The sequence below is a fragment of the Lipophrys pholis genome (assembly GCF_963383615.2).
Source record: "Lipophrys pholis genome assembly, chromosome: 17".
In the NCBI taxonomy this organism is placed as follows: domain Eukaryota; kingdom Metazoa; phylum Chordata; class Actinopteri; order Blenniiformes; family Blenniidae; genus Lipophrys; species Lipophrys pholis.
The window spans coordinates 6,881,136-6,953,224 of record NC_137643.1 but is presented as its reverse complement, the minus strand read 5'-3'; the positions used below and the strand labels follow the sequence as shown (position 1 = coordinate 6,953,224).

The window sequence follows — 72,089 nt, the reverse complement described above, 5'->3', positions numbered from 1 at the left end:
AAAGATAGGGAACCGTTTTCATCAGTTCTTGCTGTGAAATGAACACGTTATGTTTTGTCAGTGTTTCCAGTGAACAGACTAGTCTGTAGAGGGCAGAGTAGAGTCACTGTCACAGTGAATCACCACCACGAAGGATGAGTGCAGCTCTGAGGGGGCAAATGGGGACTCCAACCTGCTGTTTGGAAGATGCACGAATTGTTGTTCCAGGTGAGTGTATTTTGTATTTGCGGCTGTTGTCACAGGCCAATGAGTCTGATTCTGTAAAGAACTTTCACGTTGTAAAGATTGTGAAAGCTTGCCATATAAATGAAGTGAATTAACATTTACATGCTGGTAGAGAAGGCAGATATTCTGTGTTATTATAGGAATGAGCAACTTTGATTATTGAGGCATCAAAAAAATGGGTTCACTACAAGACAGCTAAAAGTGACCAAGAACTTCTAAGATATATGAAAACTGTGGAAACAAAAGAAGTTATTCAGGTGTGTGAGGATGAGATTAAACCACATTATTATTTAAAACACTTACAACAAACTCATGGATGAAAAGACATGATGTAATTAAGTTATTCAAGTTTTGCCCTCAAATTATTTATATGTCAAGGTTTCTTCTCAGCCTTGAAGATGGATGGATGGATGGTTTCTCCTCAGAAATGAATGGTAAAAATAAATCCAGCCATGCCAGAAGCCATCCCCCATGTTTTCCGCTTATCATTACCCTCCACGTAAAAAGTGCCTCTAAAATGGGGTAGTATTCCATATTTTCCATCAAAATTTGAATTTCAGAGTTCAATGTTAAATAACCCTTCCCTTTTCTTTGAAACCAGTTATTTATTGATTTTTCTGAATAGACTCCTGGGCTATCAATGGTGTGGAAAAACACTGCACGAGACCCGCAGACCACCAGTATAACATTTCTGATTTAACGATCTTAACAGCAGCTTTGAGTTCCTCTATTCCGCATTGGTGAAATTAAAGTAAAGCTCTGGTTCTTGGTCATTGTTTCGATGGGTGAATCTTGTTAAATGAGCTCAATGCCCCCCCCGTGTTGGGACTATGTGCGGTTGTAATATCTTCGCTACATAATTTATGAGTGGAAATGAAATCTGCGGGAGCGGAACTTAAGATTCGAGCTGGAGTTTCTGCCGGAATTTGGGGAAGGACCCGGCCGTCCGGAAGCGGTGTGAAATTTGAACAGCCATCACAGCAACAATAAACGCGCACTTTCTCTTCGCGGTACATCTGCGCAATCCACATTTTATTCCCAAAAAATACGATAAAACAGACGCGAGAAGCCTCTTTGAGGTAAGACGCACACTCCGCTGTTTGCACAGTTTAATCTGCTCCACGCCGCCGGCCACTCTTTTCACTGAAGGCGACTATCTCCTGGAAAACAATCTGCTCCTCAGTCGCAGACATTGTTTAATAATGTTAACTTTATTCGTTGAGCTGGAGCTGTGGGCGTTTGTTGTCTGCGTGGTTTTCTCCAAGTTTCCATTGTTTGGCTCTGTAAATGTGCAGCTTGGAAGCGCAGTTTGGCGGGCAGCGGAGAGAAGTGTGCAGTGTGATGACGGGACGCCCAGCTCAGCTCACTTTCCCGCCGTTACCAGATTGTAATCCAGAAAGTAGACACAGCCACGCCGACCCCTTCCGTTAGATCTGAGCCGGAGCTTCCTTCTGCCCACAGCAGCGTCTGTCCACCCTGAAAACCTGCTTCTGCACCGGCAGGGGGCGCCACTGCGTCATTGTAGCACTGTGTTCATGGGCAATAGTACAATACTTGTCTAAAATGTTACACTTTGAGTGAACTATTTCCAAATATACAGTTTTCCTGAAGTTCATATTGATCAAGCTGATTATGAATAGTTATGATATGCAACCGTTTAATAATTGAAGCCAATAATAATTCTTGTCTGTTGAATGTCCAGGTGCTTCCAAACTGAAGGCGGCAAAATGGAGGAAGAAATTGCGATGGCGGAGAGCGAACAAGCAGAAGCTGTGACCAACAAAGGGGATGCCAGTGTCGACGAGACGAACAACAGTCCCGTCAAAAGGGGACGGGGGAGGCCGCAAGGGTCCAAGAAGCTTAAGGTTTGTGTTTCAGCGATCAGCGTGGCTTCAGATGATCCCAACGGCACACCCACCTCGAGAGGGAGGGGGCGTCCAAAACTCTCCAACACAAAACACACAGAAGAAGACGGGACGGAAGACGGCCACAATGACGACTCTGCGCCAAAGTCTCGGGGTCGAGGCAGGCCAAAAGGGTCAAAGAAACAGGACGGTGATAAAAACCCGACGGAGCAGTCTCCTAAGAAAAGAGGCCGGCCAAAAAAGTCCCTCGGTCAAAGTACCGGTGAGAAAACTCCTGACTTACCCAACGGTAGTACTGACCGGCCGAAACGGGGACGTCCCAAAGGATCCGTAAAGCGCAAATTAGAACGTTCCACGAGTGGGGAAGAGGGCGCAACACTGAAAAAACGTGGTCGGCCAAAAGGCTCTCTCAACAAGAAACCCCGGCTGGAGCAGGAAGAGAGTGACGGTGACACAGAAGCTGATGAAGTCTTGAACTCGCCACGATCGGGTCGAGCACGGCGACTCAAAGTGGTGTTGTCACAGAGTTCTTCAAACGGCATCTCAAAGACGCGTCGAAGGGGAAGAGGGAGACCGAGAAAGAATGTCTCCCTCTCAGATAGTTCCCAGCCCGCGAAGAGAGGAAGAGGGCGACCTAAAGGCTCATCGAACAAGAAGCCGGCTTCCTACAAAGCGCACGGCGGGGTTCGGAAAGTAACGGCGAAAGGGAAGAAGCACGGGCGACCACGATTACACCCGCTGCCAGCCAAAAGAGGACGGCCAAGGAAGTACCCTCTCCCGTCGGCCGAGGAGCTGAAGAAGCCCAAAGTGTGGAAGCCGCTTGGCAGACCGAGGAAGTACCCCCGCGTCGACCCTCCAGAAGGAACGCCGACGGCTCCCCGCCGAAGTCGTGGTCGGCCTCGCAAGTCGGAGTCCAAAAAAGGTGCTCATCTGCGTAAAGGCGTCCCGGCCGCCCCGCAGCAGCCCTACGACGGTCCTCCGAGGAAACGGGGCCGTCCCAAAAAAAATGAGGATGGTACCCCACAGAAAAAGAGGGGTCGCCCTAAAGGGTCGCTAAACAAATCCAAAAGTGTAACACAGCCCGACGGCGCCCTCCCCAATCACTCTCAACCGCCCAGCGAAGTGGCGGAAGCGGAGGTGGTAGAAAAGGGGGAGGAGGACGTCTCGGTGTCCGCCGAGCACCAAGTCACTACAGGAGAAACTCTCAGTGATACAATCCCGTACTGACCCCCCCCCCCCCCCCTAAAAAAAAAAAAAAATTTAAATTGCTGTAGTAATTGCATTTTAAAACATAGAATACATTTTCATCAATGAGGAAAAAGAAAAGAAAAAAAATGTTTTTAACATTTTGTCAGTTGGCTAGGCTAGATATTCTGCAGCTCCTCTGATTCTCACTAACTTCTTCGTTTTGACTGCTTCATTCGATTATTATTATTATTTCAAAGCAATTTGTTTTTGTCATCTGAATAAGCGGAAGTACTAATAATCTTTGAATCGACCTGGAATGATGTGGAGGTGACTGTTATAGAGGGACTGTTCCTGTTCTCATTCTACCCTTCATGTGTACTTGTTTGTTAGTTTAGTTCTTAGTGAAACAGTCGCTGGGGAAACTTCTCCAATGAGGAAAATCCCACAGGAATGTTGGAAAATGTACGTCAACACAGTTTTATGTTAAGCAATTCTTTTGTTTTGTTTTTGTTTTCATCAGTTATTAAAAAAAAAAAAAAAAGTTCCTGGATTTTTAATTGAAGAACGAACCGAGTCGGCGGCCAGTTTGTGGCTCCAGACCTTTGCACAAGAGAAAAAAAAATGAAAGGGATTCTGAAATATTGCTATATATGGCATACAGTGAACACTATTTGCCTGATATAAATGACTGTATTGTGTTCCCATTAGTGCTATAATTGATATTTTTGTATGAAACTTGACAAGTGTTCTCTATTCTATAATATAGGAATACACCCAATGCCCCACTAAAGTACAGCAACTCACAGATTTACATGCCATATATAGCATTCATATTGATTTTAAATCTGTTGATTTGTTTTTACTGCTCTGAAATATTAGTTATAGCAGGTTTGGAACGCAACGTCTTGCCACATGATTACTAACACTTTATTTTTCAATGAGATGTTCTCCATGATTGTGTGTGTAACGGTTTGGGCTGTCCCTTACGACGGAATAATTTTAATTGTTTTTATTTTATTTTTTATCGTTGAGATTATAAAAAAAAAAAAAAGAAGAATCCTGTCTTGTCCACAGCGACATATTGGGGCCAAAATGATGGAAACACAAAGAGGAAGACCGACGCAGTCATATAACAACTTATATTCTATATTCTTGAAAAAACATTTTGATTTGATTTTACAAGTTATTCTCAAACTATTGTTTATAATCTTATTGCAAATTTAAAAAAAAAAAATAAACTTCCTCTTTTTTTTTCCCAATGTGGCCCTGATGTTCAGCTGTGTTTGTGTCGGATTCGGAAGCATCTGCAGCTTTGGAGAGTAAAAAAAAAAAAAAAAAAAAGAAGTCTGAATGATGTTGTGATCTCCTGGATGCTGTTTCACAGCTGATCGTGGCCTCCTTGTTTGTTTTGCCTTAATTGCCAAAGTTTGGAATGTACCATCCACGACTTCGACCCACTGTGTCCTGCACTGATCGGCTCCTTAATTGTTAAATAAACATTTTCCTCAAGAGGATGAAAAACAAACATAACAATGTGTATCCGACGCCTGCTGGCCACAAGAAGGTTTCCTCTACATTTACAGTGGATTGAAAACGTTGTCATACCTCCTTGAGCTTTTCCACATTTCACCAATGACGGAGCTGTATTTCTTTTTTTTTTTAGGGTTTTATGTAAAAGACAACACAACGAGCCGCATGATTAAATGGAAGGAAAATGATATTAAAAAATTTTTAACGAATAACTGAAGTGTGAAAAAGTTGAAGGCGTGTGATCACTTTAGCTCGCCACTGTTTCCTTTGTGTCCGCACTTAACTACGTGCAGTCGCCACAGCGCTAAGCTCTTCCAAATGTCAGCGTAGCTGTGTGTTTTTGTTTGTTTGTCTTTGTTTTTTTGAGATTCTTACAAAACAATTGGTTTGATTTTACAAACATTCATTCACTTGTTTTGAGTACCTTGTATAAATTAAGTGTGACACGACTTGTATACTGACAACTTTCGGGGTTTGGGTCAAACGTTGAATATTTCTAAATGCTAATGGAGGAGCGTCCGAGGTTTAAAAATAAGATTAAATGAAAGTGTTGCGTTCGGCCCAGCTTTGTGTGTTCAAATGATTTTAAGTGGACATTTGCATTTTTTGTGTGTTTTGAAAAAGTCAATAATTTGTGAGATTATGGTCGAGTTGAAATAAAATGTTGATCTTATTGTTTTATTTCCCGGCGTGTGTGTTGTGATGTTTTGATTTGTGCTCTTTTATTATTTATTTCATTGTTTGTCGGTGGTAAGAAAAGAAAAAAAGATTCAACTGAATGTATTAATTGAAGAACACAGGATTCATCCATCCGGGGAGCAGCAACACAGGGAGCGCAACTTAACTTCCTCTCTGGAAGAAATACTGGGAGATGCAATTCAACTGCCCCACCTAGTGGTCGGAGATGGAAGCGTCTGGTTTTCTTTGTGTTGCATTAACCGTTGTACTGTACCGCCTGTATATTTGATGAAGGCTGAAATGAAGGCGCACTTTTCTGACAACACAAACGATTTATCTGCTGGTGTCTGATCTTGTTTGTTCTGTTTCCAAAATGACGTTTCTTAGTCATGGTGGGTTTTTTTAATTGCGTGTGAGGTAATGTCTGCTGGATGAAGCTCGGCGTTGGTCAGATTCCTGCCGCCACACGTGCAGTGAGTATCAGCCCCACCCTCGCCACTCCTGTTCGTGACTTGAGGAACGCTCGGTCGCCCGAGTCCCGCAACAAAAGCAAGCGGCTGGGTGTGTTCTGACAGATGAGTCACTCCAAACTGAAATCTCATCGCAAGTTAGGTTTTGGTCTTAAAAAGAGAAAATTGAGGAAATATGTTTTGACCCGAAAAAAAGTTAATCGTGTTGAAATGAAATGAGCCGCAAGCCTCATTTAGCGACAACGCTTCGAGTGGCCCAAACAGGAAAACATCGTTTTCGTCTATAAACGGGCGTCATTTTCAACGCCTTGCTTTTCAAACGGGAAAATTCTGAAAGGAAAATGCAAAAAATGATGCGTTTACATTAGAAATGTTGAGCAAACGAGGCTTTAATTATAATTTGAGAACAATTAAGTGTTGAAATGTGAGATAAAACAAATCACCTGTATTTAGTAGACACGTTTAAAATATAGCAGTTTACTTAAAACAGCTAGAGTTAAAAGACGTACAGCTCTGATAGTTGTATGATTTTCCCATTTTATTCACGCAACAAAAATATGCAGGCATTAGTCCCACTTTAATTTTTTTATTTTTTGTTGTCTTCCCAAGGGGTGACTAGTCAGACATCCAATGAAAAAATCCCACAGGCTTTTTTGGTGATCTGGAAAGTTCCCATTTGGGAAATTCCCATGTCAGGGTGAAAAGCCTGAAGGAACAAACTTTAGAGACGTAAGAAAAACAAGCTTGTTGTCTCACATATTAACCAGCGGTGGCATGAAATAAGCTCAAAGTGTAACTGTTACGTTTATTCTACTTTACAGTTTATGCTTCATGTCAAGAGAGGAGCAACAAAAGGCTATATCCTGTTTATTCATAAACAACCTTCAAGCACTTTATTATAGAGTAAACAGATTTGTGGCTGCACTTTACTGAAGCACTGTCAGTCACCAGCTGATGGAAATGTCCTTGGAATTCCTGTCTGCTTCAATAACAGACAAATCAGCTCGTAATTTGTTGTGATTCTGATAAATGACAGAAATGTGCTGCGAGTTACAATGAGTTTCTTTCATAATAAACGAACGATATAATACTGATCTTTGCTGCAAAGAGACGGTCGTTTACATTCAGCTGCTCTTTCTATTAGAGTAAATCTGTAACTTGCACATTTGGCTTGTTTTTACCCTTCCTGCCTGACTCAACCCTGGAGATTTAATAACTTAAAATATGTGCAAGAAACAGAAAGAAATGTGATTTTTGCCCATTAAGAAAGTACATTTCTCACTAGTCACAAATAAAATAATGACAAATTGAGTTTGAAAGCTGTTTACATGAGTATGTCGTTTTAGAAACTTTCCAGAATTTGATGTATCTCTTCACAGCGGCATTCTATAATAACTGCAGGTAAAGCGAAAATCTGTTTCCAGACGTGTCGCTCAAACGTTTAAACCTTGCACGCAAACGGCGCGCGACAGCGTGCTGACGTCACAGCGGAGCGCTGGTATTTGGTGAGCGGAGTGATACCTCTGTTGGCTGAAGTGTGGAACACCTGGTCACACCTGCCAGGTAACTTTCTCTGTCCGGGACAGACTGAACTTTCACACCAGGCTGCGACGGGTTGGGCTGATGTGACCGGAGCGGTTAAAGCAGGTAGGTCAAGCAGCGATATCATGATACTTCTCTCCGCTGAACTTTGACAAAAGTCGCTGGTAAACAGTTGCTGGACTAGTTTTACTCTTCACATTCTTCACGGCCGTGCTGCGGCTCGAAGCAGAAACTCTACAACACCAAGGAGCTGATTTGGTCCAAACAAACTTCCACTCAAGTTTCTTTCTTTTTCTTTTTTTTTTTTAAATCAGTTTTCGCTGTTTAAAACCAACAGTTTTGACGAACGGGTCAAAGATGAATTCTTCCATGTTTCCCCCATGAGTCATTTGAACCCTGTTGTGAAATATTTCCTATTTAAATACTTGATTTTGTGTTTGTACTCTTTGGCAGTGAATCCATGTTAAAGAAAGATCAACAGTATTTCTGATTTAAAAAAAAAAAAAGTAACATGTTTCTTTGGCGTTGCCATTTTGTTGGTCTTAATGTTGTAACTTTACTTTTTCACATATTCAGAAGCCACATACTCGGTGTACTTTGCCAGGAGTTTTGACTTCTTTTTTTAAGAACTTTGAAAAACACACACGTTGTACAGTGTCTCGGAGGACACCAGGCCTTATATGGAAGCTCACCATTGATAAGCTCTGGACTTTGAATTAATGTATTTTGTCTCCAGCGTGAAGGTGAGGCAGGGTGTTGTTTGAAACACAAGTGTAACTTTCTTTTACTCCCATGCAGGCAAACCAGGAAATGTTGCCCAAAATGACTCGCAGCAGCAGGAGGAAGAGCCACTAACAGTCTTGGCAGTGCAGCGGGTGTTGACATCGGCCGGAGGAAAACTTGGAAACAATCTTGAGAATGTCGGCGGGTGTGAGCACAGATTTACCAGAGGAGGCGGCTGTTTTACCTGCTGACCAGGCGGCTGAACCACAGACGGCAGGAGACAGAAAGCCACTGGACAGTGAGGAGGAGGAGGAGGAGGAGGAGGAGGAGGAGGAGGAGGAGGAGGAAGAGGAGAAGATCAGCTCTGCCCATCTGGAGCCATCAACGTTACCATGGCCGGGAGACAAAGACAAAAAGCCTTTGACGGACAGCAGCGAGGAAGTGTGGTCAGAAAAAGGCTCTGAGCCTGAAGAGCAGGACACGGGGATCAGCCAGGATCTGTCTGAGGAGCACAGCCAGCCGGACGAGGGCGACCTGAAGGACAAGGCCGCATGGAGGGAGAGCATGCCGGAGGGCGAGAGGTGGCGGGACGACGAGCTCCAGGAGCAAAGGAACGACAAAGGAGACGACTCGTTTGCAGATGATGAGGAGGAAGAGGAGGAAGAGGAGTCGGAGTGGACCTCAGAGAAAGCCGGTCATGGTTTCACCGCCAACGTCATGATCGTGCGTCCGTCCAGCAAGGAGATCCACGAGGAGCCGAGGCGACACTACGCGGAGAGCGAGCTGGAGGCGGAGCCGGACTCGACGGTGCACATTTACCCCGAGTGGACGGAGCCGGACGACAAGTACTGTGAGTGTCTGGTGAAACCCTTCTCTCATTCCATCACAGCTCGCTATGAGCAGCAGCAGGACACCGTCTGGACAGGTCAGCGGGGAAATGACCAGTTATACTTTCATCACCTGTGAATCTTCTCCGTGAGGGTTTGAGGGTTCGAATCCCAGTTGTGGCAGGAAACTCCTCCAGTCAGTCTCTAGTGCAAAGATGCAATGACTTCATGTGGGACTGAATCGTTACGAGACAACTTCCTGGATTAGTTCAACAGGGAAAGAGAAGAAGTTCATTAGTGCCTCAAAATAAGTACTTTGTAACTGACATGAGAGTAAAATTAGGATTAATTGATAAATTGGGGACCAAGTTTAGATTGAGGTTTCAATGAAGATCCAACACAATCTTACTCTTTATCGCTTTAAATAAACGTCATGATGAAGCAGATAAAAGATGAGATTTAGAACAGAAGTCAACCACATTTTAAATTCTTTTGGCTCTTTTATCTTTTTTCCATCTTGTTCTTCTCACGACTGTCCAGCCTCCTTTTAGTTTGACCAACAGATTTCTGCTTTAGAGCAAAACATTTGGAAAAGATCAAACTCCATCAGCCTCAACCTGCAGGCAGTCGACTCTCCTTCCGACACGATGGACAGAAGCAGGGAAACGCTGATCAGAGTTAAAACGAATGATTTCTTCTTCTGTCTGCATCGCTGTTTGATTTGTGCTGTTTGAAGCTGTTGGCTGTGCTGTGGCTCCTCAGACCTGTGTGAGCACTTGTGCAGCCAGAAGATGAGGCTGGTTTTGGCCACGCTGGCTGCCGCCCTGCTCTTCCCCCTGCTGGTGTGGGCGGGTTACGCCCTCCTGCCGTTTGACTCGCCGCAGCTGGACGGCGCCCCCGTCAGAGTGATGTACACACTGCGCTGCTCGTTCTTCGCCACCATCCCCATCCTGCTCGGTGAGAGAACGCCCAGAGTGTCGCCGCCACTCAGAAAGTGAAGCCGCCCCGGTGTTGACGGTGTGTGTGTGTGTGTGTGTGTAGGTGTGGTGGTGCAGGGCCTGGCCCGGCTGCGTTACAGCGTCCTGACGCCGCTCTATCGCAGCAGCGAGGTGCACCGGGAGGTGGCGGTCCACTGGCACTACGTCAACGAGTCGCTGGCTCTCTTCCTCTTCTACTTCCTGCAGCTGGCTGTCATGGCGACCTACGTCCACCAGGACCTGCTCAAGCTGGTGCCGCTGCTCACCATCATCTTTGTCTTCGGCAGGTACGCGTCGTCTTCGGTAGTAGGGGATCTGTGGTGTGACGTGTTGCACCCAGCATGCATCACGGTGCGTTTCACATAGACGGTGAATGGGAAGCGTGAAATTGACGCGTCCTGTGGACACATGATTTTGACACGCTGACGTATTAAATTGGTATCGACAATATTTAGTTTTACAAATATCCAATATCGTGCATCCCTGGTACGATTAAGGAAGTGCCATCGTTCAGGATTCCTGCTAAAATATCAAAAACCTCCTAGAAGTCATCATTATGTAATTCCAGCTCGCAGCATGTAGCGTCGGGTCTGTCATAAACTGCACAGTCAGCATTCCTGAGATGTGTAAACATGGCCCTGCCTGCCAAACTGATTGTAACCAGTTAAATGTCTGATCCAAAGCAGCTGCGGCGCAATGGGATCGGCCTGTTGGTGAATATTTAACACATCACTTTGTTGACTTTGATCTGTTGGCTGGGGGAACTCACTTCCTGTCTCAGGACAGAGGTGAGAAGGAACGCTGAAGCCCTCAGATCCTTTTCAAAATCTATTTCTGGAAATGATTTAAACTGAAATTTGTCAAACCATTAAAATTTTATTCCAATATATTTTATTTCATTCTGATTTCCCGTTAATTGAGCCATTGCTTGTGCTGACGGGAGTCGTGAGGTCATTTTAGCAGTACGTCCAACAGGAAGGATTCTCACATGTGTGTCTTTGTTTGGGTTTTTTGGGCGACTGCAGGCTCATCTACTGGCTCTGCCTCTCTCTGGGCAGCAGCGTCCGCGGCCTCGGCTTTGGCTTCTCCTTCCTCCCCATCCTGCTCATGCTCGGCGCCAATCTCTACTTCGTGTGCTCAACGGAGGGGCAGGGGGCGGTCTTTGAGGTGGCCCCGCCCACTACAGCGCCGCCTCCCAGACAGCGATGGTGGGGCTGAGCACGTTTGGAAAACACCTCGACATCGTGACCTTTTTTTGTATTGTTTTCCTTTTTCGTGTGTGTGTGTCAATAAAACTTGTAATCCTGAAAGTTTCTATCTGGGACGGTTTGAGGTGTTTGGTTGCCATGGTAACACACATATTTCTGATCCAACTGACTGTAAATACACTAAAGTGTTTGTTCATCAGCATCAACCTGAATGTTTTTCCAGAGATGGAGCTCATTATTGTAAATATAAATACTTGATGGAATGTTTTGTAGTTTAAATAATCACAACTTTATGAATTTGATACTTTTTGTCCGTTTTGCCGATGAAATGCTGTAAAAAGTGAATCCATAAATCTATTATTGTCCACTTGTTTTCTGCTTGTAACAGAACCTAAAGAGATTTGTCTTTTCAGATCATGTTTACGAACTTCAATTACACTTTTTAAAACAGCCTTTCATTCAATATTTGAGTTTTGTTCAGGATAAGAACATTCAGCATTTGGATGGATTGAAACTAAACTTTTAAAGGTGATATTCCATTTTTATATAAAGTTTAGTTCATGTTTTATACTTTATATTTATAAGGGAGGTTGTTTGATTGATCACAGGTTCTTCTAAATGACAGTTATTTCTATTTTTTGTCTTAAAGGATTTATTTTTCCAGTCTGTGGATGATAAGTTCAATAAAGCTTCGTTCTGAAAAGTGATGCTCAGTCAGTCGTGTGCAGCGGCCGGTGACTCAGAAAGACTCTGTGTGTTTGTGTTACGGTCCATTGACGTGGGATCAGACGTTTAAAAAAAAAAAACAGTTATGAGGTAAGTTTTAAGAAGAACAAAGAAGCTGGAAAACGTTACTAATGCTGAAGAACAAGTGACGTCTTGTTGGTTTAACTGACCTGTTAAATAAAAGTAGTCCCTACCCCTTGTGTGCCTGCTGGAGATTAAAATGTTAAAATTAAAGATATGTGGAAAGTAGCACAAGGTCAACGCTTTTTCAGTGGGATTTCAGCATTAGTTGTGTTTGATGTCAACAAACATAAGAAGCGGTGGTACATCAACAAAATAATCCACTATTGTAGCATAGCATTATGGGACCAGGTTAGAATGGTGTTGAAGTTAGTCTGAATTTGTCTCCTCCTGAGGGGAGCTTGTTCGGTATGTGTTGGCGTGTTTGCGCCCATCGTCTGTTGCCAGACTTTCCCCCTCAGAGATCTGTTGTAACCTGTGCAGGAATCCCAGTCACCTCACAGCACCAGAACAAAAGACTCCTCAGAGGAGGAAAGAAACTTATTGAGCTCTCAGCTCCTGAATTGGACTTAAAAACGCCCCACAACATGTGAAATTATTTAAAGTCACAGGGAAACAACCTCAAAATCCAAATCACCCCAACCGTGTGCAACACTTCTGAAGTTCATTATCTAGCGAGTAAGAAAAAGTATGTAAAAAACTTTTGAATTTACGAGATCATTTTTTTATTATGGTTTTTAAAATTTTCATCCCATCTTCAACTGAATCACAAGAATTGACACACACATTGTTCTTTATACCCAAAAATCTAATTACAACTTGGATGTCTTAATGAAGATATCCTAGCTGGTAGACGGTGAATCACCAGATTAAACGAGTTCAAAAAAACTGTATTTTCAATCAGAAGCTTTCTCACAGAAGTGCTTCAGCTCATCTAGAGTTTTGACATGATTTGGTGGTATTGTTGTTGTAGGATTACTTTCATGAGACTCCTGAATTGTGGCTTTAATTGTCAACTTTCTCTTCTATCGAGAGAAGTCACAAAAACTTAGTTCTACCCTTTCAAACCAATTTCCTGTTAATGATTTGACTCCAGGTTTGCCAAGTCGTGATAATTAATGTTCCAGGATTCACTTACTTTTTCCACCAGCACTCTGCATGTTTTAATTGAATAATAATCAATAACAATAATAACAATGGGTAATAATAATTTTTAATTCATTAAATTATGACATTATTGAAGTACATGGATCCAATATTGTAAGAATTGCAACAGCAAAAAATCCACAACGGAAGTACGCAGCGATCGGAATAAAACGGCTATTTCCGGGGGACAATAATTTCTGACGGACTATTCCGATTTCGGGAAAGTTTAATGAAACGTAAGAAAAATACTGCTGCCAGATGATTGTGAATACTGTTGCCACGTACTTTCAGGATAAAGCAATAATGTGTGTCACCGTGTTGAAACTGTCATAACTTTATGTTAAATAACTTATGTTTGTGCTCTGCCGTCCATTGTTTGGTTCCGTCAGAAAAGAATGTCCCCCGGAAACAAAGCCTGGTCTGTGACCTCTGTACAATTTCCGTTGTGGACAATTCGCCCTTCTGGGCCACCGTAATTTTATTTTATTTTTTTACATCATTAGATCAAGCTACTTCAATAATGTGATCTTAATAAATTTAAATATATAAGATATTGGCGTGCATGTATCCTTCTACAATGTTTGATTACATTATTGGCTATTACAGATTTTCCTAATAAAGTAATATATAATTGTTCATTTTGTATTATTTCCAAACAAACCCCTGGATTTGCTTTAACTACAATTTACTAAAAAGTGTGAAAATGAGTGTCTTGATATTTGTTTAACTTTATATCTAATGTCAATGAGGTCATGTCAGCAATAAGTTTTATGTTTAAAAAAAGACCCCATGGCATAACTAAAGAAGACGAAAACATTTTTCCAGAGTGATAATTAAATACTCGTCACTCTCACTCGTGGACTGGCTCACCCACTCAGTGTTTATCTCCTCCGAGGTCGCGAATGATCAGCAGCTATATTTAGCCGTCCAGTTCTCGCTGAATGTGTGAAGCTTCATAACTCGTGGAAATAACTGTGACGGGTCGAGAACAAGGAAAATAAAATCTGGGAAACACACCGATGTTCTGCATGAATTACAGTACTTTGTGAAACAGAAAATAAAAGCACAGATTCAGCTTCATTTCACTCAGTTTGTCTATTTAATATATAAAATACGGTAAAACATACGCAAAAAGGATAAGGTTTCAAGGGACTTGGATACTTTGGTACAACAAACACTTTTTTGTAAAAGCGGTATAGAATTTCAATAACATATCAGTGCATACTTTGTATATGAAAATATACACAAACTGTATATCATTCTCAAAAAAAACAACAAAAAGAAATATCTTCTTTACAACAAAACCCAAAAGCAGACCAGCTCAACACAATATATTAGCTATAAATTTCATCTTTAGTATTTCATATGCTACATTATTCTGAGTCGAACTCATGTGTGATGCATGTCCTTATCATTACTGTATGTAACATATGCTTTGTTGTTTTTACCTGTATCCCATGCATTTACACGTTTCAAAATTTTTTTTTTTTTTATGAATTACTAATTTCAGTTGTTTCCCCATTTTGTTTTATAAATATATTCTATATCTGAATTAAAACTGCAGCATTTAACTGGTACTTCCTTCATTGCATTTTGCTAATACCACAATAACTGATCGTGCAATTTTCAGCAAGTTGTTTCAAAAAAGGAAACCAGTATTATATGTTTATGATAAGGAAAAGAGAGAGCGAGAGAGAGAAAATAAAAAAAACAGTTTGCTATCCTACACAAAATATCAATGAAATAAAAGCTCCATAATAATATCATCATCATAATAATAATAAGACAATGGAACTGTCACCAGCACAAATTAATCCAAAAATAGTGAGATTCTAAAAAACATTGTACACGACGAGTAACGGGTGCAGGTTTTCATTTCTCGTACAGATTGTCTTGTGACTACGCGGCTGGATTGGACCGAGAACGTTGCGTTGTTTTGTTTTGTTGAGCGACCCTGCACAGGGCAGGAAGTCCCTCGGTGTGGCGTCACATTTCAGTCCTACGTCAGCGCCCACAAACACAAAGAGAGTCGCCGTGGAAACCAAACATGAGCGGTGATGGGAAAGACTGTGTGGCGAGCGAGGCGGCGTCCAAGGTCTCCAAACGGGTGCTGTTGGGACAGGGTGGTGGCATAGAGGCTCTTGTCATGTTTCATAATTATAATTATTCTGTATTACACTTAATTTAACAATTTAACCCTTCCTTCACTTCTACTTATGATTTTTTTTTTCTAAATCTACAAGGGAAAAGGCAGCCCTCTGATCCCTGGTTTCCCAGCTGTTGCGTCCCTCCTAATGCTCTTTGGCGCCCCCCAGTGGAGAGCCGCACCGCACTTCGGGAACCACAGCAACGCCTCTAAACTCCTCTTTTCAACTCAACAGCTGCTGACTGTCTTATTACTGGAGTTCAACAACAACTAAAGCTTTTGGATGCATACAAAAACTATAATATATTTTTTGATGCTACAAATGCAACGTTTCATCACTTTTTAGACAAAAATTGAGAACTAATATGATTGCAGCTCTGCATATTTTCCACTTGCATGATTGAAATCTTCTTCAGCTGGAATTATATTTTCGCTTTTCATTTGCAAAAAAATGGACAAGTTAGATGTCTAAGTAAAATTTCTTTTTTTTAAAGTTATAAAAATGCTGAAATGACTTATCTGATACATGAACGAGTATTTTTGACAGTCATCTTCTCAGATATATCCTGTTTGCTTATTTCAATCTAACTGTGTGGTTCCCAGTCTGGGATGCACGTGTGGAGGGTTTGTCTGCACCGAGGCTGTTGAACTAGATTTGTTTTGAGGTGTAAATCAAACATAAAACACTTTCTAGAGTCCAGAGCAGAGCTGTGAAAGAAGCCTCATTACTTTGAAGCTTTCTGCTCGTGTACGTCTGTGTCCACTTTGTCTGGAACGAATTGTGTTACATCTGCAGAGAGACAAACTTCCATAATTCACTGAACAGACCCGACGTGACCCGGAGTTGCAGCTGCTCGCCACACAGTCAAGATGAGGGAGGGACACATGACTCGATGGAAAAACATGGACGACGCCATTGTTCGGCGGGAAAAGCTCCCCACAGATCTAAGTCACCCGCCGATTCAGGAGCTGCCACACAGTTGCACTGAGTGCCGTCGGTTCATAACGGCGGCTGCTGCACTTACTTACTTACTTACACACACACACACACACACACACACACACACACACACACACACACACACTTCGGCGTGGAGGCTTGTTCAATCAGCAGCAGCTGTCGTCGCAGTCTGCACTTTGAGCGTCGTCTCAAGTATAAAAAGGTCAAACAATCCAGAGAAACTTTTCTATCTTTAGACTACAAACAACCCGCAAAAACACACACACACACGCACACAAACTTGAAATGGTTCAGACAAATTTGTTCAAGAAAACAAAACAAACAAACTTGGGAGTCAGTTTCCTGACGTCGTTTGAAAGTGAGGGAGAGAAGGCGTAGTCTGCGTCTACTGTAAAAGTCTTGTCGCCTCTCAATAATTACACTATCAGTGAATGGCAGTGTCCTTATATTGAGTTCACGTCACGGTGTACGAGCTTTCTTTGATCGTGGGTTTGTTTTTGTTTTTTAAAAAAGGTGCGTGAGAGGAATTTGATGACACCACAACCAGGCAGGCCTCAGTGAATGAGAGACAGGAAGTGCACACACACCATCAAACACTAGAATCGAATAGTGAAACGAGTCCAATCCGTCAGCGCCGCCGCCGCCGCCAGTGGCCCCGCCCCTGCACCGTAGCTCGAAACATATCAAAGTCACACTCATATATGCAAACAGATCCACTGAGAATCAACACATTGCTTGTTTTTAGGGATACCTAGCAAAGTCTATGCAAATATATTCATATGTACATACACGGCGTTGAAGCTGAAAAGCCATTTTACTTTGTCGCCAACTGAAGCGGTAGAAATATAGAAAATGTCTTTTTCCTTTCACTTGTCGAAACACAGCAAAGAGCTAGGGAGAGCTATAGAGAGCTAAAGAGGACATCAAAGCTTTTGTATAAGGAGAGAGTTTTATACAAATTCCTACGTCTGGACGACTAACGAACCTTCAAAACAGATTTTTATTCTTTAAAATACCAACAGATAAAGAACACTTGGACTGAAAGAACCAAATACTTTCCTCTACTCAAAGTAAAGCCACCAAGAGGCTTGAAAAAACTTGCATGTTTACGACACATTTTCAACTGGATCTACTCCGGCTAGTGAGCTGAGCGGCTGGCTGGATTTCTGATTTCCATCCGGGATCCAGAGGAGATGGGGAGGAGCAACGCGACGGCCAATAACAAGCCGAGAAAAGTCCTCAATGGTTTCGCCAGCGACGTCGGCGTCCCTGCACCGTGTGCGAGACAGAGAGAGAGAGAGAGAGAGAGAGAGAGAGAGAGAGAGAGAGAGAGAAAGAGAGCAAGAGAGAGAGAGAGAGAGAGAGGCATTTGGCTTTTTTTTTGTTTTCATTTTCGAAGCGATATATTGGCACTCTGGCAAAGTGCTCGACTCCACCTGAGGGGGGGCTCGGGCCTGCCTGCTTGCAACGAGGCAGCGCAAAGATCCACCCGTTCATCGTCTAGAAAAAAAAGATCCGGTTTTAGTCCTCAGATAACAGTTGTTTCTCCAATAGTGCAGTTTGAAAGTGACTCATGGAAGAAATGGACAGCAACACGAGTTAATGTGACGTCGGATTTTCGGAGAGCAGAAGGTGGCGAGCCTTGCGGCCAAAGTCCCGTGGTTTGTCAGCGAGCCGCCGCGTCGTGAAGATCAAGAGCTTGAACACATGAAGGTGACGAGGAAACCGTGGGAGAGATAAATGTTTGTGTGGTTTTCGTCAGATTGCAAGAGAGACCCAACGCCTCGTTTCTACAAAAACAAAAATTTGCTATATGGGAGTCCGTTCAAGCAAGACGGCTTCAAAAATAAAATAAAAAATCTACCGTCCCTCGATTGGAGGGTCCGTCCGTGGCCCTGGCGGTCCGCTCCTCGCTCAGACCCCGGCTTTAAATTCTTTTTTTTTTTTCCAGCTTTTCGTGTGTTTTTGGCCTCGTGAGTCTGGGTGATGCAGCTGAGACGTCTAAATGTGGAGGCGGATGTGTGGTGATAGTGTCACGTGGCGGTGGGGCGGGGCTATGAGTGAGTGAGTGAGTGAGTGAGTGAGTGAGTGAGTGAGTGAGAGAGTGAGTGAGTGAGTGAGTGAGTGAGAGAGTGAGTGAGAGAGAGAGTGAGTAAGTGAGTGAGTGAGTTTGTGTTCGTGTGTTTTGTGGACGTTTAGGAGTCACCAAAGCTTCACTGTGGGCGCAGCGGGCAGGAGGTGGCGGCGCTCGCTCTATGTGACCCAGGCGTCCAGCCTCATGCGCTTGATGTTTCCTCCTTCCTGTTCCGGTTCGTTCGACACCCTCAGCAGCTCCGTGGAGGGGCTGAAGTCGGGCGGCACCGATCGGGCGCCGGCTCCCGTTGAGGCGCCGGTGTTCCCGCCGCCTCCCCCGTTCCCGCCTCCCCCGCCGCCGGCCGCGCCGCCGTCGTCGCGGTCGCTGCCCTCGAAGGAGCTGGCGTTGCTGCTCACGCTGTCGGCGGGCGAGCGACCAGTGGGCGGCTCCAGGCACAGCAGCGAGCCGGGGTACTGCGGCGGGGCGGTCAGGATGGCTCCTCCCGAGGTGGAGGACGGCGTGGTGGAGGGAGGGGGGCACGGAGTGCTGCGATCCCGCCCGGGCGACACGGGCTCCGACTTGATGCTCACGCTGGAGTTGGTGTTGACGGTCAACATGGCGCCTTGAGGTATGTGGGTCACCGGCCTGGAGACGGGGTCACAGACAGGAAGAAGATGGAGGGAAGATAAGGGACAGAACGGAGAGGGAAAGCAAAAAAAAAAAAAAAAAAAAAAAGACAACATGACGACAAGGTTAGCCACGGAACGACGGTGTGTGCAGAAGTGGACGGCCAATCGCGTGGAGACAGAAACCCACATTACAAAGCACAGCACCGACAGGGAGAAGCCAAACTCCATCGACTGATCACACACTCAACTCTGAGCCTTTTAAAAGCAGAAGAAAAAAACCCCCAACAAAACACCCCAACTGCTCCCAAAAGATCAACAGAACAGCCGAGGAAGCGTGAGATGGTGGGTGTGACGAGGCGGAGCGCGGTGAGTCAGCTGTGATGTGAAGAAAGACGCTACAGACGACAAACACAAACATGGTGGAGACCGTCTCTCTCCTATTGGACTGCAGCCGCCAACATGCGAATATACTTTTTTTGGGGGGGGGGCAGCCAGAAGCGCACAGACACACAGGAAACAGGAAGTGTGATACAGTACCGGCCCAACCACTCATCTCTACCCAAGAGCAGGTTGGACGGAGAGCCAACACTGTGGGAAGAAAACAAAACGTTGGAGGGAACCGAAGGGAGCAGGTGGATCAGGAGGCATGTGTGGACAAAAGGTGTGAAACATTATTGCAGATCACATTTTTTTTTTCCTTTTCTTCCCCAACAACAGCAATAATGTTAATAATGTCCCAGCATGAGAAACACAACTTCTGTCTTCAGCACACAATCAAATCCAGACGTTTTCTCAGTTTCAGACACGCGGTGAGAGAAACGTTTTCTTCTCAGCAGTGAAGCTGTTTGTCCTTCTGTCTGACTGCAGTGTGACTACGGTGGCCCCCTAGGGCCAAAATATACTACGTTGAATGCAAAAGCATGACTTATTTCCTTTTTCCACAAGTGGAAGTGCATTTTGAGAATTTAATCGTATACGTATACGTTTGGTCCTCAAAGGACAGAGGATTTATTTTATGTTAAAGGATCTAAATGATCAATTCTTACAATCACGGTTAACATTTCAACTGCGATATTTACGGACGTCAAAAATCTGGAGAAAACATGTGATCTCATGAGATGATGTGTGTTTGATTTGCATGACCATAAAAAGGCCAGAGGTGCAGCTTATGAGCAACAATTGAATTCATGTTGAATGATTAATGAGAAAAAAAAATGACTTAGATCCTTGTTCGCCTGAATTTAATCTATTGTAGTGAGCCGTTTGTTTTTCACAGTCAAACTACAGCAGGCCTGTTTTCAGGCAGTTCTGCCTTTATATAAAAATACATATTGCAAAATGTAAGTACAAATGCTGGTGTTGAGGTGCAGTAAATGTCCGGCTGCCCTGGCAGGGTGTCTTCTGATGCAGCGTGGACGACGAGCCCCCCCCCCTACAGACACGCTCATGACACTTCACACACGCACACACTAACAGTGGCTGTTCACCTCAGGTTGGCAGCCAGACTGGACACCTGGCTACACAGCTCGCTGCTCTGTTTGTCCACGCCCCACATGCTGTGGACGAGAGGAGAGGACACACTTCAACCATCTGCTCTTCATGCTACCAAACCAAAAACCAAGACCCGGTCCAGGGACAAGACCCAGACCCAGACCCAGACCCAGACCCCGGGTCCGGATCCTGCAGCTGACTAACTCTTCCGGGCTCTGGCACAAGATGCAAATCTAATATTGATATTTCTCAATATTCTGCTTCATTAAGTCTCTTATGACTGGATTTTATGATTGGAGATTTACAATTTCTAATTCCAATACCTGACATTTCATTGTGTGTGTTTGACGCTCCGCGTTACAGTATAAATGTGTGTCACGCTGATGACGCTCGTCAGTCTGCAGCAGGAATGGAAGAGTTAGATACTCACATAAATCATCTGATACATTTTATGGGTATTTACCAAAATATGCTGGTCTCATTTCTATAAAAAGGAAAAATAGTGAATACCATTTATATTAAGTTTGAAACAAATCAAGTGGAGGCGCAGCAGCTCAGGGCTTCACTGTCAACATGGAAAAGTTGATACTTTGTTATCTTTTGTGTGCTGCATTAAATGTAAGTTAGTTTATTATGGTGGTATTTTGTTTCACCAGCTGAACACCAATAACAGTCGATAAAATATAAAAGGGAGACGAACTATTAAAGTCCATCATGTCCTCTTTTTGCTCCGTATTACGTTCATTATTTTAATCCGAGACATTTCCACTACGTTCTTAAAGTTATTATAAAATCAGCTATACCCTCTCATTGCTTTTAGTTTTTTCTAGAAAGATGTAAATACTGGAATTAAATAAACTTATCAGTTTTAACACTGCGTACCCACATAGTTTATTTCACGACGATGAGGTACTGCACTTGTAAATATTCTCCACATTATCATGCTTTGTGGTTTTAAGCTGCGTCTTTATTCTATTTTTAGAGCCAGAATGAGTCTTTTTTTTTTTTTTTTTTGCTTTGTAGACTTGCTTTGGAGTAAGTGGCAGCTGAAGGGGACAAACAAAAGCCTCTTTATTCAGATGTTTACAACCAGGGAAAGATGCGTGACCTCCAGCAGGAAAAGCGGCGTCTTTCAAAGCCAAGTGAGACGGCTGATGAATGGAAACGTCTCCATACAAGCTGAAGTCGTGTAAACACGATGCTAAATCAGTTTGAGCTCAGAGGGAGCCCTGCGGCTCATTGAGACGTTCTCCTCATATGTGCATTTCATCTCATGCCGCTCGCATCACTTCTCTCCTTCCATGTTCCCGAAACGTTTTGCACCACAACGTCCATGGACAGCAGAGGAAACTTCAGATTGATGTTATGGAAGAGATGGTGAGATGCTGGTGAGAGACCAGTTCACTCAAAAAAAGGATGTGAATCGCTTGCATATCAGGTCATGGTATGGGTATCATGCAAGCCGACTGGGGAGGTCGGTGAGTATTTCAGCGTTAAGAAGAAGGTTATCAGCAGACTGAGCGCCCTGCCACAAAGAGAAACACAACCCACCACCACCACCCCTCCACCACCACCACCACCACCACCCCTCCACCTGGATGAGACATGGCCGGTCAGAACATGAAGGAAACACTTACACCAGGTTGCTGAGAGATGCGAGATTAAGTTGCTGCTGCTGCTGCTGCTGCGTTTGCTGTTGCGGTGGTTGCTGCTGTTGCTGCGGTTGCTGGGAGACGGTCTGCTGCTGCTGCCACGTGGACACGGTGGTGGGCAACAGGCCGCCAGGCGATGCCAAAGCGTGCAAAGCGGTGATGTCAGCACTGGTCAGCTGGTACTCTGAGAGAGGAGAGAGGACTTCAGCCAGTCTGATCCCGTCATACCGAAGAATGATTCTAATTGATTTAGATTCACAATGTGTTGGTGTGAGCACTCACTGACGTCTCATATACACTCATTTAGTGACAAGTGACATGTTTATTTGTATAATAACAAGTACACTGCACAAACTGAGGCCACTCGATTCACTCAGGGTTTCTAATGTGTGTCTGCTTCACCTGTGTTGTACGCTGTCGGCATGGCGGAGAAGGGAAGCCCCTGTGCCAGGAGGCTCGGAGTGGCCACAGAGACCACCGGCGTGGTGAGGGTTTGGGCCACCTGGGCTCCGGCCGCTAGCCGCTGTGCGTTCTGTGGAGAGGAGCACAAGAGTGTTACGTCGTGTTACGGACCTGCTTGCCCGCGAACGCATGACTCGTGCCAATCATGTGAGTCTTTAACATGCTGGGAATGACAATGTGCACATGGCTGGACTCGTAATGATGTACCGACGTCAAGTAAATCTCAGAGTCGGGACGGGATTTACTGTGAAGACGTTCTTGACGACATGCATCAAAAGACAACTTCCTGGGTATGAGTGTGTACAAGAGTTACATTAAAGGCAATCCATTCAACCCTCAGTTTATTTATTTTTTTACATTGTTACATTTAAAAAACTGAAAATCTGTAAAGTATCCATTAGAGTAACCCAGACCTGACCTTTTTAAAGTAATAATTAGCTTTTCTTTAGTTGGATTTCGCAGATATTTGTCCCCATATGAAGTTCTATCTATCAGTATCTATAACTTTTCTATCATATTTTGGTTGTTTTCCATATAGAATAAAGATAAACTTAATTCCTTCATATGTAAACCCATGTCAATGTCTCATTCACCCTGTTAAAGGAGGAAATCCAGTTTGACTTAATTCTTCGGACTAGAAAATGTCAAAAATAAAATAAAATGTCTAATATAAAACCAAAACTTGTGAAAAAAAAAAAGCTCCCTTTAAAAAGAAAAACACATGTAAACTGTGTGATATCAATAAATAGTTGAAGGTTAAGTTATATCTGCAGAAGTACTTAAAGTGAACACCAGGATAAACTCTATTCAGATGAAAAGTGTCTTGTGTGACGTTCATCTGATGACGGCTCGTCTCCTGGTTCTCCAGTGGATGTCAGTAAAGTCCTGACAGTCCACTCCTGCAGTGAGCTACACTGCAGCTAAACAGGCTTCTCCGTGTTTCCCCGTAACAGGATGCGAACAGGTGAACAAACAGCGTCAGCCGAAAGCACCAAAACATATTCTGTTTCTCCAACTCGGTGCAGCAGACAGGCTGGTGGATCTGCTGCCAGGAGGTTTTATTATTAAAGCTGCACTGAAAGAAACAAATCTGCGAGGGAGCCTTCCCCCTCAGAGTCTGCTCCAGCTGAATTATATCACTGATAAAAGTGTAAAAAGACCAAAGAGTGCAGGAGAATCATCTCCGAGCAGAATTACTGCCTGTGAGGCTGCTCGTCCTGAGAGGAAACATTCGTCTGGAGTTATGACAGTAGCTCTGAATTTACAGAGAGAAGAGAGAGACGGAGCGGAGAGAGGAGCCAGATTCAATTATCTGCCTTTGTGAGGAATTGAGTGGGGGGGGATGGTGGGGTGATGAAAATTAATCACTATCTTCTGGAAAATGAGAATCTTGCCTGTCAACTTTGAGGAGAATTATAAAGGAGGAGGAATGACAGCCGCCACCAGCAGCAGTGGAAAGCAGTGCTCTCTGAGTACATTCATCTCAAATTAGAACCAGATTCTATAAAGTTTAAAACGCTCTCTGCATCCATGTTCTGCTCTTTAGGTTCATTTTTAACTATTGACCTACTACCTATCTATCCTATGCTATCAATCAACTGTTATCATATTCATTTATTCTATATACTCCTGTTCAATATACCCAATCACATCTACACTCATTCTATGCAATTTATCCTATTTTAACTATGTACCCCCACTATCAACTATATCCATTCATATTTTATCTACAGTATTTAATCCTATTCTATTGATGCCTATTATAGCTACAACCTATCCCAATTTTATTTACTCCTATATCATCGTTAATCCATATTTAGCTTTATTTGTTGCTGCTTGTTTAATCCAAACAAAACAAACTGGACAGATTCAGTTTATTCCCATCAAATCCTCATTTTTAAGAGTTGAAGCTAAATTGCAATAATCACGTGATTTAAGGTTAAACAAGAGTTGTGACTGACGATATATTGAGTGAAATGCCTTTAATGTAAAGCACGTTACTTTTTGAAACGTCTCTAATGGGCATGTCTTTGGGTGGACGGTGGTGAGTGGCGACATGCTATAAGCGGTGCTTGGCACCACAATGCCGACTGAGAAGACACCCATGCTCTACATGGCATCATACGATGAGGTAAATGGGCCTGATGTAAAACTAACTGGAGCACTTGAGATACGCTTCAGCTGAAACAAACTGATCTTTGTGACGAGTTGAAGTTTGGTGATGCAGCTGCTGGAACTACAAGTCCATGAGCCCTGAGCCACATGCAGTCTGAGTGAGAAACCACAAACTGAAGACCATCCCAAGAAAATGTCGGTGGAACAAGACCAGAACAAACGATGGACTCCTGCACAGTTCTGCTTCATGCTAACAGTGTACCAACAGTCGACTGCCGTCGACTCATGCGAGTGACTGACGTGAGGAGAAATCACCTCGTTTACCAACTCCAGCTCATCCTCTGTCTGCAAAGGGTGGTAACAAAGAGGGTTACAACAGCCAAGCCAGTAAAAAAACAATAATAAAACTACTCACAGTGCTTTAACAGCGACCTCAGCGATGGCAAATGGTCTTTTTGTGTGTATGAGCCCTGATTATCACCGTGAATCTGATAGCTTTTTGTTGCTGATTTCTTTCACATGAGATGTTGTTCAATCCAGTGTGAGTCTGAGTACAGGTAGGATTGAATCAGGTCAACTGGACTTGATCGACTGTCTTGGAAGACATTTTGCCCCTTATCCGTCATTTCATGCCGTCCCTGGACTAACGTAGTCTTCCAAGACTTAAGGCCGAGCCCAGATGACCCGATTCAATTCGCTTTGCGGAATCAAAAATAAAGCGACAAGTAAAGACTTTCCATGCGGAGTTCTAATGTGACTCTGAAAACTGCACAATATGAGAGAAGACTCCAGAAGATCCACTACCTAAAGCTTGATCAGTACCATGGTAGCAGTACAGACCACAATTCTGCAGTCTACAATAATATTCAAGTGGGAAACTATTATATTGTAATTAGAAAGATTTACTGGAACATGAATCACAATATAACAAGAAATCATCAATGTATCAAATGTTAGGAGTTACAAACATATCACCTCATAAAATACTAAGTATTTACTTATTTAAAAAAAAAATAAAAAATCACAATTCAAAATGGCACATGGAAAGATTTCCTTACATTTTAACTTTATCATGTAATTAGTAGATTATCAAAGAAATGCTAAGAATTTTTATAAAAGTATGTACAATGTGACATCATTGATATTGTATTACTTAAAGTGATACTGATGTTTTCTGGTTCCGTGTGTTTAGCTCATTAAGCTTTTAACCTTTCTTGATTTATAATTACCACTGAGATATAAGTAACTCTAAAAGGATCTGCATTCAGTAATCTAATTTGTCATAATTCAGGAGAGCCCAATATATACGTATTTCTTTAATTATCATTAAAGAAATATGAAATGAGAAACATTTTGGGGTTAATTGCCGTTTAAAGTTCATTTAAGCCTAATCAGGTATTTGCTGTGACTGACAAGCTGCTTCGAGTGGCAGTTCAGTTTCTCCGCCTCTTGATCGCTACAACAATCACTGTGATTAAGTGTTTTTTTTAAACCATTGTTTGCTTCACTCAGAATCTCAGAGATTCACTTTTGAGTCGCTGAGGTAAGAAACATGTCGTCCATCGTTACATACAGTCTGTTTTACTGATCCACAGCCTCCTGTGTTATAGCAAACACCCTCAAAGACCCTGACGAGCACAAGTACAGCTAAAGACGTTTAAGGGTGATTCACAGACACTTCATTGACTGCTTGACAAAATAACAATACATTGGTGTTAAAGTGACGGACCCCAGGCAAGATGATGGCAAACGACCCTCTATCAGGTTGCTTATCCTGCGGCTAATTCCTGAAGTTCAATGTTTAAGTAAAATTTTCCATCTGATTTGTTGGCCAATGAAAAAAAAACCTTTTACATGTGAATCTCACAGCTTTCAGGTTCAGTCTGCACATTTGTCTTCAGTCTAAAGGTGGACACACACCAGGCCAGGAATTCTCATACTTATCCAAAAACTTATGTGGCGCCTTTGCCTTTCTGCATCAGACTCGCGCTCTACAAAGTTCTGGCCAATCACAAAACAGTTCAAGGACACCAGGAACGCTCTGCTTACATGATGTGTCGGGACCAAGCCGCAAGAAATTATTAATGATTTATTTTCTACAGTTTGCGTCGACCTTTAGATCTTCACATATAAGCCGACATACAGCTGAAAATTACACCCTTAAAGTCGATACTATACACAGACTTCACTTCTACACATTTAAAATTACTTTTTATAGTTGGCCAACAACCTGATTTTTTGCTTTAAGGGGGATGAAGTATGCTTTGTTAGTATTACTACTTCCTGCAGAGATGTTCATGGGTTGGCTGACGTCTAATTTGCAAAAGACTGATACTCCGAACATCCCGGGGAGAGGGAACAGTATTGTCAAAAAAAACAAAACAATTTAGAAAAGGTCTGCATTTAATTCAGCCCTTTTTTCTTCTTCTGAAACAAAGTCAAACGTCTCATGACTCATCTTGCACTAGAGGGCATTCAGGAAATATGCATCCAATAGAAAAAGCATCTTGGCTGCTTAAAATGTCAATGAAATGTGAAACGCCCGTCTCCTTTGAAAAGGAGATACTTAGACAGACAGGTTTGACTTGCCCTGACATTGTTCCCTGGGGTCTTTAAAAGCATCAAAACGTTAACTCAGCGAAGGCCCGACTTTACAATCTCGGCTTCGTTAAGCTCACCATCTGCATGAGGCTCTTTCCGCCGGTGATGACTCGGAGGTCTGGCTTGCGGCTGTTGACCATCTGGGGGCTGGGAGGTGGGGGTGGAGACTTGGCCGGGACTACTTTCCCCAGGCTGTTGCCGTTGGAAACAGTGAGGAGGCCTGGGGAGGCCCTGGCACTGGTGTATCCATTAGCTGTGGGGAGACGGAGGTGCAAATGGACAGGAATCAATAGCAAAATCAAACAGGTGAATGCAGACGGTGGGAGGACAGGCAGCATGCGCCCTCAAAGGTGCATTAGATAATCCTCCAAAGGTTTCCAATTCAAACTGTTATTCTGCTCAGAGAGCCGATAATTTAAAGACGTGTCAACGACGACAGAATAAAGGTCCTTGTAAAGTAAATGCCACCCTGAGTAAATGTTCAGGATTATTGATGTTGAGACACATTTCCTCCCTATTGTCAAATTCGTAGACGGCCTTTGATAATAATAAACAATTTTGGAACTATAAATGTCTCATTGTCAATAAGATTCTATAAATGTAAAAAAACAACAACAGATGCCATCTTTGATACATTTAAGTTTCAGAGGTTGTGGAGAGAATATTTCAGTTTTTTATCTTCTGATCCCACTGAGGTGGAGGAGGAATACAATGTTAATAACGCATCAGACCACCCAATGGACACTTGGCACAGAACAAAAAAAATAACCACAAGGATACAGCTCAGGTTTTGAGCAAATCCCGTAAAATAATCATACTGATACTCACGGACTGGACTTGGACAGCCTCCATTTGAATTATTAAGGTCGCCACCAAGAAGAGCGCCTGTGGATAAAAACATAAACAAAACAAATTTCTTGACCAAAACCTGTTCCATTTTTAAAATAGAGAAACACACATTAAAGGTTATTAAGCTTCCACTTCACTGGTTTGGTCCAATTAAGTACAAACTGGGCTTTAAGCGGCAGCTGACCTAAACTGAGTGACAGATCTGCTTCTTCTTCTGCTACAAGTAATAAAGGTAGTTTTGGGGATTTCAATTCTGGGAAGAAACATACATATTATCAACATTATTGTGTTTTGGTAGAGAAATGCTTAACTGCCATTTCTGTAGTCATTAGAAACTCCACGCAGCTTGAACCGTTTCATAAAATGTGGTGCAAAAGTTAGAAATTGCACAAGGATTGTCACACAGGTCAAATTAGTGCAGAGCAGACAAGTTCTCCTCCCTGCACAGTGAATCATCTCATTTCATGCAGAAATGTGCAGAAACCTACAAGCAGTCCGTCCTCAAACACAGAGCCTCTTCCACAAACACAAACATGGTCGGATCCTTGATGAAATAAACAAGACGTCCCTGAGCTGAGGATCATCTACTCTTTGTTTTTCTCCCGGTTGTCATTTAACGGCCCCACTGGTGCTGCACAAGATCACTCGCTCACCTGCACTCGCTGGTCGCTGTGGCAACCCAGGAGACACTGTGTTTCTCTGAAGGGCCGGTTGCTGTGGCGACAGGAGGTGGGTATCGGTGAGCGACGGCGATGTCACGTAGGAGGTAGTTACCAATGCGTTGCCGGGATTACTGAACTGCAGTGTGCTTTGATTGGATGCCTGGACGGTGACGGGCATGGAGAAGGTCTGGGCCGGAGTTGCCGACTGCTGCAAAAACATCCGAGTTTCACTTTCTGGCGCTCAGTAACTTTATGCATCATTCCAACGATCACAACTGACAATGAAAAATGTAAATCTAAAATATAACACATTTCGCTCATAACATGTGAGACATTTCTATATTAGTTGACAAAAACATAGTGGAAAGCTTTATTATGGTTTATTTGTTGATAAAGCTGAAAATTGTGCCGTGGTTCACATTTCACACTGAACAAGGGTTCCCACGTGTTTCAGAAGCTCTCAGGGATCATTAGCTTTAAAACACTGATGAATAAATAATATGCTGTAGACTGGCAAGGAGTAAGTCAAATAAGTTTCGCTTCTTCCTTCTCCTTTTTAGACATACTTTCTGTTTGTGTGCATGTGTGGTATGAGTGAGTCTGTATTCACTACAGCTTTTGAGATATCTGTACTTAATACATGCATGTATGTGATGAATATGTCTGAAATGAATATTATCAAAAACAACAAAAAGAAAAATGAAAAGTCAAGAAAGAGAGAAAGAAAAACAGAAAGAGGAGTGTTTAGTGGCCTTGCTCAAGAACCCACAGGAGTGGTGTTTAGTTTAACTACAAGCTGTAGTAGCTGTACTTTCTGCACCCGAATAAAGAATCTCTCCTTTCTCTCACTGTTCAGCCGTCTGCACACACACACACACATGAAACACAACGTGACTGCCTAAGTTATGCTCACTAATACGGATCAGTGGCTCCACATTAACATTTTGCTGTGTCAAGTTCTTAATGTCAATAGGAGCAACAAGTGTGAAATCCAGAGTTGTGAAAGTCAAATTCAAAAGGAAGTAACAGGCGAGTATCATCGGCATACAATAGTAAAAACAAAATCTGGGGCTGCAGGAAATTCATTGGTCATATATCTTCTTAAGGACTCAAAACTTAAAGCCAAATATAAGACCAGCCCCCAAACTGGTAAAATAAGCTGTTATCTTCATGATGATCATAAATGTATAAAGTTTTCAGGAGATTATGATGAAGCGAGTGTGAAACATGCCATTAGAGGAACTTCACACTTGTTGCAGTTTCTGGTTGACAAGGCAGAAGATAAACAGAAATGCCCGGCCAGCGAGTCAAAAGGGAAGCAGAACAAAGTGCAGCTAGAAAACTCTGCATAACTTTCACAAACTTACTCCGTAGCGTTTAAAGAGAACATCCAGGTCCTCTGTGGTCTTGCGATACTTGTCATCATTAAGGGGACTTTGGTCGATGGAGTCTTCACCGTCCGGCTCTGGACTGTCACAACCGTTGAAACCTTTCTTTCTCAAAGTCTGAGAATATAAAACAGAAAGAGTTAATCAGTCATAAAAGATTTCTTTGCAAATACTCGCCACAAGTTAAAGTGGTCATTTAACAAGGCAGGGTGATTTTGCTTGGAAAGTAAAAAAAAAAAAAAAAAAAAAGCCTAAAACAAACAGTTCTGAGGTAAATTCTTTATTCCTTTGTGTAAGATTCAATTTCCCCCCCCACAGAAAATTGTTTTTAGTGAATTTTTTATAACATTTTTTGTGACATAATGACCATTTTTAAAATGCTCAAACATCAACAAGTTTCCTGGTGAAACGACACCTAAAATCCCGTTCATACAAACCGGTATGGTGGATTTACCTCGATGATGTCGGCGTTGGTCCGGCTCTCATGTGGCTCATTGTACTCCGTGTATTTGAGCAGGACCTTGTCCATGTCGGTGCTGGCGTACTGGAACAGCTTGTTGGCATGGTTGAAGATGATCAGGGCAATCTCGCAGTCGCACAACACGCTCAGCTCGTACGCTTTCTTCATCAAACCGAACTTTCGCTTTGTAAACGTGACCTGTGAAGGAAAAAGATGAGCAAAAGTTCAAGATGGAGGGAACAGAAAACAACAATTCTGTGGTTTGTGACTTGTGGCGAGTTAATGTGTTGAAGCTGATTACCTGGGATGACACATATAAATATAGCTTCTCCTTGTCACTGCCTTCAATCCCTCAAGTTTATTTGCCATGGTTACAATGATGCCCGTGATGTAAACACTTCCCTGTGAACGGGTCTGCAGCGATCCACACACAAAGAGGAGCAACACCTAATTGATAATTCAGGAAACGTTGATGGCCTGTGAGTAATACTTCAGCTGACTTGTGGTGCGGAAAATACATTCAGCCAAATAACAGACAAACACATTAGATAACAATGGCAGACACGGATAATAAGAGAAATGTTTTGTGGGTTTTTTTTATTTTTTTTGTGCCTTCATCATAAAGAGCCACCGATGAAACACAATATAGTCGATTCCAGCATCCATACTGAAGCATCCTCATTTCTGTGGCCTTTTGTGCGTCATGATTATTAGCACTACAATGAAATAATAACCTTCAAACTGTTTGGTTTCACAGCAGTCACTAATCATCAATCTCAATTAAAGATGACTTTTATAGGTATCACAATTAAGTGTGTTGATATTTTTAGCTTTGATACGCGAGCGATTAACATTTATCTTATCTTGCTTATACCTGAACTTTGAAAACTAAAACTAGAACAAGGACTGGAAACTGATTTATCTCAATTCATTCGAGTCTTCCATGGTTTTCCATGGACCGTCTTGGCTCAAAAACCAACTCATTACAAGCAAGTTATGCATGAGACCATCTCCCAACGCAACCTTGAAGCAGATGGGCTACAGCAGCAGAAACCCACACATGCTGTCACTCCTGTCAGCTAAAAACAAGAAGCTGAGGTTATACTTCATACAGGTTCATTGAAATTAGAGAACTGGAAGGTTAGTTTGCCCTTCTGATGAGTCTTAATTTATGCTGCCACGTTCAAATGGTCAGAATTTGGCATAAACAACTTGACAGCATGGATCCATTCTGCATGGTTGCAACAGATCAGGCTGCCAGTTGTGTGAATCTTGTTAACAGACTTTGCAAACAATTGAGAGTCCTGGAGTCACCACAGCTTACCCGAGGACTGTTGCTCATCGTCTCCATCCTTTTGTGAACAAAGTGTATCACCACTTTACGGCCACTAATTGGTTTACATGACTAATGTTTCTGCTGCTGACTAGCAAAGAGGCTGAAGTTACATCACCAACTAACCACACACATCCACAATCATCAATCTGGTAGTGTTTGCACCTTTTTAAATCCACGTCATGAAGGCTTAAAGCAGTTCTGAAGTCAAAAGGGATTTGAACCAGTTTCTACCAATGTGAATGTTATATTAAGGTCTATAAGTGACTTTGAATGTCAGAGACATTAAATAAAAAACTTTTAAAAGTCTGTATTTTGGACATAATTTATCTGCCAAAGTGTAACAAAATCTGTCTGCATAGATAGTTTAGAGCTGTTGAGATGTGGAATTAGAGTTACAAACTAAAACATTCATTGATGGTTCGCGAAAATAGTCTAATTGTGGTAGGAATTTCAAAATACTCTTTAAGAAAAAAAGGTTTTGGAGAGCTCATTCAACCCAGCTGAGAAAACAAACAGGACACAAGCAGAACTCAATGGAAGTGTCCATTGAGTTCCAAATGTTTATACTTTTATCTGAAAACGTGCCAAAAGAAATCCAGTCATGGAAAAATAAATGTGCTCGAAGATTGCCCCCAAACCACGAAGAAGAGAGCACGAGGCGAAATACTCTGTGGTGTGATGAAAACACAATTAAACTTTTCAGCTGAGTTACAAAGCACTTCTTCATCGCTCGCCCAGCATCATCGCTACTGTGAAGAGGGGTGGCAGCCTCACGCAGCGAAAAGAAGAAGCCACAAATGGAACTTGGGGGGGGGGGGGGGGGGGGGGGCACATTTCTAGGAACAGCCTGCTTTGGAATACTTAAGACCTTTCACAGCTGAAAAGATGATGGACACTTAGAGGGGGACAATGGCACGAGCATGAAGCCAAATCAACACTCGAGCTCCGCAGTCATGACCTGAGTCCAACGCAAAAATCGAAATGATTTCTAGACGGCATCTCATCTCATCAGCAACCTGCTCAGCAGCTCGTACCAGAGCAAGTCATTCCTGGTATTCCTGAGACTTTTCATGATACAGAAAAACAGATTTTGCACAGATTTTTGTTTTTCTTCAGCAAGCTAAGTAAACACGGACACAAAATCAACCTTTTCAAAAGTAAAGTCTTCTACTTGATGCAATATCTTTTCATGTTTTATTTTTTTAAAAACATATAACTGTATAATAACTAAAGTGATTGTTGCATTCAGGCATTTCCGAACAGGAGAGTTATCGGTTGGGAAAGTCCCACATACGAGTGAGAACAGGAAACAGGCAACAAGTGGACACATACTCTGCATGAGTAGAGACTAATACTTTGTTTCCTTAAAGTCACAAAAACAAGAAGAAAGTTAGTGCAGGTCAGGCCATTTCATACTAAAAGAGAAACACAAGAGCAGAAATCCCGAGAAGAAATGGGAGGAAAAAAAGAAAGCACGTAGGTTGCACGACCTCTTTTCCAAAGTCAACCACACTTAGTTTCTGACCAATCACACAACAGTTATTGAACATCATCACATGGGAAAAGAAAAAGTTCGGACGTGTCGAGAACAAGCTGCAAGAACTCCCACAGCAGGGCTGCGAGAACATCACAACGTCATTATTTTTCTTTTGGGAGAGAGAACAATTTTCACAGTTCTTGCTCATTGTGTTTGGACCTTTAGATCGCTCTCAATCGCCAGAAATATGACAAACAACATTGATTTATCTGGTATAAGCCAACGCACAGCTGAATTTATGCTCAAAAAGTCAATATTACCTACAGACTTCACTTCTACACATTTGGAATTACTTAAGACTTTTTGTGGTTGGCAAACTGTTTTAACTGGGATGAAGTACGCTGTGGTTAGTAATATTTTCTATGTCAATGTATAAATGTTGTTATGTGAGTGATGTTTAATTTGGGATTGTTGTTATGGCAACCAAAAACAGTCAGCAAGTGAGCGCCCACATAATCTACAAGAAGTTACAAACCGTATGAATCAACATCCAGCTGAAAATACGTCGATTTTGCTGAACGTTTGGAAATGCTGATGATTTTTGTAATCAGATGGGTAATGACCAAGTTTAGGTATGTGAAGTCGGGCTATTTCGGTTTGAAATAAATATTATCTCCCATTGATGTGCTGTGACGTCTGATTTGCTAAAACCTACTGAAACATCCTAATTTTCCACTGAAAACTGAAAAACCATGTATTATCGCCCCCAAAAGTTATACTTTCTAAAGTCCCTGTTGCTCATGAAAGCAACTGTAGGGCTTTGTCTAAGGCAGAAGGATGAAGACAAATAAATGTCCAAAACAGTTTATGGCTGACTTCTCAATGAAAAAAAAACCAGCCACGCTCAGTTTTACCGTTAAGCCGACATAAAGGCATGCAGACTGTAGATTATTTCAGTTGCACATCACCTTGACACTGAAACATTATGTTGCTGTTCAATCCACTGAGCCGTTTGTTGTAGTAAAAACAACAAATTATTCTAAATCCTCAAGCGAACATGGAGGAGCTTCTTTAATCAGCTCCAGAGCAGCTACGGTGAGGCTGCTTTGACAACTGAACCACCGTGTTTGTTTTTAAAAGCTGTCAAAAAGAATGTATTTGAAAGCTGCTTATTTCTTCTTTACTGTTCACCTGGATCTATTTTGTGGAGTAATGTGAAAAGGCAAACGGAGGGAAAATGAAAAACGAACTGTTCTGACTCAAGTGACGGATTAGATCCGTTCATTAAAGTCCTCTTTCTGTTATCATCTACTGTTAGAAAGAAGAAGAATATTAACCTATAATGGTTAAAGAGGTTGGATAGGTAATTTCTAAGATGGCGGATTTCTAAAAAGTTTGAATGTTTTTTACCCCAATTTCAGTAATCTTTTGCAAATAAACAAGAATAATACTTTGGTAAAGTATTAAGTTAAAGGTTTATTTTGCCACATTAAGTCATCTTTCTAATGTTTTTAGATAAAGAAACAACAACAAAGATAAACAAAAATCTGTTGCATACGGCCGAGCCACCATAGACTCACCTGCTTGTTCCTTTCGTCGGTGATCCGTTGGATCTGAATCTTTTTCCTACCCATGATGCTTTGCAGTTGTGAAGACAAATGTCGCAGTCGATCAAGTGGAGAAGCGCCTCTCGGAAGGTGAGAGAGGAAGTGCAGTCCAAACACGCTCAGACACAGTCATGCATCCGAGGACACGTGCGCACGCACATTTCTCTGACCAGGTGCGGTGAGACAACGACGTCGGCTCGTTTTCTTTTTTCTTTCTGTTCCAAAGGGAGGCGAATGATGAGAGGGCGGTGTGGAGATGTGTGATGTGGAGAAGTTGAAAAGAGCTCAGTTCATCGTTTCTTCGAACAGGACCAAAGTGAGAAACGTCCCTGCAGCGAGGAGAACGTCACTCCTCTCCTGCATGACAGAAAGACAACAAGTTATTACTCAAATGTCCCAAATGTACAAAACTCTAAATAGGGGGGGGTATCTCTGTTCAGGAGGACCACTGCCTCATAAATCATTAGGTTATCAAATTCTTGTCACATGAGAAGATGAAAATAACATGACAATGTTCCGATAAATTAAACAGAGGGCAACAAAGACAACAGTGCTGTGTGATCACGAGGGCCGAGGAGACACCAGCCAGCACAGGCTGCAGCTGAATCACAAGTTACATTCAGTGGAACGCTCAAACAAACCAAAACATGAAAAACAGATCATGTGTGTGCGATGGTGCTCAAAGACTCAATCCAAACAGTCAGAGTTCAACGTCAAGAAACTGAAAGAGGAAAAGGTTTAAAATTGAACACTGCTTTTTCTGTTAGTTTGTAATGTTTTCAAATCCATCCATCCATCCATTTTCTATACATCTGGTCAAAGCTAGTTATGCTTGAAGATGAGGTACATCCCAGCCAAAGGGTGTTCAAAAATATGAATTCTTCAGTAAATATTTATGTGAAACGATAAAATATCGATACACCAGCCCATAATAACGTTACCCAATCTGGCAGAAAGAGCACTCAGACAAAGCAAAATGAACTATTTACCAGTTCACCTGCAAAGACACACTGAAGTTAGCAGCGCCGCTCGCCTCCACAGAGATCTGCGGATGATAAACTACTCTGGATGAGGCCAACAAGCATCTCTTCACCTCAGAAAAATTGCAGACTGGGGTGTGTTTTATCTGTGTCTTTTCAGAAACGTTTTGCATTTAGACAGCAACGTTATGAAAACGAAACGGAAACTCTAGAACTGCTGTAGTTCTGCTGCCGGGCCACTAGTAGGTGCTGTGCAATAAAACCATATGCTGTAAACATTCAGCATTGCAGTACCAGCGTTTCAGAAAAGTTTGATTTTCATTGTTTCCATGGAGACAGAGTGTTTTCAAGACGTTCAGGTCTCAGTGACTTTTGGTGCATAAACGAACATCCAAAACACAGCCAGAGCTTGTGTAATTGGGGCTTAAAAAAACTAGGGACCTTTTCATCACGAGGCTAAGTTCTGCACCACTGTGCAAATTCTGTAAATTGAGCGTTTTCAATCCGCATTGCAATAAAAAAAGAAAAAAAAGAAACGACAGTTTGAAACATAAAAGTCATTTACTATCTTAGAAAACAAGCTGTGAACGATCAGCTAGTCGAAAGTATAGAAGATGGATGGTTGAGTGTGGAGACATGAAGATAAGCCCTACAGCTATAATGTGAGGTGATTATTGGACTTTGATATCGTTCATATTGACAACAGGGTCAATCATTGATAAGTGAATGTCAAATGCATTTGAGAATTATCCTGCCTTAAAGTATGATTGCTGATGCCTCGCGGAGTAACTATTGTGTCACGTTCCTACAGTGTCAAAGTTATGCTGTTAGGGCTATAAAGTGGAATAAAAATTCAAGCAAACACAATGTTTCTCCCAACAGTGGCAAATCAATTGGTGACTTACAGTGTAACAGAGACGATATGCTGTTCTTCTGAGTAAATACATGCCAGATGGATCATTCATTCATTCATTCATTTTCTTCCGCTTATCCATTTCCAGGTCGCGGGGGTGACAGTCTGAGCACTGTCACCCAGATCACAATGCACCATTTAAGAACCTTCCTGCAGGTGGTGAGCCCACGGGAAGGTGGCGCCCGGCGTGGGACACGAACCCACTACCCTGAGATTGTGACTCTCATGCTCTACCAACTGAGCTAGCCGGGGGTACCCAGATGGATCAATTAAATGGAATAATCAATGCTCAAGCTGATTTATTGCGGCCTTGCACAGAGCTAAGCACTTTAAACACGTGAATCATCAGAATAAACAAGAAAACAGTCAGCATTTTTTTTTTCCCCACATGCATGACGCTTTAGCCCTCTTTAGGGCCGCTCGGTGCCAGCGCCGAAACAATCAATGTCGTATCACTTTGAAGGAAAGTCAGAGCGGGCCTCCGTGAAAAGGAAAGTCAGTGGGCAGCTTTAAGACCTTTAATAGCTGATTCAGTAGGAAAAAGTACCAGTCACGGCGGCTTCGCAAAGGCTCAAAAAACTGCATCGATCGTGGTCGTGAATCAAGACATTTCACCTCAAAATCAATATCATGATATTTTCTGTATGAGAAACTAAAGTTTGTCTCAGAAATATAAGAAACCCTTTGTCGACTGCGCTGTAACATTGTACATGTGGGCTTTCCATCTTTGTGTGCACTCTGAATCACTGCCGGGGAGTCTTTATGTCGGGCATACCTTGAAATCGTCATTACCATCTGTATGAAGGCCTGATAGCCATGAATAAATAAACGAGAACAGTGGAGAATGGATGAATAGGAAATCCTTGAGAACTCTGCTGTAGCTCAAATCTCTGAGCCGTCCCTAAAACAAGCAGACAGATTTGAGACTAAAGAAACCGTCCACCCTCTACGCTGGTTTAAGGGATATATTGATATGAAGCTATTCCAGTTTGACATATTACCTGCCTCGCTGATAAATATTTAGAAAGCACCATACAGACAGCAGCATCATGTTTAAGTGTTATAATTCATTAAGTCCTGGATCCCGCTGCACTTTATCCTGCCTGCGGTGAGAGCTTTTAAGATATCTACAGCTGTGATTTACCTTCACAGCCGGGTTGCTCAGCGAGTCATATATTAATCACAACATTTCATTAAACGCAGCCTGGTGCCGTGCTGATGCTTTGCATTCAGGATGGCTGGTCTGCTGCATTAAATCAGGCACTTCAGCACGCGAGAGGACTCCGATGTTCTTCTATGGATTAATTCGCAGAACAACAGAAAGACTCCCACACTGGAGAAGTTCCTGTTTCTTCTTGTGACCTTTAGCTTGTGCAGCAGTGTTCAGATAGAGAGATTATTATTCGTCAGTACTTTTGACATCTTTTAAACCACATCCCAATGTACAGCCACCAGCCATAACATTATAACCACTGATGGGTGAACGAGATGACACTGATTCATGGTTTTATCATGTATCTAACAGGCACCAAGTTAACATTTTGAGTGAAAAGTTCTGGACGACAGTATTGTTCTGATAGTAAACCTAAGACAAGGTGAAGGCTAACTGATAAGCATGACTCCATGGAGAGTGCACCTTGCAACCAACAGGACTGAAAGGATCTGCAGCACACACCCTCAGAGATCAACATGTAGCATTAATAGAATAAATAACATTGATAGTAGGTCATGATGCTATTGGCTGATTAGTGTATATTCCTGTCCAAACCAGGCTGAAATAATTGTAATGATTAAAAAGCCCCTTCCACCTTATTGAAAATATTTCCTATTAAATGAAAACTAATGATAAATTAGAATGAAAAATCCTCAAATAGAGCAAGTATTATATGATGCCACTGGTCAGGAGTAAATCAGTCCAATTAGTGTCATTTGTCTTCAAAAATGTTTCTGATTAATCAATATTTTTGTGAAGTTGCACACAGAGAAACATCTTTTCGTTTGTAATTTGTGAGTAATAAATCACATTGTGCTTGGTTTGGAGTGGTACAGGATGAGTTAAACCATCAAGAGCATGATCTAATCCTCAGCATTCACAGCTTCCATCAGGATAGAAGTGAACGTGGTTGAGGTATTTAGGTTCATTTAGGAATGACAAAGTGCAAACAACACATGGAACCCAAGCTAAAAGTTCAGAGTAAAAACTGAACAAAAAGTCATTCCCTCACATTTATAACTCCAATTTGTATTCACCTCAAAGCCACTCTCCTTCCTACACATGGGCTAAGCTGCTGCAGCAGGCGTTACGCTTTCCCTCCAGTCTTGACCCTCCACGTTCGTGCTTTCCTGTGGGATTGTTGTTAGGCCAGACGGAAAAAATGGAAAAAAAACGCCACTGGAGTGCACATGGGACCTACGTGAGCCACATTTCAACACACGTCCAGCTCGAGAATTAATCAGAAGATGTTAGCACTCCGGCAGATTAGCTTCACCTCTAATGATGGCTGGGATGGATCTCAGACTTCACATATGGATAGCGGCATGACGTATCGATCGCGTGAATGTCGTTGCCACTCTTCTTTATTTTTCAGGGTAAAATTTGCACTCGTACGACGACCACCTGCACCAGCAGCAGCAGCTGGTCTTTATATCTTGTCATACATTTTCCGCTTGCTGGCTGACTGATTTCCAGAGATGTCCATATGTGATGTGCTGTATTGGTACCAACACCAATACTAATCTGACTGAGCAGGCCAGGTGTCAGCTGTACGCTACATCCTCACCATTGCACATGTTTATTCACTGCCAGACAGTTTTTGTTTGTTTTTTTCTTTCTAAATTGTATTGAAGTATGAAACATCACATAAAAACCTCTGCGGCGAGTCCCGCTTATGGCAAAGTTCTGAGTTGGGCTCTGGCACGGCTGCATGCCAACGCAGGTCGACACTGTGAGCGGAGGCATTAGAAACAGCAGTCGAAGCTTTCACACTCTCAGTCATCATCTGGAGTTAAGGCGTCGCAAATGACGCAGGCTGCCTCAAAGAAGAGGCAGCGCCTGTGAAGTCAGCCGATCGTTGGTGGCAGAATGTTGTGATAACATTTGCGACTAAATATCTGACACAAAGTTATTTATTTGATCAACACTCTGTGTTTAATCTGTGCAGAAATCAAATAATGGGAGTCACTCTTCAAGAGAACATTAAAAAGTGAGGAGTTCTAACATCTTTGGGAGAACTGAATACACTACTGAGCAGTCGTGATGATCATCTTTTTAAGTATGCGTTGGTTCACAAAACCTATTTTAAGTCATTGTTTTAAAGTCCTGATTTAGAGCATTCTTGGTGAAAAAGAAAAAGAGCCATACATCTAGCCATTCACCTTTTACAACTGTTTCATCCAAGTTAGGGTCACAAAGAGATGAAGTTAACATTGAGGGGAATAAAGACAGCATTGCGGTTCTGGACAGAAGGGGACAAATACTGTAGCGAGACATCTTATTTTTAATTATTTTTTGATAACTCCAGTCGCGACACATCTAATTCTTTAGACGGTCTCACAAACGAAAGCAAAACATGATGTTCCAGGGTTCACGGTGAGGTCTTAAGTGGTAACTTATCTCTTGAAGTGGTTTTAAAGTCAATATGTGAATGGTTCAATATAACAGATAGTGGAAAGTGAAGTACAGTTATTAAAAAAAATTTCCAAACACCAATTTTGACGGACACGAAGGTTGAATGTCCACAGTCGGGAGTGAATTAAGGTCAGGGGGCTTGTTCAAAAAAAAAAAAAAAGAAAAGAAAAGAAAAAGGGATAACAAACCTCCAAGCTTGACCTTGAAAACACACACTCCACAGCTCGGTTCAGTATTAGTTCAAAGCAGAGACGTACATGTATAGAGTATTTTCACATTCTCCCGACAAAGATCTTTGTTAAAACTGAGAAAAACAATCTCATTACCAGACGTGGCTTAACCACTGATGCTATTAACCCAAATTGACAACTTCAACACCTTTCAAGATGTCACACGAAGGTCAGATCAAATATTGCTGTGGGAATTGCTCTGCTAGAGGAACTCCATTATCCATTTATTGGTAAATGTAATAAATTACATCATTTAAGATATAACATGCTATGGTAAGGCAGTTAGCAGACTTCCAAAGCAATGTCAGAACATTTCAAAACGTTTTCCAACAAACTCTTACAGAGAGGTTAAAGTTAAAAACACAACATTTCCTCTAAACACATGAGCCAGACATCTCTCTCTTGAGGAGATCCCAAGCTAATCTTCTGTTTATTGGCATTTTCCAACAATTCAACAGTGACACCAAACTGCCACCGTGCGATGGTGGAGCTTTTCATACAGCCATGGTTCTGCTGAGCATCATAATAGCTCATTCATTGGCTGTAACTGTAAAGCACCACCTCTAAAACAGTCACCACAACACAACATGGAGAAACACCCGACAGCTAGAGGGACAAATTATTAGTATTTTTTTTTCTAAAAACCTTTTCCCTTCTGACTCCACTAAATTTGCCAGCGTCGGGCAGCACTGCGAGGCCTGCCTCTCTCCCTGACTGCACTCTGCATGGCTGCCCCCTCATTACTGTAATTGACACGTTCATCCCTCCTCTTCCCCCTTAAGGCACTGATGGCTCAATTAGGAGCTGGCCGGAGGACTGATTGGACACCAAGATAACGAGGTCGCTGCTCGGCTGCAGCTCAGCCCCGGATGCAGCCGAGTCAAACGTGCACAGTGACATACGGGAGACCAACGAGGCAGAAAAGACATAGTTTATGAGTCAGTCTAAACAGCCAGTGGAAGACAGTGTATAAAACAAGCATAGCAGGAGCAGATGAGTGACTTAAAGGCGGAGCAGGTTTGCCTCATTATCTTAAGGAGGGAACTCTGTCACTCTGATAAAAACAAGCAATGCATATGTTATTGCATCATCCAAGTAATGGTTATGCAACCCCGGAGTATTCTTCTGACGAAGGAGAGCGCAATCAAGCTCAGGGTATGCATCTGTCTGTTTTGGAGTAGTGTAATTAGTGGCAGTGACCTTTTGCGGATTATGCAGTAGCCAATGAAATGTGCCAGAGCCCTGAGTTAAATGCTTGGTGCCTCAAACATTACTTGCAGCAGGGTTTGCCATCCGGAGCTCTCAGGCGAGGGTCTGGGACTCTGGACAACCTTTCTTGCTCAATCTCCAAAGGTGGACAGCGAGAATTTACGCTCAAAAGAGTGTCAGGACTCTGCATCAATCTGACACCTGAGAAGATGAAGCTACACACAGATCAGTTAGGAACTAACAGCTTAAAGTCGCCTGCAGGCAACACAAGAAGAGTTTTAAATATTCCCATTCTCATTATAAAACCATTTTGACTATAGGGTGCAGGATAATGATGAAATCAGTCCATTGAGGACTTCTAAAACTCATTAATTTATCCAAACACAAAACCAATCTCCAAAGATAATTTAGTTAATAATCCATCAACCAAGGGAAGAAGCAACCATCACATCTGAGGAGGAAAATTAGAGTGTTTGGTGCCATATTTTCCTAAAATATGTCTTGACAGAAGCTTGTGTCAATTGACTTTTTAATTCATTACCTTGTCGTTTCAGCACCACAAGCTGTCTGTCTTGAATAATGCTGCCACGTTTCACAAAGCACCCGACAGTATGATGGGCCGCGTGCTAAAACCTTCAAATGTTCCTTCATCATAACTACAATCTGTAATAGTACGTCTAAATGTATGAACGTATGAATAATATTGGTGAGAAGTACTGCTTATCTCAAAGCTAAAATGTCTATGTAAAACATACAAGCCACAAAGAGTTTATTCAGATACTGTGAGGTTTTAATGTTCCTCTTTTATGTGACCAAGAGAAGTTGTGAAAAAATATAAAAATCTTGTCAAGAGACACGTGTCTTATTGAAGAAACGCCTCACAGCTCATACAACACACGCGTATCGCTGATATTGAATAAGTTCCCCAATGAAAAGCAACTCAATGAGCTGTTTTCTAAAAATGTTTACAAGAAAAATAATCGCAATTATCACTGACTGTGAAGGACAACCTGAAGAAAACTTAATTGGTAATTTAATAAAAGGGTTGATATTTGCAATTCTCTCGGCATGCCTTCGGTATTTCAATTACAAAAGAGGAATGGGGCAGGCTTCATCTGCCGTTATACTATAAAAACTACAACAACATACTAAAAAGTTATCTTCACATTACTCAGTATTAGAAAAAGACTTTATTGTCCTCAAATGAGTTTGGCCAACGGTACAAAACAAACATCATTTATCATCATTTCTTAAATTGTTTGTTCATCTCGTTGGCCATCATCTGTCAGGAGACACAATCGTTGGAATACCCACCGCTCAAATAATGCCAACATTTCAAGAAATGAATACGGTCTTCAGAAACCGTTGCTGTGGAAAACCTGCATAATTCTGTTCATCTTGGCCTCCATTCACAGCTTTGTCAGCTCAAATCCGGGCACTGAGACGGCACGCTTCGAGGTAAATATTATCCTAAGCATTTTAATAAATACTCTCTTTTATGATAACAACCAGTTTGGCCAACCAATATGTTGATCCTGCCATGAGTCCAGTAGAGAAACACGACTTGGGAACCTGCGCAATTCAAACAAAAAGGTGTCGCTTTTAAAATTCCACAAAACAAAAGTCTTTTTATACTCCGTCCAAAGTACATATGAGCCATTACAATAAAAAGTCTGGTGGAAGAGGAATTATCGGTGCAATCTCTGCTGCTGATCAGCGGGACTGCACGACCTACAGATGTTGGGATGAATCCATCTGCAGGGACGCCTCACAGCGGTGGATCACCCGTCAAACTGGCCTACTTCTGCCCAGCAGCTCTGGTTATCTACCCTGGGAGGGCAAAGGAAATCAGAGGTGCACGAGCCAGCAGCTCAACACATACAACCACCATCAGTGCCCTAATTTGTTCGAGTGGGGTAACTGAAAAAGTATAGGGGGAATACAGATAAATCGGCTTAAAAAAAAACCTTGGAACAGCAGGTTATCCTTTTTAAAGAAGTAATTCAATATTTTCTTTTCGTTTCTAGCAATTTGATGCCAGAATGTCCAATTTTATTGTGTTTGTAACATTCAAGGCAAGAGATTGGGGAATGGATAACTGATGATTTAGTTATAGGCTATAAACTAAAAATAGCTTTCAGACATTATTTTGTTGATCGTAAAGTAATAGAACATAAGAACAGTAATTAGAACATTTTAGCAAACAAAAACCCTGTCAAAAAAAATTATCATTTTCTCACTTTAGACTTTATTTTTGGATGAAACAGCGCCTTTATTAAACTGCAATTATTATAACGGGAGACTTCTCTTTCAAAATACACTTTATACTTTTCAAGTAATTTAGTATTTAGTAGCTCTTGGACCATTCAGTTAGAATAATATTAATTGTGTGATTTGTGGCAAATTGAAATATAGACTGCAGTGTTACATGTATGTATGACAATAAAGAGTCAAATTTAAATAGAAACAAAGACTTCCAAGAATGTCTTGAATTCTCATCATGGTCATTTTAAAGCCTACAGTATGTATGTTTGAACAAGAAAACCATAGCAGCTTGGAATATTTGAATTTGAACATAATAATTCGATATTCAGTAAATTATGGGAAAACTGAATTTTATGTACCAACGTACCACAATTAAATTTTTTCTTCTCAACTAGTATTTATAAAGCCAGAGACCTTCCAAGTTGTGGACTAATCATAATAATAAAATAAAGGGATTTCCAATTTACAAATGACATTACTTCAAAAGGATTAGTTTAGGTTCTGAAAATTATTAGCATTAAATAAGCTTGATATGTAGACAGAAGCTTTTAGTTTTGGGCCAAGGTGGATATTCCCTTTCTATGTTAAAATAACTTTTATTATGTGGATAAAACAAGCAGAAACACGATTTTATTCTTTCCAACAGAGATGGAACGACGGGAAACGATGCACGAAGGGATTTGAACAATAGCTATTTTACTGACGTGTAGTAAGCACTTCTCATATCGCCCAGCGAGGAACAGTGTCAGATTTGGTATAAGGAACCAATATGCTGCTTGAAATGAGATTAGTATGTGAGGAGATGAAGTGGGATGAGGACTGGGAGCTGGAATCCTGCAGCCGTGGTGACAGATGGGGTCTGGAGACTGAGCAGGCCCTGTGACGGCAGACAGGTAGCCTCCAGGATCGAGATCTGACATGTTGGACACCGACAGTGCTGTCACATCACCTGTCCTCATTGGTAACCAAGCCACGCGTGCTCCCGCAGCGAACCCGCGGCCGAGAGTTGGAGCAGCGAGACGAGCGAGCGTTACTCCAAACAGGCCATTTCACAATTTTCTAGTTACGAGTCCGACCGACAGCCATTACCTTCTTCACTCTCTCCATGCAGCTCGGCTGGGAGAGCTGGAGTACGCACTACTTTTAACCCCCGTTTCGTGTTCATCTGAACGCTGCGAGCCCGTTTTATGTAAACCAAGAGAGTTGTTAGCCATAACTTTAAGCTTTTTTTAAAATAACGAGGCGAGCACAGTCTGGACCCGTGCGAAGGAAAAAAGACGCAGGAAGGAAATGTATCACTCCACTTACCCTGAAATATTGCTGATAAACACCGACTATAGGCCTTCCGCCACCCGCTCCAGAGGTGACCCGCGTCGAGTTAAGAAGCATTAAATAAGTGCTCTGAAGCGGCGTCTTTATTGACACGGATCGGCGGCATTTTATTCCATTTAATGTTGAAGTAACTACACTGTCCACCCTGGCGACACAGCGTACCCACTGTACGACCGACGTCAGTGACATTAGCAGGCGATTGACTCACCGGGGAGCCAATGGGAAGCTGACGTGAAAAGTTGTGATCCAATCAGAGGGCGGTGTCAGTTGAGGGGGCGGGTCTGCGGGAGAGGACATGACGGAGGTGACGGCCATGTTCTGCAATAGTGTTTGTATCCCTCCGCCTCAGTATTTACCTTTTGCATGATTTTGCATGTGGGGAAAATGTCAGTGTAGCCCCACTGTGTCCTACCTGCTTTCCATACCACAGCCCGCTAGGACATTTGTTATTTCACGGCTGGAATCACCACAGCCCTGTACGTGGAAATTAACAAATTTGTTCAGACATGGGGAGTCTGTTAAAAAAGGGAAAACGTCCAAATTGTCCTTTTTAAATCTCTCACATGATATCCCATCACAGCCTGCAGAAATGTCCACTGATGTTTACCAGCCACTTGCTTTATGTGGAGAAAATACCAGGCCGACAGTTACATCAGTGAAAAGTCAAAAGAATGCACTATTGCAGAATAATGTGCAAATCAGCCATTCACTGTGTTAAATAGGCCAGCCCACCCTGTGTATATTACTGCATAACATCCTTTTATCATCATGTGTTGGTCTCTTTTGGATGCATAAGCTTTCACTGTATTTATTCTCCATCTTTGCACAGAACAGTGCTTTTATATGCATGGACAGATCAGGGCACAGTGACCCCCCGGGCAGAAAGGTGCAAAAGGCCCCCGCAGATCAAACCAAAGATCAGGACACCCTGCAGTTTTGTTGATGTCTTGTGCCTCCAACTGCACATTATTCAGTTGTTTAGCATTGTCATCCTGTTATAGATGTTTTCTTTGCTTTTTTTTTTTGTTTTCTCCTTGTGGTCATTTTGTGGCTTTGTACTTTCATTTTTTCCTCTTTAAGTTCTCTATGTACCACATTTTTTATCAGTTCTGTTTGTAATTATTTTGTTTCTCACATTCAGTCCTTTTTCATTTTTTATATAATTGCATGTTTGCTTTATACCTAACAGTCCATTCTTTACTCTTTCTTTGGGTGAGATTTCACATTGGAGTGACCTGGATAGACCTATTTCCAGCCTCTCCTCACCTTCTTCACATGACATAAAAGGGCGTGATGAAGGTTTAAATGCCTATGGCTTCTCAACAAGACAGACCTCTGCTGTTTCATTTGAGAGACTGTTTTAGAGATTTTTAAAGCAAAAGTCCCTTAATGGAATTACCACGAAGTAATCATCTAGTCCACGGCATGTCAAAAACCCATTTTACTCAGAGATTGAGCTTTACAGTGTTATAACAGCAGTCTTTGCACTACAGTAGACTTTTACATAACTTATACTAAAAACCAGACTGCAGTAACAATAAGACCTGCAGACAGTTAAGCTATTACTTTTATTATGGGGTGGATTCAATTCTTCTGCTCTTTGTTAAATTGCAGACATTTACAGCACATCTTGCTGTCATTTTCTCCCTCTATATTGTATTTTAGTCTGTTAACACCGCAGAAAATTGGCATTAAGCCCCATGTATTTGCCATTGTACAAGGCCAATACAGTTGATTCAAATCTCAAACAGATTTTTTTTCTCTGTGCTGCGATCATTTATTTAATCTATGATGTCCCATTTTTACCGGTACCTGGCAGCTTTACGTCAACAGCAAGCGTCTGTTACATGTGTTGTTTTGATTATAATGAGCGTGCAGTTTGTGAATTAAAATCCAAGAATCGTCTGTGTTGTCTGTCGGCTAAAAAAACAGCCTATTTTCATGCCCAGTTTTGTTCAAACGCGTTTTGCAAAGCAGCAAGCAACTGCAGCTTGTTGTCTCTCTGGCAGTGGTACTCATCCTATTCTTTCCAATGAACAAATCTGACAGGTTCTTTTAAGGAGTTCCTCACAACACGACATGCCAGGTGAAGAGAAACCTACTATTCTTGTCAAGTTGCTGCTATTGTCTTACTCATCCTTGTTTTGTTTTTTGTTTTTTCAGATGACAGCATTTGAAAATGCTGTCGTGTTGAGAAATATTTCCTCCAAAACATATTTAAGTTTTGAGAACAGGTGGTATTATTCCCCAATAGGAGCACAGTTACAGTAGTTAGTAGCGCTCCGACTACCTACTCAAAGAAACAGTTGCACATTTTAGCCGGATGGAAAAATCAATACTGCTCTAATATTTGTATGCTCAACATGCAACTATACTTGCACGTTTAGCTTCGCTGAATGACTGAAAACATAAGATTATTAAACCCAAAAGCACAATAATCAACAATCTTGTTTGTGTAATGGGTACAAAACTAGAAAAACAGGATGTGAGATACGCAAATCTTTTTCCTTACGTGGTTCCACAATTAAGGATTAACAGGTGAAAGGTACGCCAGCTATAAACAAAAGCAGGAGGGATGAGGTCACGATTTGCACATTTTTGCCTCGGAGGCTTGCAAATACATTAAACCAGTCAAGGCAGTTGGCGATTACAAATTCTACCAGTGGGCGTAGTTCATCTTGTAACAGAGATCACAGTGATGTGCATACTCATCTCCAGAGAGCACAAAATGCTTTTAAAGATGCTTCATCTCTAGTAACATGCTGCCCACATTATCCTTCCTTCCACTGCCTTTCGAGGCAGATTTGTGTCCTAGTTTAAGAACATATGCTGTATCAGACCCAGAGCTGGGGACCACTGGGAATAGACAGGCTCGCTGAGATAAAGCACATGACATCTTGGAAAAATGCCTCATAGGGGACCTCTTGGATTAGAAGCAGAGTATCAAAGGAAAGCTTGAATTTTTTTGGGTGGGAAATCTATAAACTACAAATAGGCTCAGAGATGAGTCAGTTTCGACGGAACCAGCACAAGTGGGGACTTCACTGTGGACGAAGAGTCGAGTGAGGCAGCAGAGGATAAGAAGAGCCAACTGTGGACGAAAGAATGAAACCATGTTAAGGGGCATCAGTACATACAGGGAGGGGGGGAAAAATTTATAAAAACTACAGGAATCCTGTGAAAAACTCCAAGTTTATAAAAGTTCATTGAAGTCATTTGGGTGAAGTCCATTGGTGAGTAGAAACTCAAAGACTGTAGCAGAAGTGTCCAGAGGCAGAGAGGAGGAATGAAACGCAGGTTACAGAGGGCAGTAAAATCACACTCCACAGGATGGAAACATTCAGCAGTAGGAAGAAGTGGCCTTGGGCTCATGAAAAGAAACCAGTGGGCATCTGTTTAATGTCAGTTAACCCTTTATACGGCACTGATTGTGATACTTGAAAATAAAAATTCACCCTTTTGCTCAAGTCTATCAAAATAAACACCATTATTTGTATAGTATATGTAATTAGAGATATTAAATGGACTTGTAGCACACATATTTCCCATTTTAGAGCTTTAAAATGTCTGGAAATGAGATACGATTATCACTTATGTGTAAAATGTTACACAATCTTAAAAAGGTCTGACAACAGATCCTAAATTGGAATCATTAGACACGTGGAGCATATATTCTGAAGTGGACATACTATGATTTGCCCTAGATGTAAGTGTATATTACATGTCAGCAAGAATGATGTCACCATTGTCACATTTTTCATATTTCAAGTTGAAAGCATAAGACAGTTGCACTGACGAGGAATAAAAAAAACGCTTTACCAAAGAAAGGAGATCAAAAGACAACCTGAAGTACATTCAACGAAAACTAACAAAACTAAGTGTTCAGCACAACTATTTCATCTTGTAGCTATTCTTAGACAGTTATTACCTTTTTATTGTTTAGTTGGAAGACACTTGAAAAAGAATAGCTTAAAAAATATAGTGATTTGACTGAAAAATGGTTAAAATGTAACTAAAATATTATGTAATTATAGCCTGACCCACTAATCCGGATGGGAACATGAATTGCTCCCCAATACGATCCAGTACAGGCCAAACACAGTAAGAGGAGCTGAGATACAATGGAAGTGAATAGTAAATAGTATAAAAAAAGATGAAAAACACCTGAGACAACAGTAAACATGACCAAATATGTATACAGTGCAGACAGTTAGGACTTAAACATAATATGAGTTTCTTTAGCTGACAATGGCAGGAGTGGACCTTCAAGGCACAGTAGGGGGATCGAGGCGCGTAGGGGTGAGGACTGCATCTTCACTTTATGATTGAACCGGCACCATTGCATATTCATATAAACGTTTTGTGCTCAGTGCTGATTAGCCTTATATAATCTATCTTCTGCCAGCCATTGTCATGGTGGGTAATCGAGTCATTAATTTACAAAACATTAAACAGAAGCAAAATGTTGTCCTGCAGAAGTGCCTTGATTATTTTCTTCACAGTTAACGTTCAAGTTTACAAATACATCTTTGCTATGGCCTCTAAGTGCAGTCTGAGTAAAAAAAAATCAAACAAACAAAAAAACTAAAGACCAATTCAATAATCATTGAATCAGTAATGAATGTTTGTTGTTCTCGGTCTCTGTCTTTTCCAAAAGCTTCCACTTCTGAGTCTGGTTCAGCAGAGGTATACTCCAGGTAAAAGGGAGGTTTTTCTTTTAGCTCTTGACTGTGGTTGTGGACTATATGTTGTGTTTTTGTCTGCTAATGTGTCATGGCATGACTTCATTGTTAGAAATACTAAATTAAAAAAAAAAAGAATTGAAATGATCATATGATCTCCATCTTCAGGTGTAAATCCAAGCAGTCTTTTTTAGTAAACTACAAGAAGCCCTGGAAGCATTTACCCGTCTAGAATAAGTGACACCCCACAGGGATTATAGACTCCAAAAGCAGAGATATTTATCACAAGAGATTTAACATCTTCACATGTCCCGCCTGCATGTCTACTAATGGGTTGTACTCTCACTATGAAAAAGACAAACAACAGGCCAAACTGCTCCTAATGCTGGTCTACAAACCTCTGTTGCCCCCCCCCACACACACACACACACAGTTTCCACACTCCCACCCACATATTCTCCACTCTACCATCATGTTACTCTTACCATTTCATTTTATCACAGAGACGAGAGCTACTTGTCACTACTCACGAAGGCGTTCTGTAGCACCGGCTGTGTTTTCTGATTAAATTCACACAACAGTGAAAACAGAAATCCCACTAAGAAATATTAGCTGTGAGCTACAGTGGATTTCAAAACAATGTATACTGGCAGCAGATATGAAATGCAATAGACGGGTGGATGAAAGTATGGATAGGTGAATTGAAATAGACAGAAATATGGATGTACGGTAGACAAGAAGTTTCTGCCACGTAGAGTCACAATATAGCCTCAAATGCCTGGTTTTGGACTGTTGGAGGAAATTGGAATGCCTCTGGAAAACCCATGCATATGCACAAAAAGGTCCGGCCCAAAGCGTGAAGCAGACAGATGAAATGATTAGATCATGAAAATCCATCCACCCGTAATCATTACCTGCTTTATTCAACTGTTACAGGAAACATTAGCCTTTGCTACTGTGGTGGCAACCTGTGGTGTGCCTTTAGGAAAGACAAACTAAATATTGCACAGAGGTTAAATCTCCTTAAGATGAATTACAAGCTTTCCAAAGATTTGCTGAGAATCAAAAAGAAGACATCCGATATCAGAATGCCCCCGCAATCATTATGACAAAAAGGTTCGTCTTTTCAGTCAACCAGAAATACAGCTTATGCACTCTGCAAATGCCATGCAAATTACCACCACAAACAACAACTGTAAAGGTGATTACAAACCTAATCATGACTCCAACACCAAACATGCAAGTTAAGATAATAAACCTAATGCATACACACTTTGGGATTCTGTGAGGACCAGGAGAAATCCCATGCACGCACAGGTAAAACATAGAACTTCCCTGTGAGGTGACAGTCCTAACCACAGCACTAGCCTACAGCCATCACCAAAATCCGCTAAATGAAATCTCTAGCTGGCTATCTTTATCACCCCTTCAGTCAAGACACATCACATCCATTGGTGGTGCTGAGAGAAAGTATCCTCTGGGAGCAATAGAGGTTCCTTCACAGAGGTTGATGGGGATTCATTGAAATGACCGACTGCTGGTGTTTCTGCAGCTCTCCTCCCCTGTAGGCCCCTAACTACAAAACAACTTCCCATTAACGTTGTTTTAAACACGTTCATGTTCCCCTCAGGATGAACTCTCACTGCTTCAGTGATCCAATCTCTTTGCCATAAAGTGCCCTCTCACTAGGTCTCAACTCTCCATAATTCTAACTGGTGTACCTGTGCTCGTGTCACTTTCATGAAACAGCGCGCATACCAGGACTGTTTTATTACTGTGGCTTCGGAAACTGGTTTGAGGAACAATCGAACGTAATTTGACCAAACGAAATCTCTGACGTTGGAAAACGTAAATGTTGAAATGAAAGCGGAGAAACCAGTTTTACATGAAAATCCTCTCAGATGAGGAGGAGGCAGCTCCGCACAGTGCAGCGCGCAAATCTCCCTTTTGTCCCACAGATGTGTGTGTGTTTTTTTTCTTTTTCTGAGCTGCCACCTCCTCCGAGCGACGAGACCTGAACAAATGACACCATTAGATAACTCGGAACATTATACGTTCCCTCATTCCACCCTCATTGTGTTACTGCAGGGGCTTGTGTTTCGTAGAAATGTATTTCCACTGATAAATGTGCAGCTCGACAATGAGAGAAATCTCATAACTCAGCTACAGGTGATTTCCCAGATAAAGCATCAGTGTTCATACGCAGCCAGCAACATATAAATCTTTGTATATGGATGAAATACCATGAGCCAAAAATAAAACGGGGCTGCTAACAATGCAAACACGAGCTTCCTGTTGTTTTCTATTCGGGCTTCACAGAGACATGTGTTCAAGAAACATTTATGTTTCCATTAACATTTAATTTCACCATCAAACTTAGATTCTACAGATTTTTGTGACAAATGATCATAAAAAGTAACCAACTGTGCTCTGAAATGGTCCATCCATGGTTTATCCTGACCTAAACCTAATATCAGCTGTGATTAGCTCTGGCCAAACTGAATAAAGTATAAGGGTAAACTTAAATTCCATTCCATTGGGCGCCCGCTGCTTTGTTAGTTGAGCCTTCAAATCTGGAAGTTGGTGGTATATCTGACCCTGACCATGTGGGAACCCTTGGGCAAGGCACTGAATCCCCAAGTTGCTCCCAAACATATGTGAGCATCTTGCATTGCACCATTGCCAGTTGTGTGTGAGGGACCGTTTTCAGGAATGGAGGCGATACAAAATGAGCCGAGATTGCAAATGCAACAGTTTTACTCACCCGAACCAAGTTTTTATAACAGGACGTTGTCTTGTATTTACCTTGTTTCTTCATGTTTATGTGACACATCCTGTAATTCTGCTGCATTTGTTTATACGTTTACCTCTAAAAGGGATTTTTTTTATCGAGAGGGGGGTTCCTTGCCATATGTGAACTGATAATCTAAGGACAAAATGTCCAGATTGAAAAGCCCCTTGAAGCTTATTTATGCTTTGTGACGATAGACTGCATTAAATAAACTTGATTTGACTGTGTGCGCCATGGGGATGTCACATAATACAACCATTGTGAGAGCAGTGTGTGGAAAAGCGCCTCGGGCAGAAGAAGCAGGACTCCCAACAGTGAGGCTGTTACAGTGTGTGATAAACAACATTCATTTCCAAATTAGCTTCTGTGATAAGCAGCTTATATCTTCCCGCAGGTTAAATAAAAACTGCATGCAAAACAAAGCCTTTTTATGTTTCTGGAGGATGTGCGTGTGTGTGTGTGTGTGTGTGTGTGTGTGTGTGTGTGTGTGTGTGTGTGTGTGTGTGTGTGTGTGTGTGTGTGTGTGTGTGTGTGTGTGTGTGTGTGTGTGTGTGTGTGTGTGTGTGTGTGTGTGTGTGTGTGATAATCCAGTAGACCCGAAAGGCCCAAGTTCCCTATAGTTCTGTTGGCATAATGTGATTTAGCACATATTTATCCGAACATTAAACACATAAACATGAGTCTTCTAACTTCAGGTTTGGCAAAGATCCTGGTGTTTTAGTTTATATTTATATCGTATATTATAATTCCACTGTGAAGTCACAGAAAATGTCAAGCAAAACGTTTTACTCAAACCACCAAAACCATTTTTTTTAATACTCATGTGACAGTTTTTTAATTTTTTGGGTGAAATAAACAAAATCAAAAACTGTGAACCTGTCATTTTTTCATTCAACAGTGACTTTCTACTTCTTTTTCTCAGATAAACTGCAAGGGAATATATTATCATATAATCTTGGATACCACATTATTATAATTCAACATAATGTTAATAAAGCAGCAAAAGTTGCACCGTGTCTTTATAAATATGCAAACTGTTGTTACAACAAATGCGCAGCAATAAAAAGTCTAAGAAGCTGCCAACTATTTTTGTGACAGGCCAGTGATGACCTCTGACCTGACACAGGGTGAAGTAATTGTTCATCAAACAATAAGAAGAAAAAGTGTTGATAACCTCTCAGAACTCTGTGCTACCAGAAAAGATCAGCAAAGATCAAGAGAGGAAATAAAATAATACAGCAAATCAACTCAAACCACAGAGAACTCCTGAAAATGCTTCTGTCATATCTGCGAACAAAACACTAACTAATAGTTCCATTTTTTAAACAATGCGTTTGTTGTTTTGTCACGATGGAAAACTTTTGACTGCTTTCATCACTAATTCAATTTTGTAATTTTTCTGATGTATCGCAGAGGACAATCAAGTCTTTAAAAGCATTTCTCAAAATTTACAGTGATTTCTAGAATGTGAGCCAGCACACTTGTCAAAAGGTGTTTTTTTTTTTTTTTGGTGTACACAACCTTTCTTTTATGAAAGAGTTAGTGGCAAAACTAGGTTTGATAATAAGGAAATTGACAACAAGATTTTTTAAGTGAAAAGGATTTAAGAACCTGTGTGAGACCACTTTGCTTCAAAATACGTTTGTTTGTTTTCTTACTGTTTAAGCTGGTTCAATATTACAATAAGCTTATCACATGATAGGAGCTCTCATGTTGATTGATTACGGGTGTTGCAGTATGGATTTATAGCAGGACTAAAGGAAAAGTGGAAGTCTTGTATAATAAAAAGCAATATCCTGCAAAAATATTACATGAACCCTTAATGTGAATATTGACGTCTGTTGAGCCGTTTTTAACAGCCCTTTTTTTTTTTTTTTTAGCCAGTTGGGGCAACAGAGCATCACAAGGCAAAGCTCCAGTGGTCTGCATGTAATACTCATGACGGCCACATGGTGGGAGCAACAGAAAAGAAAACCATATCTGACTTCATGCCGGAGCTCATCCTTCTCGGTACATTTCAGCACAACTGGTAAACTATCAAAAAACAATAATCAGACCCGATGATATAGATATTTCTCACCTTATCGGCTGAAAATACTTTATTTTACCAGTAGTTCTCACGCACAGGGGTTGATGAATCGAGTCATCAGACAGTTTAGCAGTTGCTTCTCAGACCTCTTTCAATTTCCAATGAACCACAAATTCATTTTTATCACATAAACAGTAACGCTCGTAATACCAATTTACCTCCTACAAATTACATTAAATATAATGTAATATTACAATATAGTTTTTTTTTCCCATCCAGGCATAATTTGAAGATGATGTGAGTAAAAGGAACGTTGCTTATTTGACACCACAACAGAGGATATGAAGCCAGATTTTTTTTTTTACTTGAACATCAAACGCTTTGTGTGCATTTATTCATTTACATATCGATAATCCTATAAGATAAAATCCAAACCGTTTGTGAATGATGCTTCAGTCTTGTGAAAAACAACAACACAATCAATTTCTTCTATACAAACAACCTGCACAGAAATCGTTAAAAACCAAAAGCAAATATTTAGCATAATGGTACGGTTTATTTTGTGAGGTTTTGCCTTTTTGGGTCATTTCAAAAACAAAGCTCAGGAATGAGCACATTTAGATCTCATTAAAAATACATCCAAGGAATAATTTTCCATCCTAAAGTGTTTGCTCTAGCCTATTTCACAGACTTTTTCACGTTGGAAATATGAATCAACAGCCATACATGCCATTCAAATACACAGAAAACCTGTTAAATAGTTAAATGGTCCAAACTACAAATATTTCACCATTTCTGGGGAAGAAAAAAAAATAGATAGAAAACTGATATGTCACTGGATTTCAGCAAAAGACTGACCTTATAAGTCCTCTTACCCTCCAACAAAACGTTTAATTTGCACAGAAGAAGCCTACATATGTCTGAATGTCTGACTACATTGGATGTATGTTTGAGAGGAAACTGTCAGTTGAAGTATGGATCGCAGAAATGACCAACAAGTGGTCCCTTGGAAAAAAAACGACGATCAAACTCAAATTTGACATAATAATCACACATTTCATTCAGAAATCTAGAAGCGATTTAGACGTTTTTTTAAAGTTATAAATAGAAAAAAAAAATGTAAGAAGAAATGCTTAATTAAAAAAACTACGTGCTTGCCATCTTGATGAAACCCTTTAAAAACCAATTGTTTATTTTATTATTATCAGTGTGGAGTACATGCTCGTGTTGGTACAAAAATGATTTTTTTTAAAATCTTGAAATAGTAATATAAACAGCCTGTAATGCAGGTCAACGCATTGTGCCTTTATATAATCATGTTAGTTATCCACTGTGTCCCAACAGATTGAAAATAAACGAGACCAAAGATCTTTCTCACATCGATCAAAAAAATAACATTAAAGTGATGTTTTTGTTCTAAACTTCAAACCAAAATCTTACTTAGAAAATGAAAACGTGTCCATAATACACACGGAGGTGAATTCACTAAGAGAGCAGCAACATTCAACATCATCATCTTTATAAACATCGCTTTTTTAAACATTAAAAGAAAAGACTTCTTTAGAAAACGTAAAAAGACAAACACATCAAACTGAAATTAAGTCTTCTCATTTTAAACTATTTAAATTAATAAAGAATATAGCTTCAAAATGTAATTTTTGTACCAAACGTTCATAATATGACTAAATTCTACGTCGTGTGTCCAGTTGACTTACTTTGTCAGACTGCAAAACACCACCAATGTTCGGAAATTTACATGGGAACATCTTACAAGAGCAAAAAAATGATGTAAATTAAAGAAGAGTAATTGTTGATGCGCTATACCTCTGAGACTTCATTCATATACAGTAAATCTTTTAATCAGCCCACTCATTCAGTGCGTGCATGCACATCCACCAGATCAGCCATTATAACAACTGAACGAAGTGACAGCAACGTTCTCGTCTTAAAAAAAAAAGACTATTGCGAAATGAAGTGATTGAATGACTTCAAGGGGTTGAAAACATGCAAGAACACACAAAACCTATCAACCTCATAACTGCCAAGAGTTGATATTTCTCTTGTGCATAATTTGGCATTGTATTGTATTCTAGCATGGATTATTTCAATGTTTTCTATGATTAATGTGTGTGTATTATCAGTTTACTGTATGTGGATCGTAGGAAGACTATTGGTGCACGAGAATGACTGAGTAAATGCACATTAATGCAGCCCAAGGAGGCGAGTGTGTTCCAGACTGAACAACACATTACCAAAAAAATGTAAAAATAAAAAAATTATAATATTGATGATGATAATGATCTAAAATAGCTGCTTGCAGGAGGAAGATGCACAAGAGGCTAATTGCTGCATTAACCTATTTCAACTTGGCTCAGATTCCTTTTGGAAGCTGCTTTTGCAAATTAGAGTTTATTTATCAATCAAAAAGTTACTCTACCCCCTGAAAAATCAGGAAACCAGGGACAAGTGTAATATTTTGCACATTCTCCAAGTACTACTGAAATTCAATTACTTACTTAACATAAATTACAGTAAATACATCTGCTTTCTTTCTCTCCAGATTTCACAGTGAATTCACATTTTTGGTGCAAACTGCTATCTTCTTTTCATTTTGCTGAATTATGCTGAAACTTTATAAATTCTCTGCAGCATTTCTGACAAATGCACTGAGTGAAGATCTGGGGATCCCTCTGAAGGAACATAGTTGAGTCCATGCAAGCATCCAAACTGATTTCCACTGGAAAGAAAGAAACAAGAGCTTCTGCTGTCTGTTGCCACATCATTTATAGTACGCTCACATCGACCCACAGACACGAGCGGGACCATTCTATCACGTGGGGTGTATATTTGACTTATTTATATAATTTATAGGAATTTCAAGGAATATGACAAACAAAAACTCAAAACACCTTTTACATTTCTGAAATAACTAATTCTGCAGCAGGACTTCGACCTCACTGAGGAGGATACCCCCCCCCCCCCCCCCCCCCTCCCACACCCCCCCTCCAAATTAATTATACACCACCACGTCTCATTAAGCGCCTATTCAAATCGGACGATCCCAATTTGAATATTGGCGCGCCGTGGGGGTGAAGGTCCGTGCACGCGTGGGCACAAATACTCACACAAACACCCGGTTGAAACTTGTGGTCAGGAAAATGTGTCAGTGGTGATATTACCAGGACTATCAGGTGAGGCGTTGCGCGCGCGCCTTTGTGTGCGTGTATGTGCGTGTTGTCCTTTCTCGGTGTGCGCCGGGCGCCATACAGCGTGCGTAAAGGTTGCGTCTGTCGCGCCGCCTCTCTGCTCACTGAAGCGCTGTATGGCGTCTGGGCTGGCAACGGTAAAACAATGGAGGGCTGGTGAGGGTGGTTTACTGCTGTCGGAAGGTCTGAGACACACTTTGACCCAGCAGCCAAAAGACTGTCTGCTTCTCACGGCCCGGGCATCGCTCAAAGACGCAACAGGGCAAAGAGCGAGTCCTTTTTTTAGTTTTTAAGACTTTACACGCACCAAATAAAGTGGGGAAACATATGTTAACTTAAAATACTGCCCACCTATGTTTGTTGCGAATGTAATAACGATTGCTGTACAAGGTTCTGGAGGAACATTTCTCACTGGATGTTGGCACCACACCACTTTACAGTTTATAACTCATGCGATTTGACAAATAATGAATGTAGCCTGCTGGGTTTAGCAATGGAAGTGTAGTGGCTGTGTGAGATTTACTGTAATCAGCCAAATATGTCGACTATCTCATTTTAATTTCCACCAGTAGGATTGGGCTATAAAGTATCAGGAACAACAGTCAAACACCAAACACATCCAATACAAACATCCAGTTCAGCACTCAGGAGCTTTTCGACATGAATATTCCTGATTTTGATATTTAACAAAGCTTCTTTTCTGACAGCAAACCATTTTGACCTTTTATGCAGGTGTGAGAAAAGCCTTAATTACACCTGAATTGCTAAACTGCTGATGTTGTTCCCATGGCACTGTGGTTTTCAATCTTTACTGTACGAATATTACATTAAGTTTGGGCTTTTGGTTTTAATTTAGCGGTTTGTTTGTTTCGTTTTTTTTTGCTTCAGCTTATTTATCACATAAAAAAAACCAACTACAATATTCCATTTCATTTCACAATGACTTCTGCTGTGACTGGGAACTGTGCACATTACATGTCTTTTACAACTTGAAAATAAATGTAAGCTTTGGTTCTCTGTATATACAGACTGTCACTTTGAGGCCCAATAATTAACCCCAGGGGTGCATCAGTATAAACCTTGCCTTGGAGGACAGACATTCACTCCCTCTGCACCATTATTTCTGATGGAGTTGAGCAAGTTTTTCTAGTGAATGCTTCTTGTAGCTCAGAAATAGCCTGTAGATGATTTTACAAGCCTGTAAAAGACTGTACCAGTCACATTTTGTTTGTGAGCAAAAGGGCAGAGTTTGTTTTGTGTGTAATGTTGTTTCCAACTTAGATATTTTGCAGATCTGTCAGGATGTACTCACTGTTCTCCTCTCTCTACATTCCTTTGTGTACAATGCTGTGTTGCAAATGTATCTCATTCCTGCTGTGTGATTTGTAGTCATAATATCCTTCACTGATAGGATAAACCTCTAACAAATGGCACAGACACAAAGACTGACCCTGAACTAGTCGACACCAACAACCGTAATCCTACTCACCTTTGAAACATTCAGTTTACAGGAAAACCAAACCAGTTTCAGTAATAATTTTGGTAGACAGACGATTACGAAGTGAAAATTCGCCCAAACACTTTATTATCTATGTGTGGGGTACGAGTAGGCTGTTATATGTATTTTTATTTGTCATGATGTCTTATTATATTTTACAGGAACTCATCAGAAAATGGGAATTGGTACAGCTTTAATTGAATATGTATTTTATCAAGGGAAATAATGAACACAAATTACAGATCGGAAATAGAGCAGAGTGAACAGGTATGACATTTGCAGGTCTATAACAACCTGCTCACCTGAATTCCAAACTGATTTTTACTGCCTGGGTCCCTACAGCTGTTACCCTCAAACTATTTCAATGTTAAATTCTCAATATGGCATCAAACTTTACTTGTTGTGTGAGACCAGGGCACAGAGTGCGAGCCTACAGATCAATCCCTAGATACTCTGTATAACTCTGAGATGACTGAATCACTTTGGGAAAACCTTAAAGCCATTTCAACTTTATCAAGACAGTAAAAGTAAGACCATCTAGCTTCAACATTTACATTTTTCACTGGAATCATCGCATCCCACTGCTGACAGGTTATAACTGTGTTTCCCCAATCAGGACCTCTGACTCTGCTGCTCTCCAGGCGCTGTACTGTAATGAACCCTGAACGGTGTCATCCCAGATAGACGATTCCCAGTGAGACGATAGTCTTTTTTTCTCCCCCAGATAGACGATTTCCATGTAGACACCTTATTATAATAAGTGAATTATTTGTAACATTTCAGTGACCTAGGATGAATAGTAATGTATTTTTACACATAAAGGCACATAGTTGCTTTGAAAAAGTAGCTCAACATTACTTTAAAATCGCGGCGGGGGAAGAAACATATGTTTTATAAAGACACATAAAGTAGCTCAACGACAGCCAGGGAAAGAAAGAAAATAAATAAAAAGCCGGGTCCCGATGTTGGACTAAAAACAGATGTTTTATAAAGACACATAAAGTAGCAGTTCGCTGTTCCTGGCATGTAGTTAAAGTTAAGTATGAATAGGATGGGTTAAACGCAGTGAAATAATTTCTTTCTTAATAATGACAATACACTATAGAATGTGAATATCCTGCAAAAACCCCAAAAACGAGAACAACAAAAACTTTGACTTAGTGAAGTAATTGAAGGAATGTTTCAGAAAATATTTACAGTTGCAGTTTTAATTTGACCATATTAAGAATTTTCCAAATTTGGTCTCTTGCCCAATAAAGCATTATGGTTGTTGCCAAACTCAGCTGTTCCCAAGTTGTATTCATTGTTTTGGAATGAATAAACTTAAGCAATTTTCAAAAGTGTTAACTATATCACTTGGTTGATATATATTCCCCCCCCCCCCACAATGTTTTCCATCTGTTTTTTGGGGCATTTTTGGTGAACTAAGTCATGCTGACGTGGACTCTAAACAATGTAGAGCCCCACAAATCAACCACATTTCTATGTGTTACTTCAAGCTCCAGGGGCAGCAGTGCTTCCTGTGGTCTCCATAGCAACGAGGGCGCACGCAGATGCGGGCTGCAGAAAACTTGTTGGTGGAGGTTCTTCTCTGTTTGATAATAAAGCTGAGTTATTTCCCCACTGCTCACTAAATGTGTCTGGGTGTGCAGAGCAGAGTGAAAAGCATCAGTCTGCAGTTTGAAGTCTTACAAAGGGTAACGGGGCATCTTTTAGCACCACAGGCCCTCCAGGTGCCAAAGAGGAAGCTACAAATCTCTGACTGTTGGCTAAATGTGCAAAATGGAAATGTCATTCGTGCCTAGTGTAGATAGTCGTCCAATTGTTCCAAAACACAGAAAAAGTTTCAATTACTCATCTCGTTGATGGGCCTCTATTACAAATAGTGTGCAACAGCTCTGCCAATGAGCCTGCAGTGCACAACGTTATGTGCATTTATTAAAAGGCTTACTGGAGGTTCTTAGGGGTGACGTGGTCTAGACAGAGCAGCACGACGGAGTTTAACTTTATGTATGCAAATGTGGAGCACGTCTAGGACCGACTGTGCATACAGACATATTGAGGCCCTATACAATAAGGGTTTGAGAGGATTCTCGTCTTTCACCAATTCAAAAGAATTCTGCTGTGATTATCATGATAATTAGCAGGAGCAGGAGTGCCTCTCAAGAATGTCTACAAGTTTCAGCTGGAGTCGTCGCTCACATATCTTCATATGGGGTGAGAAGCCAAAGTCAAATACATGACTTTTATATGTTACCATATATAGATAATAATGCAATCTTTTCACTTTCTTGACTGCTCCATAGCAATGAAAATGCGCTTCAGGGGGCCTGTGAAGCAAGCTTAGAAGATAAAAACCTTTCAAATGACACAACATAAGTTAAAGCCTTTAATATTTCTGGAGGAAGGTGTGTAATGTTTAAGATGTTATTAAAAACTGTTCAGATAAGAGCACAAGGAATCTTACAGATACAGTTTAGTGTGTGATTTATGTCTTTGCTGACATAGAGGCAATTATTTTCAGTCTAAGTGGTATTATAAGGCTGTACAATATCATAGGGACGATAGCATCAAGATAAAATTGTGGAGTTGAAGCACACACACACTGACTGTTAAAGGCTGTATAGGAATTAGAAAAGGGGTCGGAAATTAATTCCTCCAAGGGGGCCGCATGAAAGACTGTGAAGAGACAAGCCATAAGTTATACTCAATGCAGTTTCTGCTCTGCATGACTCAGGTTCTTGTATTTCTGTGCATGTTTTGTCTGTTAATGGAGATTGAAATGATCATCTTTCAACACATCAACAAGTAGACCCACAGCAATGAACCACACAGACAAAATAAAGTTTTGCACTGGATTCCTGATATCACATTGACCGGTCAGGGACAACCAAAGGGCTGCATGAAGTCCACGAGCCCCATGGTGCCCCATGCAGTCTTAGTAAAAAGGACGTAGGGTTGATGGATGAGTGATGGTGCCACCATGCACTTCTGCATGCGCCTGTTGGGGGGCGTGAGAGGCACCGCTATATAGGTCTGTATTATAATTACATTGCTCTTCTTGCATAATATCAAAAATCTCAGAGGGTGGGAACAATGTTACCTCACTGATTCACAAGGGGGCGGGCCTTGGACGGAGTATATGAAATTTGGACAAATGAGATGTTAAACCATTTTGGAGACAACAGTGGTGGAGATGTAGCCATCCGGGTGGACAGCCCCAACTCCCCTGCCTGCCGCGGGGAGGACCGGGGCTGTGGACGTGGAGGACAGCCGTGCAACGGCACACGAGGAAAAACACAAGAGGACCCGCTAGATTAAAAAAAAAAAAAATGGACGGGGCCGGCGGGACGTCACGATGCGCCGTCGCCACAAAGCTCAGTACGCCACTCATGAACGCGCTCATTTGGCTCCCAGCGCGCTGCACGTCCGGAGGGAGCGCTGCTCACGGGGAGCTCATCCAAACCCTGGAGCAACCCACCCTGCTGCTGCAGCCGAGGCGATGAGGAGAAAGTAAGAACCGCGTTTGGTACATGAAGTGATTTTCTTGCAGCGTGATTGTGAGTTTTTTTGGCGCAACACAGACGCGGTTCGGTGTGGCGAGCTGGGGCGCAGTATAACGCACTGGATCATGAGCTTCACCTCATTGTGAATTAAGTGATTGGTCTCCAGGCCATGTGGAGGTTTCACACCAAATCAGGTGCGTTGAGTTTAGGATGCATGGATGGTGCGCAGCAGCATCCTCCGAGATAAAGGCTCGGAGCTGGTGTGTGACGGCAGCAGCACCACAGACGTGTAGTTTCACTTGTGGCTGCGACCACTTTTGTTTGGCTCCGGGTGCTGTGCGTCTGCAGAGACCTCACTGTACTTGTGTGAGGACAAACTCCAATTTTAGATGTAACTTCACGGGCTTTTGTTCACAGGTTGGTTCACAGGCCTTTGATTAGTTTTCAAGCATCTTCATTGATAAGAATGTTAACTATAATAGTGTGCGTCAATGAATGGAAACCTGCATCTTTGTGTGAACTCCCCTTTTCTTATTTTAAGATGTATTACACTATATGAACCCCATTTCCAAAAAAGGCAATATAACATTTTTTAAATACTGTTTTTGAAAGGGAACATTCGTAATTAATCACGCACGTGAAGCCTCCTTGAGTCTCCGTTTGAATTTTAATCTCTCCAACGACGCTGACCCCGGATGGGCCATATGTTCTGTTGTTATGGTTCCAAGTGTTACATAAGTTCATGTTGCAGCATTTCCTCCACTTCACAAACTGGAGAAGCGTTAAACTAACATCTCATTTTCTCTCTATGAGGAACCTGGCTGCTTGTTTTAGGATTTGTAATGATGATATTGCAGTGGCACAGTGCGTAAGGCGCGTGAGGCCGGAGTGGCCTCGGGGTGGTGCAGCCCCTCACATGCAGGGCAGCCTTGTGTTTGGCATGTTCGCAGTCAACAGATTACGCCATCCAGAAGCTAAGCAGGGGGAAAAGCACGAAAAAAAAAGCAAAGGTGATTACTGTACATGAACCCAGCAGCGTGCGGCTCCAGCAGGGTTTCCTGTTGCCTGGGATTACAATGTACGGTGCCAGTGTAACGCTCAGCGTGGAGAGCTCTTATATAAGGCCTTCTTAAGCCCTGTGAGAGGGAATCAAACTTTTATGCTATAGCTATAAGCCCCCCCCCCCCCCCCCCCCCCCTATAACAAACCTCAACATTTATATAAATATTCCGAGTGAAAGCTTTCTTATTGTTGACAAATGGGAATTCAAAATAAAACCATGCAGAGAGAACTTGCTTGTATTACAAACCGTTTTTATACGTATAAATGTATTTTGTTTCGTCATTGTGGCCACGGAGAGCGCACCTCAGGTGCAAGGCCGAGGCCGTATGACGAAAATGCGAAATGGACCGGATCCTCCCCCAAGTACAGGTCTGACCTGTATGACTCGGGTTAAACATGAATCTGCAGGTGAATTCAGTGAGAAAAATGCCAGTTCCTCTCCACTCGTCCATCAGTGGATCACGGGGGTGAATGCGCAGCTGAGATAGGCAGCTGGCATCGAGTCTATAGGCAGTAGTAGTACAGTGTATGATGATCTGAGAGTCTGCAGCAGCATCACGGTGCAGTCAGTGAAGCTGCAGGTGCGAAGCTCTGGCACCAACACTCTGCTGACGATTAACATTAACTGGGATGTCCCCAAACCCAGTCGGCAGATTCCCCACGGATGGAGCTTGTCAGGGAATTTTAGAGAGAGAGCGAGAGAGAGAGAGAGAGAGAGAGAGAGAGAGAGAGAGAGAGAGAGAGAGAGAGAGAGAGAGAGAGAGAGAGAGAGAGAGAGCCTAATTGATGGTCACATAGTGTCATCTAAATTCTCAAGTCAGTATTTTTTTTCCCCTTTCCGCAGATTTTTCCTCTCGGAAGATCCAGAAATGAAAATCAAGTCTTCACTCAACTTCAAGGTGAATATGATTGATTGCTGTTTTCCTGTTTGAGGCGACGTCTCCATTGACACAGGGAACACAATGGCAGTATGCTGTTAAACCTGGATTAGACTCCTTAATACGCCTCACAAAAAAAAAAAAGAAAGAAAGAAAAGAAAACAGTGCAAACTTCTTTATCTTCCAGTGAAGCACTCTGCAGCAGCAGCACGCTGTGTGGAACTAACTGATTACTCCTGGAAATCATTATTAAATCCTTTCAGGATCCTGCTCGTGAACGCTCACATTTTGTCCCATTTACAGCAGCCTTTTATGCTCCTGACAATCTATTAAAGCAGAACATTTTTCACTGTATCGCTGCCCCGTTACCTTGAGCAGAAACTTCAGGGTAATTTCCCTTCAGGGACTTGAGGGTCAGTGGATACTGCCCATTTGGACAAAACTAAGGTCCATTTCTGAGTGTTAGTAATCTGCCTTGTGGGTTTGTGCATTGCCTAAATCAAAGATTCACGAGACACAAAAACTCAGCTTTTAATTTGAAGTTGCCTAATTATGAAATGAAGCGTAAAAGCGTTGTGAACTTTTAAAATTAAGACGCAATTATAAGGTTAAAAACAACAACAATTGCGTGAATATTTGCCATAATTGAGAAAGAAAGCTAAACACACCTTGTTTCAATATTGTTTTGTAACTCCAGTCTTATTATCTTTGGTATTAGATTACAATTATTTTGTGCGATTCCTCCATTTTCTGCAATTAAAAAAAGTCTGAAATTACATTAAAAAAACTGACACGCGGGCACGGGCTTGATTGGATCTACTTTATGAAGCATTCAATTAAATTCAATATAACTTTATTACCTTGGTAAGCAGCAGCTCGCTGCACAGATAAACACAGATACAGCCTCGGGAAAATTAAGGGAGAATTTTAATGTATTGAAAGGCTTTAAGCTTGACGACATGCGCGTGCACTTGGCAATAAACGCACGAATAAAGCGGACGCGCTGTCACTGGAAGGTGTGAATGGAAACCTCGAGGTCGTGTTAAAACTGGCGTTAAAACGTGTGTCACGGCCTGCAGCGAAGTGATCTGCACTAATGGAGCTTTCTGGCAAAAATCCAAAACCTGCGTCTGCGTTTCTGCCTCCTTTGAATTAACGGTGGAGCTTTCTCCCAGCGCACAGGTGAAAATAATGTTTACAATTTAAAACGTGTTTATTATTAAGGAGAAAATCTTTCATTATCGTTGTCATTATTTTTAAAGGCAACCTGCAAACATCCCGCAGCAGTTTGTTAATTCTGTGCTTTTAACCCACTCTGATGAGAGGATGAGAGCTGTGGCCTAGTTACACCATGCTGGAAGAAAGAAAGAAAAAAACCCATCTTGAAGTGTGTGTGTGTGTGTGTGTGTGTGTGTGTGTGTGTGTGTGTGTGTGTGTGTGTGTGTGTGTGTGTGTGTGTGTGTGTGTGTGTGTGTGTGTGTGTGTTAATTAGGCATCACACCTCGTTGCTAACGCATTAATTGAAAGCCATCGATGCCAGTGACGTCACCTCCATCTCGCGCTAAAAGCCAATTAAAAAAAAAAAAAAACAACAGCACAGACATAGTGGTAAAAACTGGAAGTTAAAAAAACAACAACAAAAAAACAAACAAATATGCACTGTAATTTATTTGATTAAATATCTGAATGGTTTATTATTTTTATAAAATTCTGCTCAAACATAAAACACTGATAGCCCAGATGAAATGAGGACAGCATCACCCCATATTCAGTTGTAACACAAATATAAACCAAAAAGTCGAAGGATATTATTTCCTGAAGTAAAAAACCCACATTTGTCTGATCTCATCTCTGACAATAATAGCATTCCATCATTTTTTAAAGTCACACCTCCTATTTAAATATTTTGTGTACTCACTACAACCATAGATTGAGGATATTTCTTTATGTTTTACACAATATGTAAGCAGAATCTCTGAATGACATAAAAGGTCAAAATGTGTTTTTAGATTTTTGAACCTGAATGAAATCACAGGAAGATTTCTTAATAACTGGATGTCTCTGGCTCAACTATACAAATTTAGAACAATTCAGAGTTGGACTGTGAAATAGATTTAATCGGATCATACATCCTTGTAATGTAATTGGGTCTTTACTTGCTGTAAAATCAGTGCATATGGTGGAATTTCTGGGGAATTCCCTTTGTACTCTGCCATAACATATTTTTTTTACAGAAATATTTGTGTAAATTATTCCCTTTGGTGCTATTTTATTTCCAGCTTCGGACGCCCTCATAAAATTTTTTATTGTTGTTGTCTTTAGTTCACCGGATGGTCGGCTGTAATGCTTTGTTTTGAATTCCTTTAAGGACCCATTCACATTTGAGTCATATAAAAAACACTTAATAGCTTGGAAAATGTGTTTTCCCAGCAGTATCCCCTGTGAATCTTTAGTCATGCTTGTTTTTCATATCATTTCACTGAGGTGTTTTTAACACCATGTGATTAATCATCTATATTAACACTCCAGATATGTGCCTATTATTATAATTATTTCTACCTCTGGAGTAAATTAGCTTTGTCTTGGCGAATTAGTCCTTTATTTCCTCTCACTGTTTGTCCTTACAGGTGTATCAGAGGTTGTGTGAGTGTGTGTGTACGTTGCCGCTGAGGAGCTGCGTCCGCAGGCCTGAGGGGTTGTCTGTTATCTTTGGTTATCTAGCTGTATGAGTGACGTACATTCTTCATAAAGCTAGATAACCGAAAGTAACAAGAATCCCATTACATGCCTGCGCGGGAAGAAGAAAACAACAGGGGGGGGAAAAATGGGATAAAGGGAGCAGCAGAGAGGAGTGGAGGTGGACGACGGACGCTGTGAACCAATGACGTGAAGGTACGACGCTGCCTTATATAAGAGCTGATTTTAATGAGGGGGGGGGGGGGGGGGAGTGTTGTGTGTCATGAAGGATATGAGATGCACTAAAAGCAAAAAGACAGTCAATAATCGTATTTAAGCAAACAATTTGGTTGTCAAAAAACATAAAATGTGCCCATTGTCAGTAGAGACCTCGGCAGTGGTGATTTTTCTCTTTTGTGGACACGTGAGTGTGAGTGAGAGAGTCTGTTTTCTCACATCTGCTACTTTCAAACACACGACGACACACTCTACCGTTTATTTTGATCTCATATATACACTTAAATGTCAGATTAAATGAAAAATACCCAATCAAGCTAAATGAAAATCCTATATAGGGCCTGAAAATGTCGATAGTTGGACAAGTTTAAAGCCATCAGAAGTCAGAATTGGAAGAATTGTGCCCTAGAAACGAACCGATTAAACTCAAGTTTCCTTGTGATCTTGTGGTTTTGTGTTTGTGAAGTCTATAAAAACACCAGAAAGCAGATAAACTTGCAATATTATAGCAGTTATTAGAGTAATAGAACCAATATGTGTGCAGTATTCACACAGTTGGAAGCTTTTCAGAAACATCAGAAACACACAGTAATGTTGAACATGTGCCAGATCCTGAAAGATGACGTTATCCTGGACAACGGGGCAGAACCAACCACGCTTTGCCCTTTTTTCTACAGTCATAAAATCTAAATAAACCCAGTCACTCCAGTCATAAGAGGGCTGAACATACTCCGAGTCTCTGTCGTGTGTCACTGTGCAGAGATCAAGCCTTCTACTAAAAGGCCAGAAACAATAAAAGATCAAATTTAAGTTTGTCTTTACCATTTTATCCTGGTTAAAGCTGATGATAACACTTAAGGACGAGACTCATTTCAGAGTCAGCGCTCAGGGTTTGAATCTGCTCAGATTAATTATCTCAATCAGAGGTTCCAGATCATGTTCAGTATGAAACAGAAAGAGCAACGACTTCATGGAATAAAACATTTTCTCAAGGATTTTTTTTTCATTTGGAAAGAAAGTGCAGATTTAATTAAGGATGATAGGTCTATACTATGTTATTTAAGTCTTTATTGAAGAGGTTTGTGACTCTACCTCACATATTTAGATCATTCCCTGTATTTCAAACGCCTTCTTGTGAGCATACTACCCATTATAATTTAGCCTTTTGAGTGTTACAAGTATAAAATATGAAGTAACAGAACTATGAGCAGTAGTCATTTCAGGGGTATGAGCTTTATAAAATTGGACAGATACAACGATGATAGAAAGGATGTTAGAATCTGTATATTTTTTAAAATACTTGTTCAGGCTTAGATACCTTCTCTTTCCTTTTCTTGTACTGTGTCCACACACTTTAATGTCTCAATCCTCTTTGTTTTGGAGATGGATTTCTTCGGGGATATCGGACGTTTAGCAATAATTTGTTGAGTTTAGTTCTGATGCGTGGAGTTTGTTTCTCATCTCCAGGAGGGAAATCTGCTTGTGGTTGTTTGTAGTCTTGGCTGACGTGTGAAGGCCGCTGCAGCTCGAGCCACGTGCGTGCAGACACCTGACAATCCCAGTCACTCTGCCTCCCGGTTGTCCTCGCGCACATAATGGCCATTTCATCTATTTCACACGTATATTTTCCAACATGAATACAGAAATTAATCTCCTACTGAGAGACCCGGGCTTGATTTTTTCTTTTTTTCTTTTTTCCTCCCGTCTTTTGGAGTTTGGATGATACAGTTCATAAAGGCAGATGATGTGATTGCAGCTCTTCTGGGCTTTCAGAGAGCACGTCCTACACTGAGGCTTTGGCTGTGAGAGAGGTGAAACAAAACAAAGACCACCTCGAGAGGCAATTAGCACCACTTTGCCATCATTTGGAGCATCTCCACGCCTGTTGATGCTCCACTGCAGTCAATTTTCTTCTTTCCCTCACTGAAGAACGAAATGCTACCCAACAAGGCGGCGATTTGCTGCAATATGGCAGCAAGGGAAGATCACGTTTGTCGGTCCGCCTCTTACGTTTAGTGTAACTTTGTTGGGACGTAAATACAAGAAATCTTTGAAGAACTGCAAAGAGAAGCTTTCGGGCTCCTTCAACATATTTTCAAAATAAGTTTTTAATGTGAGGAAGCTCAAAGTGTGTTTATGTGGAGCTTGAAATCAGTGATTGGCTGAAAATCCCAAAACAATATGGTTCCTCTTCATCAGTTTCAGTGAGCGTATCATTCAAACGTGCACTTTAATAAAGGTTCATGATTTATCAAATTCTTTTCAGCACAAAGCACATCTATTTTATGTTGACCACATGTGCAGAGTGACACTACTTTCTCCACTTCCCAACATGCGTCGTCTTTCCCTCCCATCACCCCCTCTTTCTCCTCCTCCTCCTCCTCATTCATTTAATTTTATTCTTTCTGTTTTTTCCCAGCTTGGATTCTCAGATGGTTGGTTCTGATTTGTATGCATTTGCATAATGAATGTCATTTGCATGCTCAGGGGCAGACCATACCATGAGAACGGCTGTGTTGTTTGTGTGTGCATGTGTGTGTGTGTGTGTGTGTGTGTGTGTGTGTGTGTGTGTGTGTGTGTGTGTGTTCATGCATGGGCACATGTGTGTGCGGGGTATATTAAGCACATGTAAATTACAGTTTTTTCTCCCCCCAACAAACAGACCAACACAGGGCCTTGTATTTTGCGTTTACACAGTATAAACACTTTGTTCTTCGTCTAGTGACATGTGAGTGTGTGTGTGTGTGTGTGTGTGTGTGTGTGTGTGTGTGTGTGTGTGTGTGTGTGGGAGAATCCCTCCTTGATGTGTGATGCATGTACGGCAGCAATCTGATAATCATGCCTCTTTCTCCCTCCCTGCCTCTTCTTCCCCTGTCTTGGTAACCGTTCAGCAATGCACCGACTACAAGAATGAAAATAAGAGACTCCCTCCTCAATCCCATAATCCTCCTCTTCCCCGACCCCTCCCTTGCCAGTTTGTCCTCCTCTCCCGCACGGCAAGTCACAGTCCTGCCACCATCTTAGGTGTGAAGACTGGCACAAAATGGCAGCTGAACAGGGGAACGTGGACAGGCAGTGCTGTACCTTCCCCCACTTCATGTTGGCCCCGACCGTTTCCGCGCCATTGGTTGCCTCAAGACAGTGTTAATTACTGCCAGTGTGTTAATTGTACAGATCGCCCCAAGAGACACGCGGGACAAGGATGAGATAGGGGGGAAACCGTGGAAGCGGTGGCTTATTTGAGCGTCGACAAGCTGGCATTTCTAAGGGCAGCTGCGGTTCCTGCGTCGCTTTTCGCCGTGCCCGTCGTCATGCGGCAGACGCCAATGAACCACCATTTTGTAGAGATGCTCGGGAAAAAGGAAAACCGCCTTTCGTCGACTCCTTTGCCTCTGAGGCACTAATTAGATTAATCCAATGTTTTTGATTACAAAGGGTTCTAATTTGGACGACTGGCTGCATTTCTGCATGTGGAGCATCCGCGCATTTTTTTTTTTTTTAATGCCACATACACGTGCAGACAGCCTCATTTGATGGAGAGAAAAAAAAAAAACACCTACGTGCGCCCTCACATCCACAAGGAGCTGTAATTAGCAACGCAGCATTCTTCATAAATCTCCACTTGTTATCATGCCTAACAGTTTTCTCACATGAGCAGTACGCTTCCTACTGGGTTTGCATGAGAAATCATGTTTTAACAAACTGACAAAGTGTCACCGGCTTTTACCGACATCTGAGGATATCTCACATTAACAGGCTAAAATAATTCGATATCACTTCTGAACCTGTTGAGATATGATCACACCAACCTTCTCAGGCCCGACTCTGACGATGCATTTCCGTGACAACCATCTGGTTTCACTGAGACTTTGAGAGACATCTTCACCTTTAGAGGATTGAAACCCTTCTGGTGTTACTGCATGACAAGAAA

At 41.5% G+C, this 72,089-nt stretch overlaps 3 protein-coding genes across 6 annotated transcripts; 2 read left to right on the top strand and 1 right to left on the bottom strand.

Annotated features, from left to right (window-relative positions):
* Positions 1-1,169: 1,169 nt before the first annotated feature.
* Positions 1,170-3,328, top strand: LOC308122851 (uncharacterized protein). The gene is made up of 2 exons (XM_080484977.1): positions 1,170-1,304; positions 1,928-3,328. Exon 2 carries the CDS (start codon positions 1,953-1,955, stop codon positions 3,315-3,317), a length of 1,365 nt encoding a protein of 454 aa, XP_080341103.1. The 5' UTR covers positions 1,170-1,304; positions 1,928-1,952; the 3' UTR covers positions 3,318-3,328.
* A 4,112-nt stretch (positions 3,329-7,440) lies between these two features.
* Positions 7,441-12,202, top strand: LOC308123046 (uncharacterized protein). Its single transcript, XM_080485298.1, has 5 exons — positions 7,441-7,603; positions 8,297-9,071; positions 9,811-10,005; positions 10,090-10,312; positions 11,051-12,202. The coding sequence occupies exons 2-5, from the start codon at positions 8,417-8,419 to the stop codon at positions 11,241-11,243; spliced, it is 1,266 nt and encodes a 421-aa protein (XP_080341424.1). The 5' UTR covers positions 7,441-7,603; positions 8,297-8,416; the 3' UTR covers positions 11,244-12,202.
* Positions 12,203-17,214: 5,012 nt separating this feature from the next.
* Positions 17,215-45,778, bottom strand: LOC308123234 (myocyte-specific enhancer factor 2D homolog). 4 transcript variants are annotated; one of them, XM_080485616.1, is made up of 13 exons: positions 45,570-45,778; positions 35,010-35,393; positions 30,611-30,814; positions 30,136-30,273; positions 28,760-28,976; positions 28,086-28,142; positions 27,335-27,510; positions 22,482-22,611; positions 22,065-22,263; positions 20,424-20,492; positions 19,474-19,524; positions 18,440-18,952; positions 17,216-17,733 (listed from the first exon to the last, which is right to left on the bottom strand). In XM_080485616.1, exons 2-12 carry the CDS (start codon positions 35,061-35,063, stop codon positions 18,487-18,489), a joined length of 1,761 nt encoding a protein of 586 aa, XP_080341742.1. In that variant the 5' UTR covers positions 35,064-35,393; positions 45,570-45,778; the 3' UTR covers positions 17,216-17,733; positions 18,440-18,486. The 4 variants fall into 4 exon arrangements, with proteins under 4 accessions (XP_080341743.1, XP_080341742.1, XP_080341741.1 ...); XM_080485615.1 differs by having other exon boundaries at positions 17,222-18,952; XM_080485618.1 differs by lacking the exons at positions 19,474-19,524; positions 20,424-20,492 and having other exon boundaries at positions 17,628-17,733.
* Between the last annotated feature and the right edge of the window lie 26,311 nt (positions 45,779-72,089).

Coding starts and splice junctions, on each gene's coding strand:
- LOC308122851 (XM_080484977.1), top strand. CDS start 1,953: ATGGAGGAAGAAATTGCGATGGCGGAGAGCGAACAAGCAGAAGCTGTG.
- LOC308123046 (XM_080485298.1), top strand. CDS start 8,417: ATGTCGGCGGGTGTGAGCACAGATTTACCAGAGGAGGCGGCTGTTTTA. Junction 9,072..9,810: donor GGAGCCGGACGACAAGTACT/GTGAGTGTCTGG, acceptor GTGGCTCCTCAG/ACCTGTGTGAGCACTTGTGC. Junction 10,313..11,050: donor ATCATCTTTGTCTTCGGCAG/GTACGCGTCGTC, acceptor GGGCGACTGCAG/GCTCATCTACTGGCTCTGCC.
- LOC308123234 (XM_080485616.1), bottom strand. CDS start 35,063: ATGGGTAGGAAAAAGATTCAGATCCAACGGATCACCGACGAAAGGAAC. Junction 22,264..22,481: donor GCCGACAGCGTACAACACAG/GTGAAGCAGACA, acceptor CTCCTCTCTCAG/AGTACCAGCTGACCAGTGCT. Junction 18,953..19,473: donor AGAGATGAGTGGTTGGGCCG/GTACTGTATCAC, acceptor CCCCGTCTCCAG/GCCGGTGACCCACATACCTC.